A 72089-nucleotide genomic window follows, 5' to 3' on the forward strand; every position below is an offset into this window, starting at 1 on the left:
ACACACTATGAGAAAGGAGCTTCTAGAGGTATCCTGTATGGTATGGATTGTCAGGTCTGACCTTCTTCTGAAATCTTGTAAATAGAAGATAGAGGCAGCTGTGTATTCTTTTTGTTGCTCTTTCCAAAAGCCCAGGTTGGTTTATTTTTTTTTCCTCAGGTCTTTGGCTGGAGAACTTGAGACTCAATGTTTCTTCTCAATACACCTAACTCCAAGCCAACTTGCCAGTACTGCAACAGGTAAACCCCACTGAGGACTTAGGCATCAGTTACAGATACTCCCTAGGGAGAAAAAAGGTGTTATTCTACGTACCAGTTCTGTCCTTACATGAATTTAACAGAAATCTTTTAAACATAACCATTTGGATAAGCCTCTTGTTATTATGATTCAGAAATGGGTTTAAAATCTTAATACCATCTATTTCAGAAACCACATATTTCCTTGGTTCTAGATCCAGCTGCCATTTAAAAAAAAAATAAAATAAGGAGTTTTAGGGGAAATTTCATCCTGTGTTTGATTAATGGCTTTACCTGGTAGTAAAAAAGTAAAAAGTACTCTCATCATTACATTTTGTTTCACTTCCATCCAACACGTGTTTTGCAACTTCCCATTTCAAGACAAAGTCGAGCTTTATGGTCCAGTTCCTCCCTTTATCTGTACAGTTGCTAATACCTAGAAGAGGTCGTAACTTATCAGCTATTCAGCCACAATTCCAACCACACAGTCATGCCAAGAGACATATTCCAGAAGCAAACCCCTTCAAAATTTCTGTAATAGCCAGTTTCAACCGAGATTAATTCTATTAATTTACCTTTTCATATTTCTCCAGACTATTAAATCCGACAATTAACCCACCACCTAGAGGGGTGCTTCTCCCCTCCTAGCTGAATTAGGCCGTTGCGTGAGAAGGCTCCAGCACAGAAACCCACATCCTCTGCAAAACGGGCAGCCCGGAGGTTTAAGAGATTATACTGGATGAGTCATTACAAAAGATTTACTTCTGACCGACTGTTTCAATAAATAATAGTGCTTCCTCCAGACAAAACTACCCCAAAAAGTGGCACCTAGCCTCCATTTCTTATCCTCCTCCCAGTGACAGCCCCTAGCAAGCAATGCTACCAAGCATCGCTGCCACGGGCTGGTAAATACCAAGATTTATAAACAGCAGTGAGAGGGAGCTGTAATGAGATCAATGTCGAGGATTGCAGCAAATGGCCTATAAAGCAATTTTTAAATGGGATTTCCTGCAACAAAAGCCAGCTCCCAATAACCTTTCCCAATAATACGAGGTGAAAAGGATTGGATTTGATTTATAATACCCGATACCAAGGCGAGGACAGACAGCTATGTACTCTCCATACAGGCGACTGCTCAGACGATTTGTTAATCTCTCATCAGGAAACAAAATCTTAAAATAAATCTATACAGGTACATCCAGCCCCAAATTACTGTGTCAGAAGAATCCAGCAATGTATGATTGAGAGAGGATGACTGGTCTCGTCACTATTTACTGTTATTACGTGGAATATTAGATAAAATCGAAGAAATGAGAGCAAGCAATGAGCACAGCCATGTTTGTTTCCCTTTCCCGATTCCATTGCAGATGCAGCTCTCAATGGAAAAAAAAATAAAAATCCCAAACCACACGACTAATAAACTTTGTGAAACTTAGATGAAATAGATGCTTTTCGTTAAAAAATTTCAAGCCACGAAACGTCCCTACTTAGCGCTAGGTAAAAGATTTCTTACCTGGGAAAAGCCCCTTCATTTCTCGGGGCCGGTCTCTTCCCTTCTCCCGCAAACCCACTCTTTCAGCCAAATCTTTGGTACTTCACCGAAAGAGCAGGAGGTGGGGCGCGGAGGCACCGGCACCGCTTGGGCACAGCCCGCCCGGCTCCGGGCAAACACGGGCATCTTCCCGATGTATGGAAAAGAAACGAACAGCCCTAGAACCCGAGATGCCTCCCTCCCACTCGGGCACAACGCTGCCCCGGAGGAGTCCAGCTCCTTTGCGCTCTATTTTCAGAGCTGCTCCCTCACAGCTGTGCGTCTCTCCACAGAGAGCAGCTGCCGCTTTGCCCCGTCTTTTTGCAATTATATCCATGATAAAACCAAAATTTAAACTATTTAAAGGATTTTTTTTTCTTTTTGCTTTAGAGAGGGCGTTTTAGCAGAGGAAGCGCCTCTTTTAGGTACATCTGGACGTGATTTTCCAGTGCTGCGTTCCCATGAGCCTGTAGTTAAAAATAAATCAAAGACAGAGAAGTCAGAGAAGGGAGTTTTCGTTTTTCGCTGTTGCCCAGGAGGTTTTCTGGTCGTTAAACTGAATTTATAACGCTTGGGGATTTCTTTCCACGTGGGGACTATTAGCGCGGTATTTAAGGGCTATTAGTGCGGGGTTTGTGATTGTTAATGGTGATGTCTATTTAAAGCTACGTGTAACTTCACAAACTTTTGCATTATTAGCCTGTTTCCTCTAAAAGAGGAAAGGTGTCCTTAGGAAAAGCAGCACTTCTTGCTGCAGAGCTTCTTGGTGCCGAGGTGCTGCCCGACAGTTATATGAAAGTGTAAATCCTGGCAGAGCCTTAATTGCACTCTTTTGGAGACGATTGTTGTTTCTTTTAAGAAGAATCAGTGTCTGAATTGTACCGACCAGTAGGAAAAATTCAGTAAAGTTACCAAGTAGGACAACACCACTGTCGACAGTACACCTGAATGTTATTTGGAAAGTGAACTAATCACACCGACAAGCAGAAGCGACAGTTGTCCGTCCGACTTGAGTCCCTCTTTGCCTTTAGCTCTTACCCACCACCTTCACTCGCATGGGGTGTGTGTGTGTGTGTGTGTTGTTTGCTGGAATTTACTTTTTGCCTTATTTAAACATTCGAGCGGCGTTTCCCCAAGCGCTATGGGGAACTTGCCATCCCCAGGACGGGATACAGGTCGGCCTGAATCTTTGCCGCTCGCCTCCCTGGATGGTCTCGGTGAGCGCACACAGCACTGACCGAGGGGTGGCTGCTTTTCGGTGACCGAGAGAATGAAGGGAACGACATGGTTCATCCTTGGAAAACAGCCGGGAACGCTGGGTCAGCCAGGTTTGCAAAGCGGGAGCGTTGCTGTTGCGCCGGAGTACTGCAGGGAGCAGGGCTGGGCAGTAACTCCCCTTCCCCCCCAATCCGACAGCGAGAGAAGCCGCCCCTCTGCCCCATCCCTCCCTCCGAGCCACCCGCTTGAGGCTGAACAGAGTAGATGGGGCAGAAAGGGGGGCTAGAAGGGAACACATTTGCTCATTAAAAAAGCTTCAAAGGTGACAGAAGTCTGTCAAGCCCTCTGTTTCTCTGGGGGAAAGCGGGGGCGGGGGGTGGTCCCCCACCGCCGAGTTCATCCAGGGATTCCCGCAGGTGACCCCGGCTGGGGTGGGGGTGGCTTCGCGAGGGCTTCAGGACCAGCCCCGGCCCAAGGCAGCCCAGGCGCCGCAGGAAGAGGCGCCCCGACCTCCGGCTGCTGGCAGCCTCTGGAAGCCTCCCGCTCCCGTTGCTTTCCCCGCTCCGCTGCCATGTGTTGTGGCCGGGAAGGGCACTGCGGCACTTGCACGGCGGCGGGAGGGCAGAAGGCTGAGAGGTAGAGGCAGGGCGATAAACAGGCAAACAAACAAGAGGGCACATGCAGGGCTCGGGTGGGATTGCTGGCCGGACCTCCAGCTCGCCTCAGGCTGCCGCGGCCGCCGAGGCTGGGGACGATGTGGGAACGAGGGATGCAGCGGAGCCGCCGGGAACCCTCGATTCTTCCCGTGACTGGGGGAAGGCGCAGACCCGGGCACGGCCCTGCCTGACAAATAATCGATCCGCTTCCATTAACCAAGTCTTCCAGGAAACGGTGTGAACCCTGCTACTTCTCCTTTCGCAGCCAAACAGCAGAGCGAACGCGAATAAAAGATTGCAAACCTGTACGACAATTTTGGTACCAAACTAACAAAGCAAACCTTTCCTCTGCTCATTTCGAGGGACCGTGCCGAGAATTGCAATGCTGCAACCCCTTTTCTCCCCAAAGAAACTCAACCACACCAACAAACTCCCCTCAAACCAAAAGAACACGACCTCCCAAACAGCCCTAGATTTCAAAGGTGCCCAGGGACGAGCAGGCTCTCACGGCGGCATGTTTGTGTTGCATGTCAGTTCTACAAATGGTTTCACAGAACCACAGATGTGACGAGAATCTGGTGAAGTCCCATTTGGCCCCACGGAAGAGCCTCAGTCACTCCTGCGGGCCGCGTCCAACCCTCGGGTCGTGCTTGTGCGCCCAGGGAACGGTAACATCATCTCTGCCGGTGTGTCAAATGTCACCAGAAACCCTATGACCACCTGCCTATCCTTTTTTCCCAGGAGTAAGGAATTGCTAATTTCGTGTTTCTAATTATATTATTTTTCTCCTTTCCTTCCTTCCTTTCCTTCCCCTCCTTCTTCTCCTTCCCCTTCTTTCCTCTCTCCTTTCTGCTCTTTCATCCTCTTTCTCATTCTTTCGTTCTTTCCAGTCGTTGGCTCTGGCTTGAAGGAGATCTGATGTGATTAAACTCACAGGGCGTTGGAGGGCAGAGGTAAATTAAGCCAAAGCGACAGAAAAGATGAAAGAGGCTTGCTCGACTCGAGTGCCCGAGGACAGCTGCCCTCCGCCTTCCTCCCCTGGGTCACGCAAGCTCCCCGCCGCCTTCCCCAGGACCCTTCTCCTCATCCTGCCCCGGAGCTGCTTCTTCCGACGACACCAAAAAGGATTCTTTTTTTCCCTTTATTTTTACCTATATCCCCTTGGGGCGTGTGGAGAAACGCGCTCGGCCCAGAGCGCTGCCCGGCCCTGCCCGCACCGGCTCTGCCCGCCTCCGACAAGTGGGGGAACCTCGTGGAGGTGATGGGATGCAGAGACAGAGGGAAGCCCACGACCTGCGTGGGCTTCACGGCGGGAAAAGCCCCGCAGAGGAGGTGTCTGCCTTCACAAGGTCTGGCTGCGGCCGGGAGTCGGCCCCGTCCCGGTGCTGCTGGTGCCTCGGGGCACCGGGATCCTCCACGGTGTTCTGCGCTCCCAGGTGGGAAAAGGCGACCCGCGGCTCTGCCGGGGCCCCCCCGTCTCAAAAAAGGAGGGGAAAGGAAGGAAGAGAGGGCCCCGATCTCTACGCTTCACCTGTAACACTAACAGCGCTTTAGCACCGTCTAAACCTTACATTTTTCTTAGCGCAGAAAGTAGAGATATTAAAAAGCCCACAACCAAATAAAAAGAGCAGAGATCTACTCCAATTTAAAATTCCTAGTTGCAGAGCAAGGAAAGAACGTCTTTATTTTTCTGTCCAACGGGACCTTTTGAATGTTAAAGATGTTCGGGACCACAGTAAAGATGTCTCGAAATGCAGCGACGGAAGGAGACAACCAAATCCGATTCTAAATGTTGGTAGGTTCCTCTTTATCTTCCAGGGAATCAAAGAAAAACACAAAATGCAGGGACCAAGGAAGAGCTGAAATCCCGAGCTGCGAAAACCCCAGGCATAAATAATTTCCAGGGTATTGGGATGGCGATAAAAGTCACCTTAACGGGCGCGCAGCTGAATTTTAATGTGTCAGTACACAGCCACCTGCTTAAAAGATCCTCAGCTTTAAAAATAGTCCGTGCTCTGCTCATTTCTCTAAAATAATGTATAAAGCGCATCTTGAGTTTTATTTATAACCGTAACGAAATCAAGCTATCGAAATGGGAGAACAGAGTCAGACAAAGATGCTGGGATACAGGAGATCTAACATCAACCCGAGGCGAAACACATCAAAACTGCCCTTTAGCGAAATATTGTGGAGATTCATAGGACTAAAAATACAAAATAAAACAAAGTACGCAGTTACTTCCCACCTTAACGATTACATGGTTTAAGTGAGGAGAGAAGAGATTGCATCTGGAGTGATCAATTCCGCGTCAAAAAACCTCTTTCAGAAAGTTGTGGAGGGTTGAGAAATTTGTATCGTGTCTTAAATGTGTTTTAAACTGAGATGTGATTTGTTGGAACGTAAATATGCAATCTTTATTTTATTACAGTCGGAGAAAATTAAACAAGCAAATGCAAAGCAGATTTATTTCTTTAAACGGGAAAACAAATGAGTCGGATGTGGGGTTGTTCGTGTATTGATTTACTTCTCTGCTGGATCTTTTCTCCAGAGAGTTATCAACAGAAAAAAAAAAAAAAAAAAAAAGTCAGGTGGATATTTTCCGGTGAGAGAAGGTCTTGGGAGAAAGACATTGAGTTCTACACCCGGGCCCTCACCCCTCCCCTAATGCAGGGCTTTTCTGGCTAGAGAACCATGCGTGATTTGCAGCGCACCCGCAACTCGCTCCCGGTGACTATTCCCTCCGCGGCCGAGTCCGCTTAATTTGTAAATAAGTTTCAGGGCCCCTTTTCACAGAACCCAGTTGAGCAGGTAATTTGTTGTTAGTGTTTGTATAAATGTTGTGAACCATGCACTCAAAAATAGGAAAACTATACACAAAAGAGGCAAACATGGGAACACAACTGGAAATTACTGAGTTATAAAAACGTCAAAGAAGAGCAATTTGCAAAGAGGCATCAGTAATTGTCTCCTACATTAACGGAAATGATTTGCCAAGCCCAACCCTTTTGTTCTCCCCAGGATGGACGGGCGCTTCGCCATCGACCTCAATGGACTGGATCAGGACCTTTTTATCAGGCTCTCAGCCCGCGGGGGTGCTCAGGACCCGAGGCCGGATCCTGCCTTGCAGACCTGCAGTCCTGGAGTGGGTTTTTGGGGGGAATTGGGTGGATTTACCGTAGTCTTCCTGGGTGGGAAGGAGACATATAAGTCTGAGCCTCAGATTTGAGGGCATCTCCCAAGGATTCAAGGAAAGCTGTCACAGCTGTCAATAGGAGAGCCTAGTGGAAAGCACAGGTTGATGGGGTGATCTCCAGCAGGCCTGGGAGTGACACACCGTGGCCCTGCTCATGCCAGCATATGGTGATGTGTTGTGGTCTGGCTGAGATGCTTGGAGGAGCCACACTTCCCACCAACCCAGGCAAGCTTGAGCAAGACCATCCCCTGCTGTTTATCATCTTCCCCAAAATCACATTCATAAGCTAATTTGCATCATAAAGCTAGTCTGGCTTCTCATTCTGTGAAGAGCCCATTTCCCTGCTAGAACATGGGGGAGAAATTTTTTGCCTCTTTGGCCAGGCAGAAATGAAGCTTGCACAGATGGACTGTGGCTCTGTGGGGTTATGTTTTGTTGCTTACCCTATTTTGTCTTATTTAGGACACCCCAAACTTTGGAATTGATGTGCAAAGAGACAAGCTCAAATTCAGAGCTTCAGGCTCCCTCTTCCTGAGCCTGCTCCCCTATTTTCAGCTTTTTTTTTCCCCAAAAAAACTTTTCTTGCACTCACACAGTGGGTCAATCAAAAAAACTGCACAAAGCTAGAGGGTGACATGGTGGTATGACTGCAGATGCTGTGGTTGTAACCTGTCCTATTTATGTATTAAGCCAGCTTACATTCAGAGCTGGTTTCTAACTGTTCACATTTACATCTGCAGGGCTCTGCCAAGGACCTTGCTTGTATCTTGAGAGGGAATTCTTTGGACAGACTGACTCAGTGAAGTGTATCTGGCTAGGGCTGCCAGAAAAGTTTTATCTCAGATTTCCTCGCTATCTGGGGAAGCATAAAACCAACATCCACTATGCAACATTGCACTGAGGAAAACTCACTTCATGAGTTTCAAAGCATTATGCTTGCTAAAAAACAGAGCTACTTGTGTGAGAAGTTGCTGGTGAGAGCCACAGTCAAATCTGCACTAAAGCCAGAATTTTACTGAAGGCTCTGCCTGTGATTTCATTGCTGAAGATATACCAACCACTCACAACTAACCAACAGCATGACATAAGACAGCTCCAAGAATATTATTTTCATAAAATACTGGGCATTTATCTTCGTAATTAAAAAAAAGTAAACTTCCAAATTTCAGACATGAAGTTCTCTTTAATGACTGGATTAGGATCTGGTATGTTAAACAACAAAAAAAATCATAATATTCTATTGATTTCAGGTAGAAATTCCTTTTTTCCTTCTATCCTCTACCTCCCAGTGGATAATTTTTTAACTTAGAAACAAAAGGAATATTTTCTACTTATCCTACAGAGGATTTTTTTGTTAAGCTGATTTCTTGTATCCCATGAACAGTATTAGGCAACAAGATAATATGGATTTTCCTCATTGAGACCTATAAGATAGGATTAAAGAACTGCTCAGGGCCTGATCCTGTCCTTCTGCATTTTTCAGAATGTTATGCCTGGTACTGAGGGGCTGAGAGGCCAGTGAGTCCCCATGGAGCAAATTCCAGCTCAGAGTCTCTGAGAAACAGCCACTTCGCAGCCCTCCCCACGGCGAGCATCGCTCAGCCGCCTCGGCCAAGCAGGGTGCCAGAATCCAAACTTCACCTGGAAACACCAATATTATTCAGAGCTCTGCTCAGAAGAAAAGTGACATTAATTTGCTTCGATATGTGCTGTTCTTTTGCTTAGGGAATTCATGGAAATCTGGATTTTGACATCCTTCACATGCGCTGCCCTTTGCCTTCAAGCCTTTCATCAGTGCCAGCGGGATGGTCTGAAGAAAACCCCAGCACACAAACAGGCTCGTTATTCATATCATATGGAGAAAATCCAGAATTGGGCTGGCAGTTTTCAAGTTTGGCTTTTGCTATTTGGTAAAGTCAACCTTACACAGGATCACAAGCATGTTAGGCCAGGATTAGGTGTTAGTGGGACTAGCTGAGGCAGAAGGAAAACTGACCTCGGCCGCTGTGCAGACGGTTTAAGAAGAAGAAACCCCAGGCAGAATGGATATGGAGACTAAGTTTGCCTGACATTTCCCATTTTTAGACACTGCTGTGACCTGATGCTTAGAACTTTGGTATGAATCTTACTTGACACAAAGAGAAAGGAATATTTTTGGCAGGGAAAACAGAATGTGTTGGATATTGTTATAAAGTGCGAGGATTACTGCAAATGATTGCTGTGGTGAAGTAACTACATCTTCTGGGCAGATGCTGCTGTTGTGGTGTAGCTCCCAGAAATATTCCAGAAAAAAAAACAACAATAATTGTATCTGTAAGAATAATTTACCGTGGCAAAACTACCACTACCAGCACTACCAGGAGCCCCATGTTTGCACTTGGTTGCCAGCAGCCAGGCAGCTATCGCACTCTGAAAAACATTCAACAGGTAAGAAAAGCAAACGTGCAAAAAAAAATTATCCTGAAAACTATATAAAGAATATATAAAAGAATATATCAAGAATAAATTAATTCTATTTGCACCGCAACGTAATTGTAGGTCAAAGCTTTGTAAGGAAGCAAACAGCGTTAAGGGATTTAGATCCCATTTATATACAGTCTGCCTTAACTCCTTTAGATAACTTTGAATATTGTGCTGTAAACCTTGGAGCAATACCTTCATTGGCCAAATACATCAATAAGCAAAGAGCCCTGATTTGAGGAAAGATTTCCAGTCCTATATTGATTTGGTACTGATTTATGAAGGCAGGATTTAATCCTTCCCAGTGTGCTTCTATTTTTGCTTTCAGATATGTTACTGAGTATGTGATGCATTTAATGCACTGACAATGTTAGGTACTTTCAACAGTCTTCTGTTTCTGTGAAAATAAAGCCAAATACAGTTTTTTAAAAGTCCGGGTGAATTTAAACCTTCTTTTAAAAGAAAATTTCATTACCTCTCACCAGGTTTTTATAAGCGGAGGGAAAAATATCCATGTGCATGTGTGAGTCAGTATGATGAGACCAGCTATGCTCTGCAGAATTTTTCCTCAACAGGATCTTGTTTACACAGAGTTGTTTAAATTTGGGGTTGTAATTTGCACTCAATGATTGGCATAACTGATAAATCCACATATTTTGCTCCTTTTCTAATTTTTTATATCCCTTCAGAAAGCTAGCAATTTCTTTTTTCACCAGATTTGTTATGGTTCATTTTTGATCTGCCAGTTTTCCCTGTATTCCCAGCAACTGAATCCAGCTGACAAAAGGAATTTCAATAATATTGAGAGATTTTTAGGGGTTTTGCTACTATTGCCATAATCCTCTCACAACCAAAAGCATCTACTGATGGTTCAGAACATGTCATGCCTCCTACCTTTTCTCTTGATCAGGAGTAAATATACACACATACTGCTGGCCTTCATTTTGAGCCTGGTCATCTGCAGTGATAGAGCTATATCTGCAAGGTGTCTGTATTAAACTGCCCTAGGTCTCTATGACAATCTATGACTTCCCTTTACATGAAGCTCTGACATTTTAGTTTGTAGAAGGTTGACATGAGACAGTTATTAGGTACCAGAAATGAACAGGGATGTGCATATAGTCTATCTCATAGTAATGTGAAAATTCTATTTGTTTTTAAATAAATAATACATATACAAAATATGGCTTCTGAATATATTTTCAGAGGTACTTCTGCTTTCTTGTTAAGCACATCCTTAATTTTATTGTCTAAAGATTTTCCTTCCCACTGTTAATTTACAGCTCTAGAAATTCCAGCCAAGACAATAACTAGTTCTTCATGATTTAACACCATCCTTGCTAGCAAAGAGTCAAATTTAAAAAGTGCAAACCAGAGCTGTAAGCTCGGTGACTCAGCTTTCCTATGCAACACCCCCAGCTACATCTTCATCTCACTCAGTGCTAGGATGTCTCTGAGTAGACATTGTAATCTTCTGCTTGTGAACTACTTTCAGTATTTCCAAAGTGCTTTCTGAAATATACTTGCATTAAGCTCAGCAAGTATACTTGTGTATGGGAAATGCAGGGACCAGGAGGTTCTTGCTCTCTAATCTGTCCTCATATGGGAGTTATTCTTAATATGCAAAGGTCTGTCTTGAACTTTCATGTATCTTGTTTAATAAATCTTTTCTGAGGTATGCACAGTGGGTTTATTAAAGTGGCATCATTCTGTATGTTGGTCCTCTTCCTTCCTAACACCCTATTTTTCTTCTTGACTATGGCAGAACACTAAAAAGATTCTTTCAAAGATTTATGCAAAGTGTTTCAGAGTTCCTTTGCAGATGGTGATAACTGGGTGAGAGTCCAGCACTGTGTACATGTAGATACAGCTTTATTTATGCATGTGTATATACAAGGGCATGGATTTTTACTTTTCAGTGTTGAATTTGCTATGTTTTGTCAATTTTGTATCAAAAGATACTTCTAAAAGGTTTCATAAGTAGTTTTAATTCTGACCACTCCCAATAATTTTGTATCATTAAAAAACCCTGCTACCTCACTACTCACCTTCTTTCCAGACTGTTCACAAATATGTTGAACATCTGGATGCCTGCGGGATTTCATTAGCAATTACCTTCAACCATTTATCACCACTTTTTGTTACAAATCTTTTGAGCAGTTATTAATCCACAGGAGGATCTTCCCTCTTATCCCATTAAATCCTATCTACTTTAAATGATTCTGATAACTGACCTCATCAAAAGCTTTTTAGAAATCTAAGAACATTACATCAAGTATGTGACCTTTATCCACAGGCATACTTTCTGCTTTGAAGAACTTTACTACACTAGGAGACATAACTTCTCTCTATGAAAGCCATTTCAACTCTATTTCTACCAATGCTTGAGACAGAAGTCAGACGTGCTGATCTCTGGTTCTCCAGACGCACAACAGATCCTTTAAAAACTGGATGTGACATGAATCTCTCTCCCTTCTTCTGATCATGATGCTGATTTTAATAACTGATTTAGGAGTTTCAGATCTGCATTTGTTAGGGACTTCTTGGGAACACTGTCTGTTCTAGAGATTTGTCACAATTTATTGTAATGACCCATTTTGCAATTTCCGCTGGTGCTGGGAAGACCCTACAGCTTAAGGTTAGAAATCCATATGCAAGGGAAGAAATGTGGTTTGAATTCCCTCAAGCAGTTGAAGGAATGGGATGTAGATCTCTTTCTTCCAGCATGGGAGCCTTAATCCCTATTAACTCTTGGTGTGTTGGATAGGCCGAGGAATGGCTCTTTTACAGGTTTGGCATAAGCTAAAAAAGCCAGTCCTGTGAAGGCTGAGATGAGTCTGACTGAGCACTGACATGGAGGCTCAGCTGTTTAGGGACTTGAACGTTAAGAGAGAGGTGTCCGTAGAATTCAGGAGCGGTACACCCGAGAGTTCTGCTTGTGTTGTCCACATATCTACCATTTTATTTTTCTACCTGTACATCAGCAAATACGAGTGAACTTACTAAATGTAAAGACAATTTTTTTTTAAATCATTCTGTAAGGATGTGCTTTGGTAAAGCCCATGAAAGTGGAGCAATGAAATTTTCAGTAATACATACTCAAATAGATCTCATAGCTGGAACTTGATTGTTAGAAAGAAATATATCAGTCACTCATTTCTGCGAGGGTTCATGGCAGACTCTTGAAATCTGGCCCTTGGATTTACAGTACTTCACTACCCTGTGTAAATAAAAGCAGCAGAACATCCTGGCTTTGGGAGATGGAGAAGAGTCCAGATGTTGTGCATTATGTAAAGGAAACATATAGTCCTTGTCAGACTGGGCAAACAGCAACATCCAAAATGCTTTCAGTAAACCAATAAAAGGTGAAGAAATAGAACAGTTCTGAAGTTGCAAAGCTGTATCACAAATACTCTACAGCATGGTACATACTAAAATCAAATCCCATGCCTCTGTTAAATGGACTTTTGTAATAATTCCTATCTATGTGTAACCAGCTATTGAGGTAAATAATTTTTTTCCTTAAATGTTTTATTTGATTTCTTAAGAAGCAATATTCAAGGTTATATCCAGAAACTCTCCACTGAGGATACAAGTTGTTTAAGCAAATAGAAGTCACAGTGTCATCTGTAATTTTATTTAAAGGCAGTATGGACCAGTGTGTACAAACCAGCCAGACGGTGTATCCCACTGGGACCTCCGTGGAGTGACACGCCTGCCTGCTGCACAATTCCCATTTTGCTCTCTACTTTTGTCAGCCCAATGCAGATGGACAACTTCTACATTTTGCAAGTGTGCAAATGGTTGCAGACCACTGAAGGTGACATTGTCAAATGTATTATTTCACTCTTGATCTTAATGTACATGTAAGAGTGTCTCTTTACATGTATGCTTTAAAGAGCTTAATCTAAGAGGCAGCTCGTAACAACAGCTTTCATCGTCTCTTGCTACTACTCTTTTGTACTTTTACTAACCATGATCTGTGTAATGATCTAATAAGACAGTATTATATTTTCAAATATAGAATCAGAAATGGGTATTAATATCCAAAGACTGTGACCCAGGTTTTTAAAAGCAGCCAGAATCATTTACCACTACCTAAATTCTACTGGGTTTCCTCAGGAATTAAATATCATTTCTCCCATAACAACCTTTACGGATTTTTGCCTCTGCCCTCCAAGCCTGAATGACTGACCTTTTCCCATGAAGCACTGAAGCGGGGAAAATTACTTCATGTCATCCAACTCATGAAGTTCACAATAGGCCTATGTAGGCATGGGTTTTCAGAGTATTATGACTTAACATTAGGAAAGGTGACATCAGGGGATGAGGTGAGGATGCTGACAGAGGGAAGAGAAGTTCTATGACTAGTAGCAGGATTTTTGTGGTCATCACAATAAATCCTCCTCAGAGGAAATACAAACCCTATAACTGCAGATGTCCATGTTTCTGTCCTGTCTTAATTCCAAAACCTAAAGAGAGGGAATCTAGCTGGTACTTCACACATGTGGTGAAGACTTAACACTTGCTAAAAAACATGGAGAGTCTCAAAGTGTCAACACTTCACAGCTTCCTCTCTGAACAGAATGAATCACATGCTGGGTGGATTTACTTTCCATTGAATTGATCAATGATGTACAGAAATAGGATAGATCCAAAGCAAGAACAAAAGCAAGTGAGGGCCTGAAGAGCTGAGGAGAAGAATAGAAGTGGCAACACGATATTTTTGCCAAAGAAAATAAAATAATAGTGCTTAAAAGGATTGACTCAGACTAAGATTGCAGTGTAATGCTGTGCAATGTGGGGTTATTGAGCTGTGGAGAGAGACAGGAAAGTGCCTGTGTGGCTGCAGAACTCCCTGAACTGGGGCTACGTTCCCTGCTGTGGTATAAGATGTGTACAGACAGGTAACTGCAGAAAACCATGTAGATATTTGGGAAAATAATATACTGATGGCTCTCCTTAGATCAATAGAGCTTTCATTCCGTGCAACACAAAATCATAGAAACCCATGGGTAAAGACAGATTTTTCTTCATGTCCTGTCCTAAACCATAGGCAGAGTTTGCATAATGTTTTGGTATGAATAATATTCTGGGGAACTAAAGTACTCAGATGGTACTCCTGAAAAGCCCCTTCTGTTTTGCATATGTGGCTTAATTTCAATTTGACACACTGTAAAATATAAATCAGGATATAATATTTATGCACTGTGGAAATGCCACCTCAAATTTTACAGTAATTAATGGAAATCTGATTTCTAACTGTGTGTAAACCCCTGAAACTTATGCTCACATACTGGTGTTAGCATCAGTCGGTTTGTGTGCTATGGAGGTAAATGGAAGACATTTTTCTGCATGATTCTAGAAAGGTAGAGCCAGCTCCACAGGCAATGAGGAGGTAAGATGAAAGAAACAAAAAAACTGAGAGAAAGAAAGACATAAATACAGAGAGACATGAACAAATATTAATATTGCTAGCTGAACAGCCTGATTTTAAGGTGGTGAGCCACCGGTAAAGTTAGGACTACCATTGCATGACCTACGGTTTTTCAGACTAGGGCAGAAAACACTGATGTAGCCTAAGGAATATTAGAGGTATGAAGTTCCTGAAAAGACAACCTGTCTGTTCCCCTGAAAAATCTTGCCTTAAAAGTCTTAACTTTGGGTATCCTTTTTTTTTTCTTTTTTATTTTTTTTTCTTTAAATCTTGACCTAACTGCATTCCAGGGACTCTTAGTGATGGATTAAGGGCATATTTAACTGTGACCAATCTGTTATTGCTGAACTTCTGAGTCATCTGCAGTCTCCTGACTCGTGTGAACTGATGCTTGCCAATGCGAATGTCTCTCTCTGTAACTTGTATTTACTCCACACTAGGTTTGTTTCTGACTTATACTTTAAGAAAAAAGAACTTTTTTTTCTGTGAACACCTTCACATTTTCCCAAGCAATTTCTGAGTTTGTACTGATTGAAATTACAGCAAAAAGATTTTATTTTCAATTTCATTTAATCTGGTTTGAATGTTAAAACACAAATTTGGTCCATTCCCCTAAGCAGAAGTACACTACGATTTTGATGAACTAGGAAACTCCTATAAATTTGCAGAGGATTTATGGATTTATGGTCATATAATTAAGCATTTGAAGAGAGAAATTGAGTGCTGGGGTAATTTCCTGATCCCAAGATATTCTTCTCCATAGGTGTATGCACACAACCACAACACAGATCCATGTTCTTTGTGAGCTTGGGAAGAAACCAGTGGTGTTCCCTGTGTGTTGCCCTGATGTAGGTGCATTATTTCCCAGGAAACAGAAACTGGATTTCTGGGCAGTCAGTGTGTGTTTCTGAGGAAACAAAGACTCTTCAATATCCTTGATTTCCACTTATAAACATTGAAGACCATTCAGAAGACATAATTTTCCTTATAAAACCAGGCATCCACAAGTCTTAGCACAGTGCTGATGACCAGCCTGACTTTCAGCAAAGCTTAGGAAAACAGCAGCCCTGGGATCAGGCTCAGTATTTCTTGTGGAATGGAATGAAATACATTGTACTCTTGTGCCTTAATACAGTGAAATAAAAAAGAAGCTAACATTTATTAAAACTCAAGTGCAATTCATAGTCCAGTCCTTACAGGGATGAAAATGTATATTTTCATGTTGTCCTATAAGTAACTCTTGCCAATGCAACTCCAAATAACTGCTGTTGCTCCAAAAAGAGGAATCAAGACTCCCTTTTTGTCAGTGTATGATTTACCCCCACTTTAAAGAATTTGAGAATTAACAGATAATGGGCTGCTTATGTATGTCTGGATTTATTTGTCTGTATGATATGATGGTTATATAAATAAAAACCTCAGTGAAATCAATCTGAAAATGTTTGATGTGTTTAAAATTAGCTAATAGCAGAAGAAATAAATCCATTGAAAAAGTCTTGCTCTTTAGGTCTTGCATTTGCATTTGTCTTAGTGAAAAATTGCCATTTGATGATGAAAATACTAAAAATTCATACTACAAAAGCTCATGTGTTTTCTTGATTCCATCGTGGTTTCCACCTAATCTCTCAGATCCAAGTCTTGAGGATGAAAAGTATCAGAAATGCTTGTGTTCCCGGGTTCCAGACCGCCTGCAATAGCTCCGGGGGTTTATCGGGTAACAGAAACGGGGACAGCCCGCAGTCCCGCGGCCCCGCAGCCCGTCGAACCCTTCCCCTTCCCTGGAACACCAATGACATCTAGCGACGAGCTCAGGGACTTCAGAAAGCTATCAAATAAATAATAATTAAAAAAAAGGGTGGGGTGGGGAGGGAAAAAATATATATATATATCTGTTTCCACCAAATGTCTGTAGATACTCCTTCCCAGACTAAGAAAAGCTGTCCCAGCACTTTCTTACACCAACCTGGCCACAACAGCTCTCCCAAAACTGCAGTTCCCACGTGAAATTTCACACCACGTGCTGTATTTTTTGGCTGATAATGCCAAAGGAACTCATAACCTGTGAAACTGAAACAATGCATAGAGAGTTTAGGACAGTGAACTTCCCTCATTCATGACCAAGTGGTAAAAACTTCCCAAAGATCAAAATTTATCTTGCTGAAGAACAACTTGGTCCCTACAAAAACAGGAGAAGAATGAATTGAGGACTGTTAGCTCTCAGCTAAAACCAAACATTTATCTCAGAGAAGCTTTACCAATCTTCTGTAAAAGTTACAGAATCTCCAAGGGGAGGGAGGCAGGGAAAGGAGAAAGGGAGGGAGAATGGACCAGCTAATCATAGGAGAGATGTCTGCTTCACTTAAAATTATCCTACTGATACTGCCAAGCACCTCTTCTGCCTCTGACAGTCCTGAGCAGTGACTCAAGTGAGATGCTGAGATAAGCAGAGATAGAGGGGCCATATCAGGTCCAGCGGCTTGACAGCCCTTTGCTCTTTTACTGTGAATAAAAGTTAGAAGCAGAGCCTAGGTAATTTATCTTTGCTATTCCATCTGAATATCTTTCTACCTCCTTTCTGTGACACCCTGGAAACAATTCCTTATCCCTCCTCGTGGGGAGGGAGGCCCAGCCACAGATTAGGACCCATGAGGTACCTTGCCAGCAGTGAAAGGCTGACCTACACCACAGGCTCCAAGAGGTTGGTCTCTGTACCCCATCTTCCCAAGGGCTGCTCTTGCTTTTTTGCACTGCATCTGTCACCATCCAAGATCCATCAACAATACTGAGCTTGGATGTAATGCCCTTTATTCATCACCCCCCTCAAGTGGACATTTCTCTTGCCCCATCTTTGCCACAGTCACAGTACATAAGACAAGAGTCATAGATAAAAGTATGAGAGGGAGGAAAACAAAAACGTGGGGCAACCCCTTCAAGGCACCAACTATTTTTTAATTACAAGTTAGGCAATGTGAACTTTAAATTTTCAGTTGGGATGAAAGAAACATTTCAGAACATCATATTTTTCTGTGAAGTAGAAAACTTTCATTTCATCTGGACTTCACTGAAACTAACAGGGAATATAACAGCTATTTTGGATTTTTTTGTTTTGTTTTTGTAGGTAGCAGCTCCAACTGAATAATTGAATATATTCCTAAAGAGCAAGCTGATGCAAACAGATGAGATTTAAAATAATTTTCTTCTAGAACATCTTCCAGAACACATGTATCCAGAAAAGAGAAATGAAGCATGATCTCAATATATGGATTTAACAGAGTTCTTTAGAAAGATTCAAGAACTGCTGTTTGATTTTGAACCCTGGAAGACTAATAGGATCCTTTTACGAGCCCAGCCTAGCAATGGTCACTAACCTAATTGATGACTGAAGGAGAACAACAATTCTCAAGCTTAACTGGCTCATGTACCATGCCTAATAAATTGTGGTAAATTAAAACAGTGGAACAATAAGATCATCCATCATTATTAGCTCATGTACAACTTGTAAACTGCTGAAATGGAATTGCTCTGAGCCTTCCCAGAATGATCTAAATGCTCAGAGCAAGTTCCTCTTATTATGTGACCCTAGATAAGCAGTAAGCAGGGAATTTCAGACTGGAAAGTACTGCTGCTTCCAAAAAATCAGCATCAGCATCTCTCTACAGCAGTTTAATATGCAGCAGTAGAGCTGTCCCTTGGGCTCTCTGCCCATGAGCAAATTGTGCTCCAGGTCTTCTGCAAGGCTGCTTCTTAGTTAGATTTATACCTTTTGTATTTCTCCTGCCCCTGTTCCCAGCTCTTCAAAATGCATTTACTGGCAGCAGCTTCACCCAATTCCTCTAATCAAAGTATGACGACAATATTTTCAAATTTCTCAAGAAGTTTATGAGTGTTATAGTAAATGGTGTTATTTTCAGACAAGAGATAAATAAGGAGGAAAAAGTGATCAGATAAAATGAATCCTGGGCAAAAGAGGAATTAGAGTTGAAGTAATCTAGTCCAGTTCTGCACAGACTGTGCCTCATTGCTGTATTTAAAGAGGGGTCTTGCAGAACAGGCTAGACAGGAGTCAACACACTGGTGAGTGGTACTGCAATCTGTTATTAGAAGTGAAACACATTACACTTGGAAGCAACTTCTGGATGATGACCATTTATTGAGAAAAAGAATTGGGGGTTATAGGGTGCTTTCAGTTTTGCAAAAGATCATTTTAGATAAGATCAATTCTAAATTTTTTTTTGTGATTTTGTCCCATTACTTGTCCTGTCAGCCACTGCCAAGGAGAGTAGTTATTCCCTTTGTTTTCCTCAATAGGCTCAATATATGTCTCAATCCTCATTTCATCTTTCTTTCCTTCAGGCTCTCTAACCTCAGCTTCTCTCCTGTTTTTGGCTAAGACTCCTCCAGCCTTTCTGAGTCTGTTTTCATGCTTCTTGAGTGACTTCTTACTGTTCTCATCAAGTCTGTTTTCAAATAAGGTAACATTCAGCACAGAAACACAAAAAGAGTATTCCAGCATGGAGCAGAGAAGAATACAGTCTATATTTCAGGCTAGACTGTGTATACACCTTGACAAGTTGATTCAGCAGGATGTTGTTAACTCAGCTTTGCCCTGTGTGGCACCATTTTCCCACATGTTCTTTTCCAGGCAGTGCTACCCATCCATTTCCACCTCTCTGTGCTTTGCTGAGATCACACTGACTTCTAACCCTGGTCCCCAATTTTCTGAAGAACTGCAAATTTTATGCTATCTGCAATAGATAGGTTCGTTGAATCAAACAGGAGACAGGATGTACCTCTTCCATTTTGACACTAAACTGCGGAGAGCTACTCAAATATTTTTCCTGACAAGTTTCATATCCATGCATGGCAGTTCTATCAAGGCAAAAATTTCATTTGCTTTTTTTTGGGAAAACATCATGCAATCCTCCCACTGAGGTTCACCACAGTCAGGAGATATTATATTTACTCCCTTTTTTTCCATAAGTCTTGCTGTTCCACCATTAAAGTGAAGCAAATTGAATTACTAAGCAATTTTTTTGAAACAATTTGCTTGTACGGAACATGTTAAGACTCAAATGGTGGGAGGTAAGGAACATTTAGTAAGCCATATCCAAAGCTCTTAGTGCAGTAGCCAGCTCTTCTAACCACATAAAAATAACAGCAGATACATTAAGTATATTGCACAGTGATAATTCCCACATCACATCTCCTTACAGATGTTAACCTGGATGACAAGGAGATGGACACTTACTTCTACCTGTATTCCTAGCTCTAGCCATCCTCAGAGTTGAGCTAGTTCACTTTCTGGTTGCTTATACTATACTTACACTTTACTGAGTATTTATCCTTAATAAGAGTTCATTTTCAAGATGGGCTTTAAAGCCCAAACTGGCTCAGCTTAATTAATTTATTGATGGAGACTATAAGGACCTTAATCCATCAAGCAGACAGTTGCCCATTAGAATTGCAAAAAGTGCTGGGTGTCTTCTGAAGTAGCTACAGCAACGTGATGGGGCAAGTTCAGTCAAGTTTGTATAAAGGAACCAGCAGAAAATGGTTTATGTTAACAGAACCTTGTAAAAATATTATCGTTGAATGTATGTAACTCTGTGATACACATATATATATCTTTATATATGTGTGTGTATGTATATGCACTATATATATATATGTATATATAAAGATTCTTATTATTATTACCATGCTTTTCCAGCAAACATTTTCTTATCTGTCCTCTTTGACTTTTTTTATAACACATGGAAAGTCATTCCAAGCAAAATTGAAGACTGGCTAAACAGACAAACATTAGATATTTCAGCTTCCCCTGAAGTCAGTATTTTAGTACATGAACATGCTTCTGTGGCCAAGGATGAAAAGGAGCAAAACTGTGTTCCTTATGGCTGCCTTTTTGGGTTGCCCGATGTTTTTCACTCCTATGCAGTCCAGCCCGTGGGTTAACTGATTTCTCCCAATTTTGACTCAGTCAGTGATTTGAAATTTGTATCTAGAAGATTATAGGAATATTGGGTCAATGCATCAGCTTTCAAAGATTTTCCTTGTATTGTGCACTATTTTTTCCTCTATTAATTCAGGTATATGCACTGTGCTTATACATATATATACACATACACTCTTCTGTTGTTTTCTAAGGTTAACTCCTTGCCTCAGCTGAGGATACTGTATTGTTATTTGCTACTTCTTGATAATTTCTAGCTTTGGAAATACTCCTCTTCTGTTCTTTCACTACCTAAGTTGAAAGCAATGATTTTAAACCATACACAGCTAAAAAGGGTCTTGGCTGAGGAGGAAGTACCTGCACAGTACCTACTCACCACCCATCAAAATATGTGCCTGTTTCCTAATTTTACAAGTAGGTCTCTAAGACCAAAGTCCACAGAAAGGTCATGTTACTCAAACTGTGTAAACAAACATCCACAGGTCAAGGAAAGCTTTGGAGTAGGTTGAGCAGAAGGTCCCCTGTTTTTGGGACCTTCTTACAGTTTTCCACTTTTGTTTTGTACACATGAAGGAATATGAAGCACAAGAAGCTGACAAAAAATTTAAAAAAATCATCTTTCTCGTGGTTTTTACTTATGTTTAAAATCTTTGTGACTAACTGAAGTGTTGAGGACTGGTTTTACATGGAAATGTTGAACTGAGATTTTGTTCAAAGGCAATCACAGAATCATAGAATTCTTTGATTGGAAAAGACCTTTAAAATCAAGTCCTATCATTAAACCATACAGTCTTACAACACAACTAAAATTTTAGTCATCCAATTTGCAGCTAACAACAGCAGAAGTAGCAAGAGGTGATTAAGAAGGTGTCCCACTTTTGGCTGGGATAGAGTTAATTTTCTTCCTAGTAGCAGGTACAGTGCTGTGTTTTGGATTCAGTATGAGAACAAAACTTTGATGTTTTAGTTGTTACTAAGCAGTACTTACCCTAAGCCAGGACTTTTCAGCTTCCCATGCTCTGCCAGCGTGGAGTTGCACAAGAATCTGGGAGGGACCATGGTCGGGACAGGTGATCTGATCTGGCCAAAGGGAAGTTCTGTACCACAGACTGTCATTTTCAGTATATAGATTGGCTGTGAGCCACTGATCACTGCTGGGGGGCGGGCTGAGTATTGGTCAGTGGGTGGTGAGCAATGGTGTCGTGCATCGCCTGTTTTTCTTGGGTTTGATTCCCCTCTCTCTCCTTTTCATTACAATTACTATTATTACCATTATGAATTTTTACTTATTTCAACTATTAAGCTGAATTTCAACCTGTGAGTTTCACTTTTTTCTGATTCTCCTCCCCCTCCCACCAGGGGTGTGGAGTGAGCGAGCAGCTGGGTGGTACTTAGTTGCCATCTGGCATTAAGCTATGACAGAAGGTGAAGTGGTAAGAGGCAAGTTTTCCTATATTCAACTAGTTATACAGATGACATTTTAGAACAGCAGATGGCTAGGAATACATTTAGTTTAGCATGACAAAGAAGTTGTTATCCACATGCAAAATAAAAATCCAGAATCTGAATGGCAGAGTCTCTTCTCTCTGTACTGGCATAAACATCTTCATAAGGGGCCAGGGAATGATAATCTGCTTTTAAACTGAGAAGGTAACACAAAAAAATCTGGCTATTCAAAGTAAGAATAATTGGTAAGCTCCAGTAAAGGACAAATACAAGCGTACTGTGTTCACTTCTGGGGACCCTGGCATTAGAAGCTCATGGACCTGTTGGAGCATGTCCAGAGGAGGGATAAAAATTATCAGAGGGCTGGAGTACCTCTCCCATGAAGACAGGCTGAGAGAGTTGGAGATGCTCAGCCTGGAGGAGAAAAGACTCTAGGGAGAACCTACAACAACCTTTCATTATCCAAAGGACCTACAAGAGAGCTAGAAAGAGGCTTTTGACAAGGGTTTGGAGTGATAGGACAAGGGGGGATGACTGTAAATTGAAAGAGGGGAGGCTTAGTTTAGATATTAGGAAGATTTTCTTTACTCTGAGGACAGTGAGACACTGAACAGGTCACCCAGAGAAGTTGTGGATGCCCCATTCCTGGAAGTGTTCAAGGACAGGTTGGAGGGTCTTGGAGCAAGCTGGTCTAGTGGAAGGTGTCCTTGCCCATGGTGAAGGGCTTGGAAGGAGATAATCCTTAAGGTTTCTTCCAACCCAAACCATTCCAGGATTCTATGAATAGAGCAATAGCAAAGCAATCTCTGATTAGATGCTTGAGAGTGACTGTATTGAGAGTAGCTGCATCATGGCAACATCCAGACCAGCACAGGGCCAGTGGCACCCACACATGGGCCTGTTTCTAACAAGTTGTAACCACACACCAGAGGAATCCTTTTCTGCAGGTAAACAAAGAGTCCTCGGCGTCCAGCGCAGTCTCATCCAGACACCCACAGAATGTCCTTTCACAGGACTGCACACAGATGCTTGTGAAATGCAGAGAATGAAGAGCTGAAGGAATTGTGCACAGAGGTGCTTTGTACAGTGCATTTGATGGAAATCCTCTGGATTATTGTTACTTTAAGCAGCACTGATTGATGCTGGACCCAGGTACATGAACTTGACATCAGACAAACCATGGCTTTCAGAATTTCTTCTTACTGAAAGCAACTATGGCCTTAATAAGCAGACAGAGCATTTGGTTTAAAACTGTTTAGATTTTTGAATTTTCTGTACTTTGGTTTTCCTCTTGTATTTGGAAATCAGTTTACTGTATGTTAAATCCCAGTAATTTCTAGTCGTTTCTCTCTGTGGAATTACAGGCTTGTGAGTGGGAAAGATTTCACTGACACCTATTTAAAGACTTCAGTGAAGAAAGCAATTAAGTTGGTGACATGATTCTTTTTTTTAACGAAGGAATCAAACTAATTCCTTCTGAGCAATTAAAAAAGTAACTTTGATCTGCTCAGACAGGAGCATTTCTATTTAATTACAGATGAGTTTATTGATTTTAAAAATTCTGGAGTCCAAGAAATTATTTAAGGATTATACATACCATCCAGTGAGGAAATTGAACAGTAGGCCAGAAAACTCAGGATGTTTAAGCTTACATAAATTGGTCTATAGATGATTGTGTGCTTCTTCCTTAAGGAGGAAGCAGAATATACAACCCTGTTGATAGCAACCACATAGACTTTGCTGCTACCTGTTTTCTACACAAGCATGGTCTGAAGAACCATTCTAGAAGGTATTTGAGGAGGGTTTATTGAATGTTGAAAACTACAATAATATTTATGTGGATTTCCAACCTTTGCAATAGAAGCCTATCTCCAAGAAGATAAGTTGCAGATAAGCACCTAAAGACTGAATGTCTAATCCCAGGCTATTGCTATCAAACTGGTAAACATTATCACCCCTGAAATCCTGTTTTAAAGGACGAATAAAAATAAGCACAGAGTAATTTCCTAAGAAGTATTTTTTGTCATTAAAAATGATGTCAGCTTTCACCATTCAGACCTGCTCAGATTCTGCTCAAGGACTGACTTGTGCCAAAGAGAAATGCAGGAATCTTCACGTGACTGTAGAACCTGTTGCTGGACCTCTACACATCCTCTTTGCCAGAGATGCAACACAAACAAAAGCCACAGTCCCACCAGAATCAAAGGTTTCAGTGTGGTAACTGCTGCCTTGCCTTTGGCTTAAGGTATGAAAAACTGTGGGTGGATATTTAAGGAAGCTCTTCCTGAATTTCAGGAGTTGTTTTAGAAAACAAAATGACAGTTCTTTAAGCACTACTCTTTTTCAGTAAACTCACACATGCTGCAATCTCAGTAATGTCTGTACTTTCCAGCAGGAGCTACATAAATACCAATTCCATCTGTTAAACGCAGGCCTTGCTAATTGTTCACCTCTTTACCATGCCAGGATATATTCTTGCTTTGATAGAGGCTTTAACTAGAAGAGTTTTTTGCCAAACAATACTTTGCAATGCAATATTGTAAACAACTGCTCCTATTTATCATTCAAGACAGATTGGTGACACTCACAGAAAGGGTGAGGAAAGTGAATATCTCCCTTGACAGCTACAAAGTTGCTGTAGGCTTCTTGTTTGTGCTTTCTGAGACTTCAGCAGGAGGTTTTTCTGGCTCCTAAAGGCAGTTGTGAGTATTACATACCTAATTCAGTGTTAAAAAGCTTTTTGTTGCATGATTTTGCTTCCCAATTTATGAAGAGCAAAGTGCAGTGGTGAGGGCATTCACTTAGGCTTTTCAATAAGACAAAACTATGCAGTATGAGTTCAAAACAATATAATTTGCCATCCACGTTGCAGAAACCCCTGCATGAACAGCAATCTCTTATGTGAAACATTACAGACATAATGAATAACATTACACATCATTCCCAAATGTATTCGCCCATGTTATTGCTTTCTAGAAAAAGAAGATAATATATAATAGAGTATGAAAAGCACTCGGTTTTTCACAGTAACAGCAGCTGTATAATCTTTAGCCAGTATTACTGAGATACAAAAACATACATAATTTCTTAAGCTGCACTATAAAGATTCAGAATTTAAGAAATAAACATCCAAATACTTATACGTGCCTTTAGCAAAGTTCATGAAGACTGACACAGTTTTTTCAGGTGTCACGTTTAATACAACTGATCAACAGAGGGCAGCAAATTCCTTGTAAAATCCTGGCATGCCATAGATTTAAGAGATTAGTTTAAAGAAGGTATTGCAACCATTATATTTCTTGCATTCAAAAAAACAAATAGAGAAATACATGGGTTTACAAAGTATCTGCTGTTAACTCAGCACGTTTTTCAGTGTTCTGTTACATCAGCCGATGAGCCATAAAGGCTCCAATTCAACAGAGCACTTCCCAACATCCTAAATCTCTGCTTAGTGGAATTTCACCTTGATAAAGTGTCTGCTTTGCTTTTAAGCACAGATTCACGAAACTGGAACAGACTCAAAGCATGGGAGGAGTTTTGGGAATGCATTTTCAGTTTCAAGAAATATTAATCTTTTTACATGGTTTTTGGACTCTCATGAGAAACCTCCCCCTGCCCAGTGCCCAGACACAAGTTCCCACCTCCAGCTCAGCCTCAGCCAGTTGCTTACACGGTAATTTCTCTCTGCCACTGATTAGCTCTGAGGCTGCCTGTCTGATGCTGGGCAGGGGGGAGAACATTCTACACAGGAATTCTATAAAAAAGAGAATAAATAAAACTTGGTTTCAAGTGGAGTTCCTGGAATTGGTTGCTCAGTATTCAATGTAGTACAAATTGAAGACTTCCCTGTAGTTTAAAATTACCAAATACAGTTTCTTTGATGTGTACTAGGGAAGGAGTTCCTGCTGCATTCTTTCACTCAGTAGAAATTATAAGAGTTGGATTTGATTTTTTTTTCTTCTTTTCTTCTATCCAACTACCTACCTACTTAAATGAAAACTGGAGAAAATCAAAATTTTTGAATCCTTTAGCACTCAGTCAAAATCTGTAGGTTTAAACACCCAAAACATACCAAACCCATTTTCTAGGGGTTGGGAGACAGAGTTGACACATTGTGGAGAGTATAAACTTAATTTTCTTCAAGAAGAAAGGGCTAAGACTTTTACAGAATAAGAATTTTTGTTCACTGAGAAATAAGTTCATGTGTAAGAGGTATTAAACATCTGTAGAGGAAGGTTTCAGGAACACAATCAACATCCTTGGAAAACTGCTTTTCTGGATTTGTCCTACATGAGATAGTAGAGGTGGTTTGAGAAAAACAAACTAACAAATCCTTTCAAAAGAGGTAAGTTTACCTCTTTACTGAATACTGTTTATTTGGTGCACCATTGCATTAATAATTCAATATCTATCTACTGTCCATTTTCTCCTTGCAGCTTGATAAAAGTGAGGATTGATTTCACCACAGCTCAGGAAAAGTTACCTGCTAGTGTAACAACTTTGAATTTGCCCATCAGGACAGAAGAAAATGCATAGTTTAGAAAGACTCAAAAGTCTCATTTAATACTCAAATGGATAGAAGTAAAAAAATATATAGGTACAAAAACAGTGGTTTGGACTATACTGTATGTTCTAAATTAAATATATACAAGGAAAATTCTCTATTCAATTATTTATAATCCACCCTTTCTCTCACCAAACCATTTGATATCTGTAAGACAGCCAGTGAAAGAGCAGATTTTGGATTTATTTAGGCATGTTAACATAATGAAAAGTCTATCCTTGAAGGTGTTTGCTTACTCATTCCTATTGCTTAAGCAACATCTTTCCATTAGATTTTTTTTAATGACAATGACACAGACTTAAAGATCAGAACATTGAAAATAGTAGATCCTTATGTATTTAAACTGCAGCCTAGGGGGAGTAAAAGAGGCAACAAATCTAAGTACTTCTATCTGCTGCAGGTGGGTTTTTTTTTTCTTCCTTCATTAAGGCATTTTAATGACTTGTAAGTATCTATTCAGTTATACCCTCCTGGCAGGCATCTCAGAAGGCCCACATCACTTACACAGAAGGATTTATTGTTTTCTTCTCATTTTCTTACACAAAATCCAGATCAGGTGCATTGCTTGATTTTGTCCCTACTGATACCACTAACATACCAGAGTGTTGGTCGATTTACCAGCTGTTTTACAGCAGCTTTAAAAATCCATTGCAAAAGCTAGTGATGTTGAAAATGCTGAAGACATTCTGACAGGATATCCCCAAGGAAATATATCACACAGGTTGGTTTATTATTCTCTATTCAATTCATGACAGGCACAGAAATGGTCTCATTCTTACTTTATTCTAAAAGTAAGTTTATAAAACAGATTCCAAACTTACCCCTCTCTAAGCATTTAGCTATATTGCGTGAATCAAGAGGAAAGAAAACAAGGCAAAGACAGGCTCTATCTCTGCCTGTTCCTATCTCTGTGCTGTTAAAGGAGAGGGTTACATCCTTCAGCAGGCCCAGAGAACCTTTTTGGCTTTTCTTCAGCCTAATGAACATGCAAGCAAACAACGTAAGTTCTAGACAAAATGGGCAGCAACCCATAAAGATAATCCTGGCAAAACAACTCAGGAACAATAAGAGACATACCTGGAAATCAAGTCCTTAAACAGTCACTAGGAATAGAAAACGAATTAAATGAAACTTTAACAGGTCAAAGCCCCAAGAGCTAAATAATGTGTGGAGAAAGAAGGAAGCCAACATTTGTGAGATACAGCAAGTTGATGTGTTTGGGTGAGGCTGCATAGTAACAGGCTCTCAGCTTGTTACTCTCTGAAGAACAGTTTTGTAGCAATTACATAACACCCAAATCCAGCAAAGGTAAGAGCTGCTAGTGATGGTTCCTTATCCAAAGCAAAGTCAAGATCAGAGACCTGTTGAAAGTCAGTGCATTTAATTAATGCTACATAGTACAAATGCACAAAGAAATCCCTCTAGCTGTAGTGCTGCTGAAGGAGAAGTATTAAGAAACTAAACATGAGAGCTTTCTTGGTAAAAGATCCTTCCTAGCTGAAGAAAGGGAGGGTCAAGTCCCTGTAGGTGATGGAAAGTCCTAGCACACCAGCTGAAACAATCAAGCCCAGCAGCACTAAGAAAAGCCAGTCCCTTAAAATAAAGGGAGATAAGCACAATGTGTTCTCTCTTGAGTGGAAAAGCACAAGTGAATAGTTGTCTGAACATGCTTGTGTTTTACTTTAGCTTTATTAAGGTAAGGACAATGTATAAAGCAATTATTTTATTAGAGAATTTGATATGAGGTTCCTGATTTAGCATATAGTGGATTATAGGCATATAAAGAAGCGACAAGTCTTTCTAATGAGGTTTTGGTATCTTAACTTACAACAGACATAGCTTTTATCAGGGTATCTGTAAAAATTGTAATTTAATATTTCTCTTCCATTATTTTAGGAGTGAACTTGGATCTTCATATTGTGGGTTTCTGAGACTGAGGAAACTCAGCCTCAGGAGTGTTTTATCCATTTGAAGTGTTTTGCATTTAAAATGGATAGTTTGATAGGGGAATTGTTGAATGTGTTGGCTTATGACTTGAGAGACAAACTGGTAAACTATTGGGGTGCCTGTACTTGGCCTTTTCTGTTTAACACTTTTTAATGCCTAGTGGCTTTCAGTGACAGTGGAGCAGGTAAGAGACAGCACCACAGAAAGAAGTAAGCTAAAATAATAAACCAAAGATATTATAAGGGGAGTTTTGAGTATGATTTAAGATATAGCGCTTTTTTCCCCTTGAATATTAATTTTTGAGTTTTAGCATATGTCAACTATTTCATGTTTTTAATCATATCTCTCGCTACTTAAATGATCATTCTCTAGGGAACTGAAGTTTTAGAAGAGAAACTTAAAAATTGTATCAAATGTATTCAGCATAAAATCTGCTAACCTGATTAGCTTTCTTGACTGTGATGACTCACATCTCGCTTGATAGAGGGCTTAGTGCTTTGGATTCTGGCTGCTGAGGGAGCCTGATTCCTGATGCCTCTGCCCCATCTAAGGAATTGTGTGTTAAATGTGCATCAGTCTGTCTTAGTGATCAAGGGAGAGTGAAGGCTTTTCTTTTCTCTTCTATTTTTATGGGTAAAGGCCTACTTGGATTCTGGTAGTGTTAGGGAGAAAGGACAGATGCACAGCCTGTTTAACTGGAAACCATGTTGAAATAGAGACTGTACTAGTGAAAGACTGAAGAATCACATTTAAAGTAGCTGTAGGAGGAGAGGGGAATTCTGGTGTGAATCTATCGGTTCTTACGCTGATTAGAGCATCTCTTATGGAGATTAGAATCATTAATGCCAGAAAAGACCTTTAAGATCATTGAATCCAACCATTAACCTAACGCAGCCAGGTCCATCACTAAGCCATGTCCCTAACTGCCACATATACGTGTTTTTTGAATGATCCAAGGACAGTGATTCCACCACTTCAATGGTCCTGCTGGACACAAAATTTCTGATACAAACCAGGATGAAGCACCTCTCTTACTTCCCTTCTGTGTGTGGACTTTCAGTAGTTCAGTCCACTTTAGGTGCAGGTTGTTGCTCTTCATTACTTAGGTTTTCAAGGATAAAGAATAAGAAGTTTAATTCGCAGTAACAGAACGTGCTTCAACTCTCCAATTCTCCTTTCTCTCTCGCAGTAAATGTAAACCAAATGATTAGTTACACTCTACTGTAGTTTAGTTGAGACCTTATGTTCAGTGCCAAAGTACTTTGTCTTAATTTAGACCTTGAGCATATAAGCACTTGAGCATGTATCTAGAATTACTCACATGAGTGAAGCTATTGACTTCAAAGTTATTGACTAGCATATGAATCAAGTCCAGCTTAGGTTAAAGGTCTGTAGCCATTATTTCTCGCCTGCACAAAAAATGGAGGCTAAGCAAGCTATGGCTTCTGTCCTGTTGGCAGATTTTTCTCACAGATAAAGATCTATAATGAAAATAGTTTTCGGTATTGTTATTCTGGAGATGACAGGAACAGACAAGTAAAGATACTGTCCCATTCCAGAGATCTGGCTCAGGGTGTTCAAGTTATTGTATACAGTATGGCTTCTTTTTTTTTAGCCTGTTTCTGAAGGTTTTTCTCTGCAGGTCTGTTGTCGTGGAGATTGATGCAAACCCAGCCAAAACAAGTAGAAAAGACTTTTCCTCCCCTCTTTTTTTTTTTTTTTTTTTTTTTTTTTTTTTAATGATTGCCTTCTGGGAATATGCCATGTTTCTCAGAACCTCTGCAGAAGCAATAGATATCTGGATTTCTTCTGAGTAGACTAAGGAACGTGGAGTCACGTCCGACGTGACTAACTTAGTGCTGCTGATAGCCCACTTCAATATGGGATTTCAATGCTGTCTAGAACTATGTGTCAGAAGCCTTGGGTAAAAACCCCTTAATTCCATCTATAAAAAGCTTGTCTTTTAAAGAGTAAATCCCAGCAATATGTGCTGAAAGCTATCTGAACTATTTATCTCTGTGTGACTAATAGATTCCATTGCTACCAAGATCCACTGCCAAGATGACCAAAATTTCTGTTGTGAGATCTTCTTCATGAGACAACAGCTAACTATAAAAAAAACCAACACCAAAAACAAACAACAAAACTAATAAACAAAAAAACCCTGCCCTGAAATCTCCAAAAACATGCATGCCCCCCCCACCAAAATAAAGCCACCCTAAAAAAAGAACATGCACAACTCCCACTCCTTTTTGAGTGAAACACTCCTTATTTGACAAAAGAGCTAATTTTTTCCCTCCCTATCATGAAAAAGGTCAAGACATGATTTGAGTTGAGAACCTGGGGAAGGGGAGAAGTGTCTAGTGGTGCCTCGTGGGAAGAACATCCCTCTAGTTCTACAGGTTTTGCCAAGGACTCAGAAGTTCAAGAGGGTGACATTCCCATGTGCTTACCACTGTTTGCCTTCTTTTGTTTGTTTGGGTGGGTTTTTTTATTTTTCTGGAATTAATAAAGGATATAGAGCTGCGTTGTCCCTTCTGACATGAAAAGGAGGCTGTTTTGGGGTATTATGTCCTCAGTCTGCAGATGTCTTAGTGTCCTTTGTGAGGCACTCTGCCATGAAGAAGTGCTACTGCAGATGGGGCCACTGCTGGAACAGGCAGAGCTCTGACACTGGGATGATGCTGTTCCTTTCCTATCTGCTGTCTGCTGAAACCCAGTGTCTACTACTGCTGGTCTGGAGCTGCATGTGGGCTCATAGAGAAGAATGAGAGTTGTGGTTTGCACTGCAAATCTGCAATACAGGAGCAGTGTTACTGATCTCAGCCTGTCCAGTGGTGACAGACGTTGCTCTGCACTGTTTCTGATGAATATAAACGTAACTGCTGAACAACAGGTTGCTGGAGATTCAGAAATTTCGTGGCCTACTTGCATCTTGGGGGAAGCTCTAGTGTTTGCTCCTTATAATGGTTGATTATAAGCTGTTCCTCTTCAGTTTCAGTTATAATCTAACCCTTTTGACTCCTTATAGGAATTATTCTGAATATTCTGATATCCTTCTCTCTGAGTCCTGCTCAAGCAGATGCACTGCATGAAAGCTGTATACCTTCTACAAGCAGCAGGACTGTCAATAGTTCTTCTATGGCCTGCAAGAAGCTCTGTGGATGTCTTGGCTCTGAATCATGTTTTATCCTTCTAGCCTTCTAGCAACTATGCATGCATCTTTTTACTTCAAGGTAAGACTTCTACTAGAGGCCATGCAAAAAACAGATTCCTTCTTAAGGAAGACAGATAAGTCATTTGCAGAGGTTGCCTGTGTGTTTCAGCACGGTAGCATTGAGATGATAGTGCTGGTGAGCACAACAAACTAATTCAAAGCTGTATTATCACTAATATTATATACTGTCCTTATGTTACCTGCTTTTAACAGGGCCAAAACCTTGTAGAAGGGGAAGCAGTATTGGCAAGAATGCAGAACTAAGAATACTGGCTAATGTAAAATAAATAACATCAAACTCCATTGTTATTTCACTGTAAGCATAGAGCTTGGAATAGACAATTAGAGGTGTAAATTAGCAGCAGCTGATATAAGCTGATATTTTGGGCTGAAATGCAGCCCAAAATAAAAAGTTACTTGACTAAGTTAAGGAACGTAACCATGCTCTGTATTTTTCCCAGGATTGTTTGCCGCTTACTTTCTATAAAAGTTTTTTTTAACTTTACTGCATCTTTTGTAGAACAACATTGTAACCTTGATTCTCTTGTGAATACTCTTGATATTGTTGGTATTGTCACTGAATATTGCTGATATTGTCACTAGGTGGTCCCTGGTGCTCAGCACTTCCACTGTGTAACATGAAATAAAGGAGGCTTTTTGGCTGACCGAATCAGCTTTTGATAATAAAAAAAAGGGTGTGTGGGACTTCACCATTTAAGCTGGAATCCCTGGAAAACTCTTTCCAGTGACTAATTTGGTTCGCAAGACACCAGAGTTTTCAGCAACAATCTCACTTCTAGACTTTATTAAAACCTTGTGGTCATGATTTATTAGACAGTGCTAAAGAAGCCTGCTGTGTGTATATCCAGAGGGAAGGTGTTACAGTCCTGAACTCTGAGTTCTTCCCAGTTTCCATGAAGCAAGGAAGATGCTGAGAACCAGAGAGGTATAAGGCTGGGTCAGAGAGGTAAAAGGTTTTCTGATATGTTTGTGTGGAGTAATCCAGGTGTGCACTTGTATAAACATAAGACAGCTGGGGAACCTGACAAAGGCTCTTTTGTCATGGTTTGAGGACTGACTCAATATGGAATTATAGCTGGGATCTCTGCACAGCAATGCATTTTTTGTAAGTAAGTCGCTTGTACCCTCATGGAGCATGGCTCCTGTGTGCAGTTTTTTCTTCTCAGTTCAAAGTATTGTTCAGTGACCAGGCTAAGAAGCCTTTAGTGCAAAGCCCCATGACTGAATTTACATTTGTGATAAGATGTGGTCTCACAGGAATAAATGTAGTCCTGTATCCAGAGAGTTTTCTCAAAGGGCAGATGAGTAACTGGATAAATTATAAGAAAAGGTGCAAACAATTCTTGGTAAAAAGAGCTTGGTCTTTTGGTGGCATAGGCTTGTACTCGGAACACACAAGCCATTTTCTAAGAATCCAGCTGATAAATGTAATGAAGAAACTCAGCACGTGATATCTGTTAATGTTAAAACCAACACTGAGAAAGTATAACTGGACTTCTGCTGTAGGTAGCTAACGGTGGAACTATTCCAGTCGGGCAGCTTCTCTTGGATACTGCCCAGGTGTGAACAATATCATAATATCACCTGACCAGCACAACCAGCTCTGAGCAGTTGCCACCAATTTATGGAGAGGAAGAGGGAGCAAAGACTTTCTGAGTGACTGGAAGGATAAGACAATGTATGTGTGTGAAATTACTCTGGATAAAATTCTTAAAAGCTTCCTGCTAACATATGGGAAGTTCACAGCCTAGTTCTCCAGCCTTCTTGTGGTTTAGTGATGCAGTATAATTGTTGCCCTTCGGTCAAGGAATCAAAGTATATATTGACTCGCCCAAGCACACAAACAGGCACACTTGTGGGTAGAAATGAACTCAGGTCTTCTGTTCACAAGACAGCCTCCTTTCTCTCCTGTCTAGTCCTGCCTGCCTAAACAATTGCAGGGACATTTGCAGAAAACAAGGAAAGGGACAGTGACCAATATGAGTGGTTTCAACAATCTGCTGATTTTCTTCCCTGATTTGCTAGATGAATCTCTCTGATAGAAGAGCAAAACTCCAAGAGCGTCTTCCTAAGGGTAATACCTTCTTCTAAGGGGCTGGACTGAGCTTTGTGACCCAGGGATGAGGGGAGGAAAATGTGTGTGAACTGATCTGTTCAGATATGTTGTCCTGCAGCTGCTCTGAAACCATGTTTTTCTGATCTCATTTCTTTGCTTCTTTAGCTCCCTTCCCCTTTAGCCCCCCAGCTGTGTGAATAGTTCCAATCATTAAAGTGATGGGCAGGGAAATGAGGAGATGGCTGCATACTATTTCTTGTATTTGAGTGTATGCCTGTAGAAATACTAATCACAACACTGACCTTTCATCTGGTAGTAAGTTGGCTCGGTCTCATCCAGTTGTAATGTGATCATCCAAATAATACACTTGTTGTGAATCCCAGAATATTTTGTACATCATGGCCTTCCCCACTTCCCTTACCCCCATGGCATCAGTAGGGGTATATACTCCCTTCCTAAAACTCTTCTTTTTCTGTATTATGTGTGGGGTTTTCATTTTTTTGTTTGGTTTGGGTTTGGTTTGGTTTTTTTCCCCTGTGTCTTTCCACTCACAAATTGCAAACTGGAACAACTTCGTGTTAACACTACCGCCAGGACTGAGTTGCTGCAAATGTCTTAAGCATTCCTGGTGGCATTTTTGGCCAGGTGTCCTCATAGGAGCACACAGGTATGTCAGCCCTTTCAGCTAATCTCTAGTTTCTCTGAGGAAGGTGAAAATCAATGACAAAAAGTGTATCTCTAACGTGGATGGTAGGGATGTCTGAAACCAACGTGTGTGTTGCACACTGTGGATGCTCATTTCTGTTTATCTGACTCATTGCTGGACCTCATTCCCACAGGATGCAGTAGAGGCTAAGAGTTTACTCAGGGCATGAAAGAAAATTGGTCCAGTTAATGACAAAGAAATCCACAAAAGTGTGATAAATGCACTGAAATATCTGAGTTGGGAAGTTGCAGATGTGAAGGTAGTAGGAAACTGGGAATTCTGGGGAAATGCACCACCCTTGCTCTTCCCTAGGCATTCAAAAGTGGCTTTAGGTGAAAGGAGCATATTTAGAACAGATGGACCCTTGGTCTGGCAAAGTACTTAATATTTAAATAACTAGTAAAATAGTCCAAGTACAATTCTACTATCTGAACAATGTTACTGTCTCTTGATATTTCTCTCTTAAAACACTGAATGACCAGCTAGGGTGTCATATGCTCTGAGACTCGGGGCTTTGGTGAAAGTAGCTGTGTCTGTTTCTCTTGAAAATAATGCAGAACAATGAGTTCTGTCTCCTATTTCTTCTTAAAATCAGGTTGTTCCTTTAAAATTGCCCTTCCTTTTCCAGGAAGGACTGCACTCTGAAGGGAGCAGAGGGAGGTAGCAGCCAGTGGATAGCTTTTACTAATAGGTGCTGCCAGGATGTTCAGTATGACTCAGAACCTGCAGGGTAATTACTCAAAGGACTGTTACTCAAGGGTGTGTTAAAGATGAAGGCTGGAAGCTGGTCACTGCACGTACCAGGAGGAAGGTTCATCCTCCTCAGAATTTGACAGGTAGGACCAGGACCTTCTACAACAGGTATGAGGCTCTGGCACTAAAAGGCCAGACAACTGATGAGGTGGGCAAAGGTCCTTCTGGGGTAGTGGGGCCTCCTAAAACACCATCTGTACCCTGCTTCAAGACTTTCTCTGTTAAGAGGAAAAAAAGAGTAGTTGTAATAGGAGACTCCCTTCTAAAGGGAATGGAGGGCCCAACACGCAGAGCAGACCCAACGCACGGGGAAGTCTGTTGTCTCCCAGGGGACCATGTAGAGGCAATTACTGGAAAAATCTCCTATCTGCTATTGGTTGTTCAAACTGGCAGTGATGAAATAACAAAAAGAAGTCCAAGGACAATCAAAAGGGACCTCAGGGCCCTGGGACAATTGGTAAAGGGATCAGGAGCACAGGTAATGACTTCTATTCTTCTGGTAACAAGGAATAATACTGATAAGAATTGGCAGGTCCATCAGGTCAGTTAGTGGCTCCGAGGTTGGTGTAATCAGAAAAATTTTGGGGTTTTTGACCTTGGGATGATCTACTCAACACCTGGTCTACCAACACCTGATGGGATGCACCTATCTCAGAGAGAGGAAAAGAGTTCAGCACAGGAGGTAGCAGGGCTCACTGACAAAGCTTTAAACTACCTTGGAAGAGGGAGTAGATAAAACCAGGCTCACCAGTGGTGAGCAACAGGATGGTGTGCCAAAACTTGAGAAAATAAGCACTTATGGGATACCCCAATCTGCCTCATGAGGTATTGGCTGCAATGTACCACACCTGAAATGTTTTCTACACTAATGCACACAGCTTGAGGAACAAACAAAAGGAGCTGGAAGCTTTGGCCCAGTCCCAGAGATTTGTCACCATTGGCATAAGTGAAATTTGGTGGGATTACTCTGGAGTGCCCTGTTAGATGGTTACAGGCTCTTCAGGTGGGACAGAAGAGGCAGGGGGGTGGCACTGTATGTGATAGAAGGGTTAGAATGTATGGAGCTCATGGTTGGCAATGGTACAGTTGAGAGCCTCTAGGTAAGAATCAAGGGACAAACAATATGGATGTCATTGTGGGAAAATTGGGAGAAAATTGTGGGAGTCTACTGTAGATCTCCTAGCCAGGACACTAAGGAATTATTCTTTGAGGAACTAAGGGATGCTTCCAACTCAACTGCCCTTGTCCTTATGGGGGACTTCAACTTGCCAGAAGTAAACTGGGAGCATCACACAGCTGTTACAACCTGGGCCAGAAGGTTCCTAAAAAACCTGTATGACAACTTTATGGAACAGGTCCCAAGGGAGCTGACTTGGAAAAATGTCCTCCTTGATCTGCTGCTTGTCAACAGAGCAGATTTCATGAGAGAAGTGGAGATTGGTGACTGTCTTGGTCACAGTGACCATGAAGCAATTGAGTTTAAAATCTCTGTTGACAGGAGGAAAAGCGCCAGCAAAATCTCAAATCTGGACATCAGGAGAGCAGACTTCAGGCTCCTCAGGAAATTAGTAAGTAAGGTCCCATGGGAAAATGTTTTTGCAGGTACTGGGTTCCATCAGAGCTGATCATCTTTTAAACATCACCTCCTAAGGGTACAGGAACAGGCAATTCCCAAAAGTTCGAAGTCAAGCAGGCAAGGCAGAAGGCCAGCCTAGCTGAGCAGGGATCTTCTCTTGGAAATAAGGCAATAAAGGAAGGTGTATGCTCAGTGCAAACTGGGTCAAGTGACATGGGAAGAATACAGAGATTCTGCTTGCTGCTGTAGGGACAAAATCCGTGCAGCCAAAGCTCAGCTGGAGTTGCAGCTGCCAGAAATGTGGGGGACAATAAAAAGAGTTTTTTCAAATATATTAATGGCAATATGCAGTATAGAAATATCATCAACCCATTACACAATGAGGATGTTCACCTCACAAACAGGGGCAGAGATAAGGCAGAGGGGTTTAATGCTTTCTTTACCTCTGTCTTCAACACAGATGATGAACCAAAAGGGTCTCACTGCCCTCAGCTGGAGGACTATGACTGCAAGAATGATCAACTCCCAGTCAAACCTGAGATTGTGTGGGAATCTGCTGCTCCAGCTGGATCCCTACAAATTTATGGGGCCTGATGGGATTCATCTCAGAATCCTCAAAGTGCTAGCTGATGTCATCACAAAACCTCTCGATGATTTTTGAGCGGCCTTGGGAATCCAGAGAGGTCCCAGCTGACTGGAAGCTGGCAAACGTTGTCCCGATTTTCAAGGAGGATCTCGGAAACTACAGGCCTGTCAATCTCACTTCAATGGCTGGTAAAATTATGGAGAAGATTATTCTGAGATGTATTGAAAACACCCAAAAGACAACGCAGTTTTTGGTCACAGCCAGCAACAGCTTTATGAGAGGAAAGTCCTGCTTATCAAACCTGATTTTCTTCTATGACAAGGTAACCCACCTACTTGATCAGGGGAAACCAGTTGATGTAATTGTTTTGGATTTCAGTAAAGCTTTCAATTCTGTCTCTCACAGGATCCTTCTGGACAAAATGTCCAGCCCAGAGCTGGATAAACACATCCTGGCCTGGGCGAACAATTGGCTCACGAGTCGAGCACAGAGGGTAATAGTGAATGGGGTGACATCAGACTGGTCACCTGTCACTAGTGGGGTTCCACAGGGCTCCATCTTGGGCCCTGTGCTCTTCAACATCTTCATAAATCACTTGGATGCAGGACTGGAAGGGATACTAAGCAAGTTTGCAGATGGCACAAAATGGTGAGGAGCTGTTGACTCCCTCAAAGGGAGGGAGGCCCTGCAGAGAGACCTTTCACCTTTAAATTGAGAGAGCGGAAAATACTACAAGGCTAAAAAGTACTTGATTGGTTCAATAATTGGATTGTGGGTTTGTTATTTTTGTTGATGCTTGGTTATTTTGTTTGTTTGTGGTTTTTTTGTTTTGTTTGTTTGGGTTTTTTTCCTTTTAATTAAATAGCAAAACTTCATAGTATAGGTAGCAAACTGCTGTAGGAAAGTAGAAAATAACCTTTACTGTAAAATACAGATTTGCATGCCTAAAGGGGAAAATACTCTAACATTTTCAAGGGCTCTTAAAAGCAAATGAGAATGTGTTTAATTTGATAGGCTGATCTGACTCTCACTCCCAATGGCCAGTTCCTAAATGTCATTGGGAACTGAAGGGGCTTGAGTAGAATAGTTGCTCTTAAACGTTTTACCCCAAAACTCTTTTGAGTAAAGTTGAACTGATGTATAAGCCCCCAGGAGCCAACAGAATCCCTGAATAAAAACGGAAATGGGACTTCTGGGCTTAGCACAGTAGAAATACACATAGTAAGGACTTCTGCCTCTCTCTTGAGTTCCTACCTTTCTTGGAGTAAAACACTGGTGTTCTGTCACAGGCTGCAGCCTATATACTTATGGTGCAATGGAAAGAAGAAATTGTGATAGAAAACTGCACAGTGTGAAGAATGCATCTGTACAAAAGTTTCTATAAATTTTCTTGATGTCTGAATAAAAACTGAGAAGAGGGTATCTCTTGTCTAAGGGGAGACTGCTCTACAAACTGGTTAAACTGCTTCCTGTTTGGTAACTTATTACAGTAAAGCCCAAAGGCTTTGAAAGAAAAGGATGAATTTTCAGGGGATTTTATAGCCTTTCACAAAATAGATGAAAGTAGTATTGTATTCCTTTGTTTCTCTGTACTTCAGTTCAAGAATGTCACTTAAACCGCACATGATGAAGTCTGATCCCTTTCCTTTTCAAGTTCATCTGGGAAGAAACCTAAACAATAGGCCTCAAATTAGAGGGCTAATGTATATGCCAGGATGGTATACTTGGTATCTTGCTAAAAATGAAGTGGTTTGTTGTTTTAGTTTTGTAACTAGAATATAGCTTTATGTCAAAGGGCATCTCTGAATATTTGTTTGGCTGGAAGACTGATGGGGATAGGGGAAGAAGAGATGTAGACCTCTAAGGGTTATTTTCCATAATGATTTATTCAGCTCCAAAGATTGTTTGGAATATTTAGAAACTGAGTTTATTCCTCCCAACATTTTGTTTTTGTTAATTATGTATTCAACATAAATCACTAATAGTTTGGACTTATCTATTTTGGGTGAAAAACAACTGCTGACCTGTTTCTTAGCTATATTTACCCTGTGTTGCTTTATAGCATACTTTAGAAAATGTACTGATTCCTTTCCATGCAGGGAAGCTGACTGCTGGGAGAGAGGTGAACAAATGAAATTTGCAGCTCTGATTTCTGTTCTTCAGAACTGCTGTGTCTCACGAGCTGTTTATCAGAATCATGGAATGACTTGGGTTGGAAGGGACCTTAAAGATTGTCTTGTTCCAAGCCTTCTGACATGGGCAGAGACATCTTTCACTAGACCAGGTTGCTCAAAGGCCCATGCAACCTGGCCTTGAACACTTCCAGAGATGGAGCAGCCACAGCTTCTCTGGGCAACCCATGCTAGTGTCTTGCCACCCTCTCAGTAAAGAATTTCTTCCTAATGTCTAATCTAAATTTCTCCTCTTTCACTTTAAATTTGATATCCCTTTTCCTATCACTACACATCCTTGTAAAAGGTCTCCAGCTCTCTTGTAGGCCCTCTTTAGGTACTGGAAGTCTGCTATAAGTTCTCCCCAGAGCCTTCTCTTCTCCAGGCAAAACAGCCCCATCTCTTTCAGCATTTCCTTGTAGGAGAGATACTCCATTGATCTAATTATTTTTGTGGCCCTTCTCTGAACTTGCTCCAACATCTCCACATCCTTCTTTTGTTGGCAGCCCCAGAGATGGACACAGCACTCCAGGTGGGGTCTCACAACAGTAGAGGGGGAGAATCCCCTCCCTCTATCTCCTGGTCACACTGCTTTTGATGCAGGCCAGGATACAATTGGCTTTCTGGGCTGAGAGTGCACGTAGCCAGGTCACGTGGGGCTTTTCATCAACCAACACCTCCAAGTCCTCTACAGAGCTGTTCTCAATCCATTCTCTGCCCAGCCTGTGTTTGTGCTCGGGATTGTCCTGACCCAAGTCCAGGACGTTGCACTTACTTTTTTGAATTTTGTGAGGTTCACCCAGGCCCACCTGTCAGGGTCCCTCTGGATGGCATCCCTTCCCTCCAGCCTGTCAGTTGCAGCACACAGCTTGGCAAAGCTGCCGAGGGAGCACTCAATCCCACTGCCCATGTTGCCGATGAAGACTGAACAGGTTAAACAGCACCAATCCCAATACCAGCCCCTGAGGAAAGTCACTCATCACTGCTCCCCACTTGGACTGCAACTCTTTGAGTGCAACCATCCGGCCAATTCATTATCCACCAAGCGATCCATCTATCAAATCCATGCCTCTCTTTTTTACAGACATGGATGTCGTGTGATACACTTTGCATAAGTTCAGGTAGGTAATGTCAGTCGCTCTTCCCTGTCACAGAATGCTGTAATCCTGTCACAGAAGGTCACCACGTTTGTCAGGAATGATGTGCACTTAGTGAAGCCGTGTTGGCTGTCACCAATCACCTCCTTATTTTCCATGTGTCTTAAGGTAGTTTCTGGGAGCACTTGCTCAATGATCTTGCCAGGCACAGAGGTGACTGACTGACCTGTAAATTCCCAGGTCTTCCTTTTCCTCCCCTTTTTAAAAATGGGGGTAATACTCCCCCTTTTGCAGTTTTGGGAACTACACCAGACTGTCATGACTTCTCAAATATGATGGATAGTGGCTTGCTTACTTCCTCTTCCAGTTCCCTTAGGGGCCCACAGATGGATCCCATCAGGTCTCGTGGACTTGTGCACTCTCAGATTTCTTAGATGGTTTTGAGCCTGGTCTCCTGCAGTGGGCAGCTCTATATTCTCCCTGCCTTTGCTTTCTGTGATTTGGGTGGTGTGACTGGAGAACTTGCCAGTGAAGACTAAGGCAAAAAAGTCATCGAGTACCTTGGCCTTCTCCATATCTCAGGTACCCAGGCCTTCCTTCTGGAGGAGTCACACATTTTTCACAGTCTTCCTTTTATCACCATCATACCTATAGGAACTTTTCCTATTGCCTTTGATTTCCCTGGCCAGATTTAATTCTGTCAAGGCTTTAGCTTTCCTGACTTGATCCCTGGCTGCTCAGATAATTTCTCTGTATTCCTTCCAGGATACCTGTCCTTGCTTCCACCCTCGCTAGGGTTCCTTTTTGTGTTTGAGTTGGTCCAGGAACTCCTTGCTCATCCATGTGGGCCTCCTGGCATTTTTGGTCAACTTGCTCTTTGTTAGGGTGCATCACTCCTGAGCGTGGAGGAGGTGACCCTTGTATGTCAGCCAGCTTCCTTGGGTTGTCTTTCCCCCAGAGCGTTATCCCATGGTACTCTACCCTAAAGATTCCTGAAAAGGCCAAAGTCTGCTTTTCCAAAATACAGGGTAGTGAACTTGCTTTTATGCCAAAGTAATTTTTTTGTTTGTTTTTAAGAGTTGATCAGGTTATTGTCTTTTCATAAAACTTAAACCAAAATACAGCCCTGTATTTGTGGGGATAAATCTGAGACCTTATTAAGCAGAAGAGGAGTTCATTTTGGTGTGAGAATGGCACCTCAAATATAATTAGAGAAATGGAGTTAAGCATAGGTTTCTTGATAGGTTTCCATTGTTGTGTTGTTGTGATTTCTTAAATAGTTTGAACTAGTTAATCAGAACTGGAAATGTAAATATGAAGATGTGGGTGCTAATAAATGAAACCTCTAAGACTACAAAATTGATAGTAACTCTGCTTTTCACATATTTATTTCCATGCTGTGCTGTTTTCTCTCAAAACTGAATTCCATCAGATCAAAAGGCAGATTTCCTTGGTTTGCAGGATTTTTTGTTCATTAGTTCTGGTATGTTTTAGTATTTATGAAGATGACAATGCCAGTAGGAACATTAGATTACAAAGGTAATTCTGAAAAGGTCAGCAGGTCTGACATGCAATTTGTCTTATTCAATTAGGTTTTATACTGATGTCCTGTCTGTCTAACCAGTATGGTAATCACTTCAAATATAAATGATGTGTGGACAATTATTGTATGTTTTTGTTTGAAAAACAATTAGAACCCTGAACAGCTCCAATGACAAAGCTAATAAACATTTAAACTACAGTATGTGATTTTGTGTTGGCTTTGATCATTAGCTCTTGTAGTCTACTTGATTTAAGAATTTAATAGACAAAAGAAGTGTCCAGCTGTGGCATCTGTAAATAAGTTAAGAAATACTGTCTGGTTTTCATTACTTATCTGAATGAACACGTATCCAGAATTAACCAGAAATGCATGAGGCATACTCACTACATCTTCCTTAATCTAATGCCTGTTGCTATGATTTAGCATCATATTCCAAAAGTAAAAATATATTGACCTCTATAATCCTTCAAAATGCTTGCTCTGCATATTTAGTACATGTCTGATGCTGTTCAGTGGAATACAAAGAGCAGCTGTCTACACTGATTCGCTAGAAGAAATGAAGGAAGGATAAGTGTCTTAAGTTTAAATAGAATAGGTATAAGCAGCAAATAATTCAGGAGAATTAGAATTTCAAATCCAATCCATTTCAATTATCTATCATGGCTTGCCAGTATCCAAGGATTGTCTTTGTTTGCTTCAACTTTATGTTCCAACAATTCTGAAATTAAATTAGAAATTATGAGAAAGATCGCGCCCCTCCCTTTCTTGTGTAGGCAGAGCAACCTGCCTCATTATTTCATGGAATGGTCTTTCTTCATCCTAATGAAACAGGAATACTCATTTATAATTCTACAGCACAAAGGGACATTGCAGAAATTTGAGTCAACTGGAATAAAGCTTATGAAGTTATAGTTCTTACTAGTCCTAATGCTACTAAGAAACGTAATAGATTAGTATGTGGAACAAACAACTGTCCTTAAATCTTTCAAATCGTACTTAAAACTACTTAGTGTTTGGACCTCCTTTTATGGACTATTACCTCTACAGCTTCATTGAATGAAACTTTGTCTTAATCCTTTCTTAAAAGTCTTTTCTATTTTCAATGAATGAAGCATTGATATTATTTATTCAGGTGGCTGAAATGTACATGTTTGCTCTAAATTATTTTATATTTCCATAACAGTGATTCAAGTATTTAGGTATTTTAAAATTGCTTCAAGTATTTCCTTCTTCTACTAAAGTACTTTTAATCAGAACTTATTTATGTCACTCTGATTTTACCCTTGAGCAGCAGGAAGCCTGGCTGCCAGACGGTGTTCATTGCCTCTGATTGTGCAACCATGTTTTGGGACTGTTAGGCAAGAGAAGAAAAATAATGTCCTCTCAGAGAAGAGACACTCCAGTCTTACCTGTTGGTGTCTAAGACGGGATTGTGTCCCTGACAACACAGTGGTTCTTTCCTTGTTTCTCTTGGAAATATTGAAGCCTAAATAGTAATTCTTAGATGAGGCTAAAAAGGAGCTGCTTCTCTCAATGGAAACTGTAGGAATTCACATTTCCTTTATATTGTATAAGGAACTGAGAACAAGACTATTTGCTTGTACATTAAGTGGTTCTGAAATATAGCGATATGTCCTGTATCTCTCTGTAACTGCAAAGGATGCAATGCTACTCAGGAGATGCTAGTTCTGTTCCTGCTGCCCATAAGCTTTGCAACATTAGGTAAAACTTCTTAAATGTTATGGATGTCTCAGCACTAATTGCCTAAGTAAAAGTGCTGAAAAAGTGTCCCTCTGAAGACAAAATGGCAGATCAAAAGGTAAAGAATGTTCTTTAAAACTCCTGTTATATTTTTCTACACTGGGCTTTACTTTAGGAATCAATTTAAACAGATGAGGATGAGTGTTCAACTACTTCCAAGATCCACTTGTGAAGTAGAAAGTAGTAGTAATTCATGAACTCTGGGGGTCTTGCTGCTCTGCAGGCATGTCAGAACTTTGAGAAGATCAGAAAGGAAGTATAAAAATGTTCCAGTGACTGGAAAAAGTGATCTTGTGGGAAATACTGGGGAGTCATCTACGGTTATAACCAGTCTTGGGGAACAATCCAGGTATAACTGCCTTTATGGAGTGAATCATCACGGCTGGGCTTCGCGAACGAAGATTTGGGAAGGCTCTATCCACATTTGTTACAGGCACGTTGGTGACTTATGAGGCCAATACGTGACAGACATATCCGATTGCAAAAGGCACAGTAGAAAGACTCTTTAGATGGTATATTCTGCAGAACACGATTCTTTCTGCGTTGCCTTTTTTCCTCGAGGGTGATCCTGCGTGTGTTCTCAAAGGAAGCAGCTGTGTTATAGATGGTGTGTCTCCAGGCCTCCCAATTGGAGGCCAGAGTAGACCAGTTATGGTGATCAATATGGCCAAGGCTGAGATGTTGTTTCAGGGAGTCCTTGTATCTTCTCTTCGGGGCTTCTCTCTTGCGGCAGCCAGTGGCAAGTTCACCAGTCTCCTACTGTAGGAAAGCAAAACTTTAACTAGAACTTGAGCTTGGGAAGCTGATCCAAGGGAAGACTGGTATGTCTAAACAAAAAGAAGAGTCTTGTACCCTCTCCCTCTCTCAAAATGACTAAGATTATTCTAAAGGCTAAAATAATAAACATTAAAAGCCCTTTTGGAAGAGATAAATGAGAAACTGATTTTAACTCTAGTGTTTGGCTTTTACTGACTCTGGTATCCTGAAGGAGAAAGACTTTAAGACTTACATTAATAAGCAAACTACACATGTAACCAAAAACAGTAGGTATCAGAATGGTCTTTGTTTCCTACTGAACCAGTTTATCTGTTTCTGTTACCAGAAACAGAAGCCAACTGTGAAAAACATGTTTGAGGACTTTTTTAATCTACCCAAATGTTTTAAAGTATTTTAGTGGTATGAAGAGTCCACTGATTCTTGTCTTATAAGGCAGAAGGAATATCCGCCCTTCCTGAGGTGTAATTCTTTTGAATTGAAAATTTGCATTCATACAGCTTTCATTGCACATCCTGATGGAAAAATTCACCTGGCTTTAGGTATCCTGAGTATATTAGAAAAGCTTTAGTGAAGGCCAAGTGCCTGTCATTAGTCTGTCCTTCTGTGCTAGACTGATCAGTCTTGAACATCACTAGGTGACAACAGGCCCTGGGAGGTCTATTCTTCAAGAAGAGCCCTGTTTCACCTACAAATCAGGGCTTGTTTTGTCTGTAGTTTACTGCCAAATGTGCCAGTGCAACAGCTGACTTGTGCAAGCCTTTTAAAAAAATTAACTGTCTCTGTATTCATTGCCTCCCCACCAGACCATATGTTGTTGGCCACTCTCAGGAATGCTACATGAACTGAGAGTACAGACCCATGAAGAAAGGCAGCTTGGTTTTCAGGTGGATTTTTTTGGCATGTTTTGTGTTAGGGGGGTGGGAGAAACTTGGCACCATTCTGCATCCCAGCAAAGATAAAGCTTCCAGATTCTCTGCAGGACAATCTGGTTTGGATTTTCTCTGGGAATCACACATTTTATATGTGAGATGGTTTTGATGGGAGATAAATAACAGTGTATTTTGAAAGAAGACTGTTGTGATGGAGGGAAGGATACAGGACACCCCTGATTTTGGGTTTTCTCCAGTGGTTGCTCCTGTCTCAGGGAGGCCAGAGCATGGCCCCACCAATCTCCTCCTCAGAGTCTGATACTTCTCAACCTTTCTATCTTCTCTTTAGCTTCTCCATCAGGCTGAGCGGCTCATCCACGTGGTTGCACCTCAACAGCTGTTGCCTCTGCTGCTGTCTAATACCAGCACCAGGCTCTGGCACTCCTTGCAGCCTGAGATCTGGGTGGCTGAAGGTCCCTCTGTGTTGCTACAGCCTTTCTGATACATGCAGAGGATGTGGCTTTCAGTCAAGTGGACACTGTGGTTAAGCTGTGCCCAACAGGGCGATGGCCACCCACTGAGTGCACCCCTTGAGCTGGTGGGTTACTGCATCCTGCTGAGGAGTCAGAGCTGTCTCTGAGGCAGGGCTGCTGATCTCCCTGCTTGGAGGGGTGGGGTGCTAATTTTGAGGTCTCTCCAGTTTGGGAGAGCTCCCCACAGCTCATGGGAGTGTTATGAGTCCTGGCATTGTCTCTCTAGTCCTGTCACTTGCATTGCAGGGTGCAGGATGTTTTCCACTTGCACCAGGAACACAATTGGCATTTGGCTTGATGGTCAGGGTCTGCAGGGCCAAGTCTTGCCCCAGGGGAATGAATGCAAGAGGAAAAAAAAGATGGAGGAGGAATTTTGTCTCTTCCAGGGGCGCATAGCTCTTTTGAAGAAAACTGGAAGCAGACCACCTGGTCCAGAAAAGTTTGCACCTCTCTAGATAAATCAGGGACATGCACCAGCAATCCCTGCTTTTGTTACTGTTAGGGGTTTGGGGGTTGTCTGCCTGCTTTGTCAAGAGAGTCCCATGGAGCTCCTGCAGGTGGTTTTGTACTTGGAGTGATAATGCCCAGAACCCACTGAGCTGGGAGGTGGGGATGAAGGGTGGTGCTTGCTGGCCAGGTGATGCAACTCTGGTAACTGTGGGTTAAAACATCATCCTAGTTGGAATTTTCTGTGGAAATTCCAGTAAAACTGACCATATTTCAGCCTTAGTTCAATGGAAGGCATATTCTAGATGCATGCACATTTGATGAGGTCTGTAATGGAAATGATAGTAAATGCTTGATATTCACTCCATGGTGAAAGTAGTTCTATCATTAAGTTTTTAATTCATTTAGCTGTTGACAAAGATATCCCAGTATCTCAGCATTCTGTGGGATCAGCTATGCTAGGAATGTGCACCCTGAGCTAAAGGCAGTATTTGAAACACTGTTGTTGAGAAAGTTTTGGCAAAGGAGTCTCTCAGCACCTCGTGTGTCTGACAGCACAGCTCTTAGCAGGTATGGCATGTCACACTTGCTCTGTGATGGCTTATGCCAAGGGGTGTAATGACTATGGTTATCATTTATTGCAAGGGTTTCCCAGGTAGGAAGGCTCCTTGATTTTGACATCCATTCAAAAATTTCCATGACAAAAAAAATCAGTTCTAAGATAGAAACAGCAGCAACAATGCATAAGCCTTATGTATTGCTAATATTGGGCAGTAGTTTGATGCAATGGTAGTCTTCAAGCTGTAGTAAAATAATGAAGGAAAAGTGAAAAAAAATCATGAGCCTGGCCCATATGGGTTATGTGGTTGATATATGTTCTATACTACTGACAGTAAACACCTCCAGGATTAATAGTCAAGACCTTTGTTTTACCTTTAACTCAAGTTATTACAATTCAAAACCTTCCAACAGTTCACTTAGCTCAGCTAGGGCTGGACTCGTAGATGATGCTCCTGGGGAATCTGTGCTGCAGTGATGGACTTCAGAGGCAATCTTTCTGTTTGTCTGGTTTTGCCTACAACAATGACTATGATTCTTGTAACAAATAACAGTGCAAACAGTCTTCTCTACTGTTAGAGACCTGAGGTCAGTGGCTCAAATGTATATGGGAAACACCTGAAAGACTGCTTAGACTAGAGCTCTCCAAATTCATATTCAATTTTTATCACTACCATGGTGTGACACTTAATTTTTTCATCAGATTAGAAAACAAGAAAAGAGGCTAATTGTTGGTATTTTCATGATTTGCTTTTGTACTTACACCATGGACTCTTAGAAGTGATGCTTTCCACCAGACGCTACTTGTGTATTTCTGTTAGTGACCTGATATACTTGGTAGCTTCAAGCTTTTAAAACAGGAGCTGTTCTAGTTTTATCACTCCTTTTGTAAGAAAATATCTTGTGTTGCTTTGGTAGTTATCTCTATTTAGATATGATATGCATGCCCTACCTAAATGGTGAAGCGGTTTAATTAAATTAATAAATCCAGTTTAATGTCCAGAATTGCATATGCATTTTCTAATTCTCGGTTTAAGTTGTTCTGCAAGAGATAATTCATGGCTTCTGGAAGGAAGGTTTTTTTGCCAGAAAGACTAAGTCTGCATCTTAATTGATAGGCTGCTGCTTGGTGTACTGTCTTGTTGAACAACGAGTTAGACACAGGCAATACCTGTACTATTAAATAACATAAGCCCATGACACAGATCTGAGTACTGGTGGACCTCTTGGACCAGGATGTACAATATACAGCTCAATGATGTACTTGAGATATGGGAAGAAAATTGCTGATTTTGCTTATATCTGCAGGCTTCTACAAGTCTGTCTTCTACCTAGTTCATGACTACTTGGCCAGAAGTAGAACACTACCTGTGTTCCAGGACTCTATTCCATGAGGGAGAAACTCTAAAGAAGAAACCATTTTGGATCCTAGAATGTTTACCAAAATGTTTGCATGATGGGCCAAGGAGAAAGATGATGTTCCATTGGGTTGGTCCTGTCACCAGCACTGACCCTGCCACCTGGCATGGCAGCAGAATCCTGAGCAGAGCTATAGGGAGACATGGTTTCTGTGCTTGTCTCCCTAACTGAAAGGATCCCTGGGGATTAACAGGAGGGAAGTTGCTCCTGGCTCCAGTCCTGGAACAGCTTCCATGGAGCCATGGAGAAAATACTATTCATACTGGCACAGACCACCTTTGTGATGTGACCAGGTCCTGCCCAAAGAGAACTGGCTGTTCTGGGAGACAGAGCAGTTTGGTCAGGGATGTGGGTGTTGGCATCTCCTGAGCCATGAGCAGCTTGCCAAGCTGGGCAATCTGGATATACCTGGCCAGGTGGGAGTGAAGCTCCAGGCTGCTGAAACAGAAACTGGGAAGGATGGAATACTTTCTTTTTACTTACCTGTCCCCATGCACACCTGGATGATATCTATTTAAATAATAGCTAAATATGCTTCTGTTTTCCCCTCCCTTGTGGTGATGAAATAGATCTTCAAAAGATTATTTGCAAAGAGAAGTTTTTAAAGCTATGCCAGAGCCTTTCAGTTGAGGAATTACAGAGACTACTCCTGGTGGGGGGCTGGCAGGTGCTTGTGTAGGGGTAGCATGAGTAGAGAGGTGGTGGCAGGTTATATGTGAATAGAGAAGAGGGGATAAGAACATAGACCCTCACTTACAGCAGTGGTCAACACGACTCATGAAAAAGAAGAATTAATAGTATGAGCTGTCAGGACGAATATGATCTATTCTATGCATACAGCATTGTGGGAAGGCAAGGCACAGACAGAGCAGGGGCTCTGTTTAGGGATGGAGGGGGTGAATGCTGCTAAGTGCTTGTGAGGGTTTTGATGGAAATACACATCATCCAAATTGCCACCTCCAGCTCTGGAATTAAGAGAGGCAGATGAGTGTGCATGGCCATCTGTGCCTACAAGGCCAGGCAGTGTGTATGGGAACTGGAGGGCCCAGCCCTGCTGTGATCCCTCTGTCTGGCACAAGGATGCTGATGAGCCATTTGGGTTGTGCAGTAGGCAATGGCACTATGAACGCTGTTGGTAGGAATTTCTAGGATGCCCCTCAGTGTCCAACACCTTTTGGTCAACCAGCTGGACCACACACTCCACTGAGATGGTGGTCATTGCAAACTGGACCTACAACCTGTGGTAAAGGGGGAAAGCAATATTTTGTGTTTTTCAGTATACAGACAATGTTCCCAGAAACTATCTCTAATTCTGAGCAGGAAGAGCATGTTTTAGAAGCTCTGCCATTGTCCCAAACTAGAAATTAATCTGCCATGGAGCCCCTAACTGAGGCAGCTTGTCTGGCTTCAGCCTGAAGAGTGAAGCAGGACTACAGGTAGGCCATACAAAGCATCTATAGTTGTCTGACAAGCAAAAGGAGAAAATGCTGGGATAGGGAGATAATCCACAGCAGACAGCAGGATGTTTGCACACCTGGTACCCAGCACAGCTTTCCAGCCTACAAGCATAAAACAAGGTGTGCCGAAAGGTTCCATACCCTGCTGCCTGTTCTGAAGTGAAGTGAGTGTGACCACTTATGGGATTGTGGGGATTCATAAGGGCCAAAGCATGTCAGAGTTCTGAGACAGGGCTGGCTACCAACAGTTTGCAACTTGGATGTTGTATTTCGGGAGTGGCTTTCAGCTGCGTGGATATGAATCAGTCTGTGCCATTTGGCTTTGGGGCCCAAGGGTCTTTTGCCTTTTTTTTGTCATCATAAACCAATTTGTCTAGGCTTACTGAGTTTTATCTCAGCTTTTTATCTCTTCTTCAGCTGGATCTCTAAGTTTCCATTCTCAGAGCTGTAACTGCATGTCTTTTAGCAAGTGTACAAAACTTGTGAAGTATGAAAGAGTAAGAAAAGAGCAAATAATAAGGAAAGGGAATTTGTGAAATTATTAGCTTGTCAGTTTAAAATCAATTAAGAGAAAAATTCTGGAATGGAAAAAAATCAAACCATCTGTAAGATCCTGGAAAATCATCAAAGAGCTGAGTAACTGCCAACATGGTCCATTTGTTCCCTTCTGTGAATGAGTAATTGGCCAGTGGATAAAGGAGGCACATTAGATGTCACATTTTGAGATTAGTAGAGCTTTTGCTACTCCCTTGCATCACACTTTCGCAAATACACACGTAAATTAAATTACATAGTGAAAAGCCAAATGATTTGGAATAATCACGCTCAGAAAATTGATCTGATATCTGACCCAACAGAGACATCAAATGAGCTTTTACAGCGTGTTTTGAACAGCATAAGGAGTTAGCCTACCTACAATTTCAATACCAAGCTAGAAGCAAGCAGACTGGTTTTATTGCTAAGCTAGTCCTTCAGTCTTGATAAACTTGGGATATAATCAGAAATAAGAATATAATTTAGAATCATAGAATCACCAAATAGTTTAGTTGGAAGGAACCTTTAAAAGTCATCAAGTCCAACCCTCCTGCAATAAGCAGACACATCTGCAAACAGGTCAGGTTGCTCAAAGCACCTTACAACCCAATCTTGAATGTTTCCAGGGATGGGGCATGTACAGCTTCTCTGGGCAACCTGTTCCAGTGCATCACCAGTTTCATTGTAAAAAATTTCTTCCTTATATCTATTATAGAATCATAGAATATCCTGCATTGGAAGGGACCCACAAGGACCATTGAAGTCCAACTCCTGGCCCTGCACAGAACCACACCAAGGGTAATACCATGTGCCTGAGGGGATTGTCCAAGTATTTCTTCTCCAACTCTCTCGTCATTTCTGTGGCCTCCTGTGGACCTTTCTTGTGCTGAGGACTCTAGAGCTGGATGCAGAACTCCAGGTGGATTCTCACCAGAGCGGAGAAGCAGAATCACCTCTCTCAACCTGATGGCCACACTGCTTTTGCTGCAGCCCAGAATACGATTGGCTTTCTGGGCTGCAAGGGCACGTTGCTGGGTCATGTCCAGCTTTTCATTCACCAGCATCCCGAGTCCTTCTCACTGAGGCTGCTCTTGATCCCTTCACCTGCCAGCCTTTGTTGATACCAGGGGTTGCCCTGACACAGGTGTAGCACCTTGCAATTTAGAGGGAGAAGTGTAAGATGTTAAATTCAGTGGGGAGCAAATACGTGATGGGTGGTTCTGAAAGGTTCCTGGAAAAGGATATGGGGAATCAGAGATGGGGAATCATGGGACTTAGGATGTTATATGACTCAGAAGCATGATGCTGGTTTTATCTGGCATGAGAAGGAAGCAAGTGTTGTATCAATAAATATTTGCATTGTCTGCAAAATACAGAATGTACTCCCATTCTGGTCAACATTATCAAGGGCTTAGTTGTGGTGATATGTCCAGTACCCTTCAAAGAACATACAGACTCCCTGTAGATTTTCTGGCGAAGGAAGGCTGGAGTGATCATCTGGTTTAGAACTGGTGTTTTGCAATTAAAGAAGGCTGAATGCAACAAATAATTCTAATAAATAAAAGCTGTTATGAGTCAGTTCAACAAGCCTGTGATGCACAGCATCAGGCAAAGCATCGCCAGTCGGTCGAGGGAGGGGATTGTCCTGCTCTGCTCTGCTCTGCACTGTGGCAGCCTCACCTTGAATACTGTGGCAGTTTTGGGCACCACAATATAAGAATGGTATTAAGCCATTAGAGAGTGTCCAAAGGAGGGCAACAAAGACTGTGAAGGGCCTTGAGGGGAAGCTGTATGAGGAGCAGCTGAGGGCACTTGGTCTGTTCAGCCTGGAGGAGACTGTGGAGACTCATTGCAGTTTCACCTTCCTCAAGGTGAAGAGGAGGGGCAGGCACTGATCTCTTCTCTGTGAGGACAAGTGACAGGACCCAAGGGAATGGCCTGAAGTTGTGTCTGGGGAGATTTAGGCTGGATATTAGAAAGAGGGTCTTCATCCAGAGGGTTGCTGGATGCTGGAACAGGCTCCCCAGTGGTCACAGCACCAAACCTGACAGAGTTCAAGAATCGTTGCTGATACTCTCGGGCACATGGTGTGACTCTTGGGAATGGGTGCAGGGCCAGGAGTTGGACTCAATGATCCTTGTGGGTCCCTTCCAGCTCAACATGCTCTGTGATTTTTTTCTGTGATAATTTTTGAAAATGGGTTCAAATCATAGGAAGGAAAATCCCCACCTATGGCACCTTTTCTTTGAAGAGCTCACAGAAAGGATCAGGCTCAGCCATGTGTTTTGTCTGTTTCATGAAGAACTAGTTATCTAACAATTTTAATTGTAACATTGTCAGGTTATATAGGGCCAAATTCCTAACACATTAAGTAAAATTTCTTGTCTAGATATCAGGAATCTTCCCAGATGAATTTTAGTCTGCAAGACCTGCAGCCAGGTAAAAACAAATGAAATGGGAGAATCCCAAGTTTGGGGCCATACCTGTACTTTAGGCAAGAGGAGAAAGTACTAGAAACTCTAGCATTCCAGCCTGCCTCATGCTATTTGCCACCTTGCATGCTATCAAAATGGTCCCAGGCCTGACTGAAATATTGTATGCTCTCTGACGCTTTGTATATCGCAGCACCATATACGTTAGGAACAAAATAAGAAGCATCTGTACAGTGCAATACAGCTCTCGGGCCTCAGAGCAGCTGATACTTGCAGAAAAACGGGATATACTTACTGGTGATGCAAACCTCTTGAAGCTAGATTTGAAGGTCAGCTGCTCAGACTGCCATTGCAATCCAGCTGCTGTATGCCTTGGCTGTCCCCTGACTGGTGACAGTTCAGATGGCCAGGCTATACAGGGAAATGAGAACCTCTTCCCTGCTGGTCTGCATTTTCAAGAGGTGGTGAATACTTTGGAGACACTTTCAGGTCTTCCCCTTCCTGAAAGCACAGGCCTGGTTGGCTATCACCCTGAATTTTAGAGAAGCAGATAACATGTGCTGTGCTTGACATGTCCGTCATGAACTGGACTGGCATGCAGGTTATGTACAGCTATCTATGCTATGCACTGAGTTAGGATTTTTTTTCCACGCTAGTGTGATAGGGGAGTTACAGCCAGCCCACCCAAAAAATGGGTTATCCAGCCCTTACCTAAGTCTGTGGTCCTTGGCTGGTGTGATGTAATGCTCCCCACTGCTGTTATGGTCTCCTGTAAATACTGATACTGATTTTTGGTATGATGCGCTCCTTTCACGATTTGGTGCAGGAATTTTAAGTTTTGGGGACATTGCAATGAGGAACCTCTTTTTTCTTCCCAATAAAAGTCTGCTGAAACATGGCCAAGTTACCAGGCTTCAGGCTGCCCTTGCCCTGCCCTGCCCTGCTTGGGGAAGGCAGAACAGTTTGTGCAGGTCACTGGAGAGCAGCAGCTTTTACAGGCAGTGCTGAGCACATCCCTTCATTCCAATGCAGCTGTCGTGAGCTGGCCTGACTCCGTAGCCCAGGCTGTGACTGTGGGGTACAAGCAAGCATATAATTGTTAATCTCTGTTAATGCCATCACTTGGTAACAGAAGAGAGGACTGGGTGTAGAGGATTCAGTAGCTTTTACCTAGAGCACAGCGGGAGCTCTTTAAAGCTTGTCTCAGTTAATAAGCAGCTATTGACCTTCAGAGGTCAGAGTTTATTAGGAGGGGAGTAGTCAGCCGAACTGTTTGGGGACGCTGTTACACTTCGAAAAGCCTGCCACCTGCATAACGATCACTGTTTTCCCTCCCTTTCTGCTCTCGTGTGGGAGAAGAAACAGAACTACCCCAAGCTGAATTGTGTAGGTAAGAGGACATGGAGTTTAAAACCAGGTAAAAAAAAAAAAAAAGAAAGGTGCTCAAGTAAAGCCTTGAGATTTAATCAGAATTCTCATGTCTCAGTTACCCAGTAAGGACCTGTAAAGTGCAGGGGCTTTCATACTGTGTTGTCCTGGCAGGGTGTCTATCAGTTTTCAATGTCGGAATCACAAAGCTGCATGTTAGCTGCTGGTTTGGTGTCACTCCTGCTGCTGTGGTTTGCTTTACAGAAGATAATCTCATTACTGCCTAATTTTTTAGGTCTGTGATCTGGTCCTTCAGATCACAGTATGATTAAATTCTTGTTGAAAGAAGGTATCAGTATGCTACATCATGTCCTATATTTTGTATGACCTACTCTCTAGTTTATGTCCTTTGACCGATTTCTACTGCTTATGTGAGCAGTTTAAGGTGCAGATCTGCAGAGCTAAGTTTACACTAAAAGCCTCCTAAAAAGTCCCAACTTTGCAGCCTCAGGGCATATATGCTTTTATTAATAACCAGCAAACCTCTTGAGTCTGTAGGAGAACATACGTAAGTGCATGTTGTGGAGTAACCAGCAAGTGTTTACTGAAACATGAGCCGCCTTTGTTTATTGCCTTAATGCAGTCAGTTAGGTGATGTTTATCCTGAAAAGCTGCACTGACCTTCCACTGGGTGTGAGTACACGGGCGTGTGTGGGTTTTCTGTGAGGAGAACAAGAAGAGGCTTTGGCCCACGCTATTTTCTGGAGCTCTGAAGTTGCTCATAGACTCTATTACTAGTTTTCATTGAAGTTTGGAATGTGGGAGGGTGAGTGCCTAAGGTTCTTATGTGCCATAGCTTTATTTTTTATGAAAAGTTTTATTGTTTTAGTTCTGCAGAGTCATTTGCTCTGCTTTTAAAGAGTATGGTTTGTACTTATGAGATTCACTGCTCATTGCAGGGAGGATTGGTCTAGATGACCTTTACAGGTCCTTTCCAACCCAAACTATTCCATGATTATGTGATTTCAATCTAAAACGCATCAAACATATCAGGAGTTGGGTGATTAGAATCGTGCATTTTGACATGGGATGAGTTCTCATGGATGAAAGGCTGGAAAACTTCAGAGCTACTTTAAAGGACGTTTCCTGTACATTTTCTATTTAAGATTACAGTGGATTAATTTAAACATCACTATCCAGCACTGAGACCTGATTCTTTGTTCTTGAGGATTTTTGTTGGGTTATTTTTCATTTATACCTTTGAAGTGTAAGGCTCTTTATACCACTGTATCTCAGGCAACTTTTTTTAATGTTGAAAGAGTGTAGAAGAGAATATTTTAAGACTTGCTGTAAATAAACACATCATTTTTACAGAGAGACTTAGCAGCTCTCATAAGTGAAATTTTGCTTACAGCATGGCACTTCAGGTTTCTCATATTTGATACAAATCCATTGAAAACCCATGCATAGTTAGGATGAACATCTGGCTGCTCTCCTGCCGTCCTCAGTAAAAGTGATCTGCTGTCTTGAAGCTTTCTTCTAGGCAAACAGTCAACAACTGTGTTTAACAAAACAGTAGTGGTTTTACACTGTCTTTGCTTTAGGTTTTTGTGCCCCTGGCTCACAAAGGAAGAGAGGAAAGTTAATCACAGTACGTTTTCCTGAATGTATTTCACTGATTAGTTAAAAATCAACTAAGATTCCTTTAATTAGACCTGCACTCGTATTGTTACTTTTATTTTTAAAGTGTTATAAGATTAATTCAGCATCAGAATGGATTATAGAATTATACATAATGGATCTGAGAACTTCATGTATCTAGCATGCATTTAGACCAATACACTTGTTCCACCTTTTCCAGACCAGGACCAGGAGATCTTCAGTGGCAAACATATTTTAGAGTTTTTTTTAAACCTAATACAATGGGTCAGGTACTAAGTATGAGAAAACTAGAGTTAACTTTTTGCCATGAGGGAGCCTCAAGGTTTAGTCTAGAAAGTAAGGCATGCTGTCATTGGGAACAGCTGCTAAGTGGAGCACTAATGTGTTCAAAAACATCCTTCTCAAAATCATTACAGGTGTATCCTTTTCATTTGGGATTAGAAAACACATACATCACTTGTGGTGCTACCATAGTGTTAGAAAATATAATGTCTTCAATTAAAAAAAAATAAAATACATTGTTACATTTTGGTTATTTACATTTTTGCATTGTAATCAAAGGGAAGATTTTAGGCCAGTTAGAGGTAAGACCAACTCAGAGATAGCTGTGCCCAATGGAGGTTTATGCAAAGCTGCTCAAGGTGACATGGAAGTCGGTGATCATAAGAATTTGGTGCTTTCATGGCTAACTTTGCTTCTCACTGCAGGCTGATGAGGCTTTCCAGTGACCCTACTCAGTAAGTGCCACAGTCACATTAGTCAAAAACTTTACCTTTGTTTCTCAATTTTAAGCGAAGTAACAGTGCAAGTCTATTTACACACCAGTAGTGAGAAAAAAACCCAACTCTGCTCTCCCACTGGTCATGCAGCAGTGCACTTCTGTCTCTTTAAGAAGAGCTTTGTTAATCTGGAGAGCTACTCTGTGACTGACCTCCTCAAGTCACTGAGACAAGAATCTAGTGTATGTGCTCTTCCTTGTGAGCTGGAAGCCACTTTAACTCTGCCAACGCTTTTGCTTAGCTTTCCTTTTAGAGCAGAGACAGCTGTTCTTCAGGGTCTCTGGAGTATCTGTGTGTTCTCTTTAACTCTCCTTTTTGACTAGAAAAGAGGGACAGTAAGCTACACTGTTTCCCATACTAAAAGTTTAACAACCGTGGGTATTACACTGCTCAGACATGTCCATGGTCATAGTTCAGTTCCTGCTTCCCCTCACTTGAGGCTTCAGACCCGTGTCTTAGGCTCAGCTCTTAGAGCAGCCCCCTGACACAGCCCATCTACTCTTTGCTTTTGAGAGGTGGTGGCAGTTGAATGACAGTTGGTTTCTCTGTCATGACCCCCATCTCATCCAGGAAAAAGTGGAAGGGATTATGTTATCTGAAATTAATTAGGAGTTAATGAGGCTTGTTTGAAGCCAGCAATGGGAGTCACAAAGCAGCTGCTGATTAGAAGGGTCGTGAAAAGAGCTGTACTTAGTCATTAATCAGGTAAAAAAGAAGAAAACAAGTAATACTGATTTAGGGATTTTTTCCCATCTGTTTTCTATGTATGAAATTCAGGTTTAGAGTTAAACAAAACCTTTTTAGAAGTGAGACAGAACAGTTTTATGAAAGTTTAATGATACTAAACAGGAGGTAGAGGAAATAAGAGGGAAGCAAGTTTTATTCAGCTTGGTCACTGGACTTAATTCCATCCCCTATTGAAGGATGAACTGTGCTGCCCTTCTCCTGGAATGATGACTGTTGACACCAAGCCATCTTCTCCCAAGTGAATACACATATTTTGACTTGTTCTTTCCCTCCTACTCTCAGCACAATGAGTAATCAAATATCTTACCCCTGAGTAAGGGTAGGATGTAGGGTAATTTCTGCAGGCTCTCGAAGCCTGCTCCCTCTGGCATGTCCACCAGAAACAAGGCTGGTGTGTTTGAAGACAGAAATTAACTCAAGTGTGTGATACGCTAAGCAAAAACTGGGCTATTCAGTAGATTCCAGCATCCTACTGGGATAAGAACATATAGTCACAAGTGTGTTTGAGCAGACTTAAGTAAAATACAAAGGATTGGTTTTTTGTCATTTTGACTATAGTGGGTTTTATTTGTTTTTATTTGGGTTTATATCTTTTCCCCTTCCCCAGATGTGACAGCTGAGTTAAGTGAGTTTCCTGATGTTTTCCTCACTGTCTCCCTGCTTCCCCTAAGTATGGGAAGTAATTTATGAAAAAATCTCTTTAAAGAAGAATCTCAGAACTAAAATATTCACCTAGTGTCCAGATACTGGATAAAGGAATTATCAGATAGCGTTGCTTATTTTTCTCTTCAGCCAATGCCTTTTTCAAATTATCAGAGTCCTCAAAGTGTGTCATTCGTGTTTCTGAATTAGAAATATTTGTGGGGTTTTTTTCCCCTTTCAAGTGCTTAAATTGTTTGAAATTATTCTTTCTATAAACATTTATATCCATACATTGATGTGCCTGAGCATGCAATGAAAGTAGCTACAAAGTCAGCCAAAGAAAATTTAATTTTCTGTTTTATGAATAAATATACTGAAATATTTGTCCAGTTCAGACAGAGGCATTGTCTTTCCTTGTTTTACCGTGCAACTTTGACACTGGTTTCATTGTTTGTTACATTCCTGCTGTGTTTAGAAGATTCTAACATTTTAATAGGTGAGAAGAAGGTGAGTGAAGAAAGTTAATGAATGTCTTTATGTGAAAAAATATCATCTATTGTTATAGGCTTCCTGTGAATGAGAGTATTCCAACAGGAACTCTGGACCTGTGAGTCAACAACGCCAAGATCTCCCTTTCCCTAGACCTTATTTTAATTTGGACTTGAAGTAATGAACTGAATATAATATTCAAGAAGTGTTGAGTATCATGATTTTATGTAAATGACATTGCATTTTCACTTCATTTTTCCCTTCTTAACAATGTCTATTTTTGACTGCTATGCACTAAGCTCACTCCCTCAGTGAGCTGCAGAGTGACAGTGTGCAAGTCTTTGCAGTGAAATGTGAAATGTTGGTTGGAAATTATCTGTATTTGGCTTGTTTTTTCTCCTTACCACTCTTTATTCCCTTGTCTTACATTATCACTGCCGTGTTATTTTGGCTTTCTTCATAACCCTACTGTGACCTCTGTCATCAGGTTCGTATATTTTTCCCTGCCTCGTGTGTCTTCTCTGTTTACTTCACAGAACTGAACAAGACTAATGTTGATCTGAATGTCTATTCACAGCTATGTTTACTGGCAGTACTTTCCCATGACAAAATTGTTATTTTCTTTTCTCTGGCTTTTAACCAGTTCCTAATGTATAACCGGACTTAATTTTCTATCTAGTTACCCTGCTTTCCCTTCCCCAGTTTTCTTTAATAGTTCTGTCCAGAGTTAGCTTTATATCTGTGGAAACTGCTTTTAGACATATGACCATTTTCCATGATCTTAGACTTCTAGGGAGGATCTCTGGATCCACTGCACCTAGAAGAAGGAAAAAGATATCCAGCCTAGGATATTTAAGGCAAGCACTGTTGTCCATGCTATGCCACACTGCTGTTAGTTAGACTTCCAGAGTTGTCTTCTAGAGCTGAGGATGAGGAAGACCCTTCTCCAGAAGACCAGGGACATGCTCCTTCTAAAGTGATAAAACGGCTGCAATGAGTTAGGTGTTATGACTTACTCATTCCACTGTCAAGGATACCTGCTTGTAAACATTTGATTTAGCCAAGTTAATTCTACCTAAAGGGTTGCCTTGTCTCTGAAATAGGGTTTGCTCCACACGGTGGATCAGCCTCAACTTTTGTAGGACAAGACAGGGAAACCCTGAAAATATGGATGCAGCAGTCCTCCTACTCTGATCTGATAGACCTGCAGTGTAGCAGGAGGCTACAGGAGTTACTTCTGCTTGGGGGCTGTGTGCCTTAAGGATCTTCTATAATCTAGATCATTCAACCTTGAAAGGGTTGTTCAGAAGAATTTCTACTGAGTTGTCTTTTATGGTTTCACATACAAAGACACAACTCTTACCCTCATTAGCAAATATCAACTGTGAGGTTATATTAATACATTTAGGGATTGAAGTGATATTCAGACTTTTATCTGCACTATGCAGATGTATGCTGGAAAATGGAGGGAATGATGATGCTTCATTAGGTGAAAGAAACTTTGTGGATTTTGTGTAGAGAACAGATTTTATGAGGATGTGGCTGTACAGTAAATGTACCTGGTATCTGGGTATTACAACAGCTTTCAGGAGGGATGACTTCAGGTTCAGTGTAAAACCCTCACTGAAATGGAAAACAAACTATGTGAGATCTAGAATAATGCCTCTAGTTTGCCAGAGGTGTGAATGTTAAACTAACAAGGAAAAATACCTTCCTTGTTTTGCGAACATTTTAGAAGGGTCTAATCGTCATGGTCTGGAATAAAAGAAGTAAGTATATGGCTGTCTTGTTTTCTGTCTATTCCTTGTGCTGATAATTCTTATCAAACAGCATTTGATGTGTGTGGCTCAGCAAGAAAACTTCAGATGTTGTTGGTTTTCTGCTTCTGCTCATATATCAGCGAAGTGGCATATTGACACTGAGTGACAGATGAACCTGCCTGTACCAAAATGCATCTACTCACAAATACATGTATGAGGCAGCAGAGTAACTGCTCTGTTAGGAGAAAGCATCAGGAATGTTCAAGGGGTTTATGAACTACCTTCTAACCTATTTAACCAGAATATTCTTAATGAGTAATTTGCTTACTTCATATGAAAAGTTTTCTAGGTCATAAACAAAATTGATCACCAGTTTTCTGCAGGTATACTGCAAATATGTGAAAAAATGATCTATCTTTACTTAACTGAAATAATACCGCATGCCTACAACATTATTTTAGAATAACCCATCTTTGTGGTTTTCACTGATTTGTTTTTGATATTCATATTGCATTCAGTTGTAACACTTCCCATACAACTTGCAGAATTCAACTATATAGCAGTAAGTTTCATGAAAATTGAAAATATCTAAAATATTTTATATAATCTCAGGTACTAGCTAATTTAAGGGCTGGTGAATAACAATGTGAGTAAAGGTTTACTTTCTGAGTAAACAATATTATATATTGTCTGGTGTAAAAGGCAATTTTGTGATCAGATTAACGGACCCAAAATGTCAGCCCCAATGAATTTAGCATGAGTGTTCAGATCTTATTTTTTGATAATATGAACTCAAAACCAGTATTTCATTCTCCTAGGGGGAAGAAAGAAAAAAAGAGAAAGATGCAATCTGCCCTGTACTGAGGAACTGTATCAATTCAAGCAGCTTCCTCCCAGGACTGCTATTGATTTCTCCAGATTTTATCCAGCAGTTATGTCAGTGCTGTGTCTTCAAATCCTTAATTGTGGTGGTATTTCTGGTTAAATAGCTAAGGATAGTCTTTGTGGATACCTAGAAAGCAAAGGGAAGGATGTACAGTGCTTTTTGCACCAGAAAGCAACCTTCTGTGATCGGAGACCTGGACTGGCAGAAACGGACCACTCAAATAATTGCTTCATGAGGTATAACCACATGTATGGAAGGAACTGGGCAAGGGTGAGGTTCTTTTAATGCTGTGATGAATCAACCATGATTTTGAGGTGATAGTGCTTCAGGTGTGCTATCAAAGTGAAGTAAAATATACTTTAACTTCTGTTATTTATTATTTCCCAGTAAATAGCCTGGTAAGGACACAGGGCACTTTTTAAAAAATCCCTAATGTCTCTTTCTGCTTTATTTCTCTGCTTTCTGAAATGGAGCTGCTCATCATGTGAGTTAATTAAATTAAAGTCTTAGACAGCCAGTTGTAGCTTCATCTCTCACTTTGAAATAAATTCCATTATAAATGTGCTGTTTCAGACTTATGAATGTGGTGAATTTTTCCACCTCCCTCCCTTCCTCCTAGAAGTGGCCACTGCTACTATATGTATTGCTTTCTTCTCTTGTTATTCTTACTGATAGTTTCTGAGACAAATATTATTTTTGAGCAAAAAGTAACTCAAATTAACATGAAATTTGCATTGATCTAATATTTCTATCTATTGCTAAGTCAAAGAGGTTGCAATCTTTACTTCAGTGTTATCTGTATGTGTCTTTCTTAAACTCTTCATAGTTTCTGTTTGAAGAAAATAAATTGTAGTTGAGCAGACTTGTTTATGAGTTTTTGAGGTTAAATATTTTTGGAGCCATGTCTTGTTGATTTGAATAAGCTTTTTTGAACAGTGGCCTACTTATAATAACATTTACTGTTAAGAGTCGTTTGTCATTTGACTTGGAGAATTAAAATGTGTGTTGCACTTTTGAACATGTCTCCATTTGGTTGCTTGAACTTTCAGTCTTCTTTTAAAGCCACATTCTGATTTACCACAGCTTGTAACTAGGACAGTGGCACATTCAAGAGTGATGTGCCATGACACCTGGAGAAGTCGGTTCTGCACACAAGTATCTCTTGCCTGAGCTGAACTCCAGTTAATGGGTGAATAAGTTTATAGCCAGGGACAGTCACAGCCTTCAGCTGCTGCCTTCCCCCTTTGTGTTTAGACTTGTTTGTTTGCCCTCCAAAGTTATTTAGGATAGAAGCTGTGTTTCACAGTCTTTCTGTGTAGAATTCAGCAGAGTCTCAAAGCACTGCTGTGATGCTGATGGCAGTGCTGTATCGTCACCCGGCGCCAGCGCAGACAGCTCTCAAGTTGATTCAAGGTGAAGGCTCCTGCCTACTCAAGGATGAAGAAAGTACTGACCTTGTACCTCCAGGCTGTTTATTGCACAGAGACCAGTTATCCATAGTTAAATCTGTAGCTGCAGCAATAGCTGCAGCAGTAGCTCTCTCTAGAGCTGGCTTTGACTGGATTGTCAAGTCTAAGGCAAGAAAAAGGAAGTAAACCCTGTCACACCTTGGAAAGAGATTTAACAATGACTGAGATGTCCTAAAATTGAAATGCCTCAGTTTAAAGATAGATTTTGAAAGACAGCTGGGTGGATTTTTTAATATTTTAAGTAAACAAACAAATATATGCAGTATTTCACTGAGTCCCTTGGAGTGATGAACAGCATCCATTTTAGCACTGAATTTTAAACATTAGCAGTTACTGAAATTGGACTCTATAATAGACCATCTGCAAGTCAGAAATAATTAAAAGGTTGAAGAAATATCCACTGTTTGAAATGGAGAACATTCTCAGTTAGCAAACCCAATAGGGGAAAAAGACAAAATTAATACGTGAATGAACTGTTTGTACTCCCAAATAGGAAGGGTAATTCCAGTGTTGGGGGGGGAGCATAGTGGGGGGAATATTTTTTGCTTTCTGTGAGAATTGTCCCATCAATTCATTACCTCTGAATTCACCTACTTTTTCAGGATAACATTTTTCTTCAAGTCTATTTTGTCTTTTTTTTTCCCGTCCCCTTTCCTGGATTGTTAACTGCTTCCCCAGTGTAGAAAAGCATTGAAAGTATAGGTAAAGTCACTCCCTAAGAAAGGTCTCTATAATTTCTCAGTCATCATTCTGAGAATTTGTTCCATGGGAACCCGAAATTTCAGCTTCTTTCCACTTCTGAAGTAAAACAAAAATCTGAAATTCAGCAACAGTTGCAAAATGTCACAGAGGTGTTTCAGCTAACCTCTCTCCTTTGGGAGCATTTGAGCCTTGTCCAGATGTCAAATGGGGAGAATATGATGGAAACTTAATCTCATTTAGATGGAGCAGGTCTAAATGTCGTTTAGACTCTTTATCAGATTACTGAAATAGCAGCAGTTGCCTCCTATTCGTGTCTTAAAATGAAAGAGCAGTGACTGTGTTTTCTGAAACGTCTGATTATCTTTGTGTAGGTATAATAGGTCTGCAGGGTAAACACCACCGTCGTTATGCCCTGGGTCCTGCTCTGCTTGGTTTCTGGATCAGAGCAGTTATGATTCCAGAACAGAGTCTATGACAAAATGTAATCCCTGAGAGAACTGAGAAAGTCATAAAAAGGAGAAGACAGGCACTGAACATGGACTTGAGGGTCCTAGTCTTGGCCTGAAGTTTTGAGAAATACTAATGTTACACATCAAAAAACGTTGCTTAGTTGATGCAGATTAAAATAAATGTTCTAAAATAAAATAATGCTTAATGTTCTTCTTTGGATTAATTGTTTGATGATTACAGAAATGTCTTAAAAAATCTCAAAGAAATTTTAGGTTTCTGACAAGTTTTGGAAATGTCTTAACTTCCTATTTACCCATAGATTAGCATATGGGGATAAAACCTGGGAAGAATAAAGGTTATCATAAGATTGTCATTTTGCTAACATGAACCTAGGTATAAAGTCTTTTTTGTTTGTTTGTTTCTTTGTTTTTTTTCTTTTTAGGATCCTGAGCTACTCTTCAGAAAGTGTCTTATTTTTCTCATCTTTGAAGATTAGCAAGTTGAGTACATTGAATTTATATTGATGTGGAGTACTTGTAGGAACTATTATTTTTCATAGTTTATTCAATTTATATGCAAAATAACCATTTGTGTTTGTATGGAATGATTTACTTAAGGTCAAATTAATCTTTACTTTTTTTCTGTGAACAAACCACTTCAGCCTTAAATTCATTTTTGGCAGCTGTAAAAATGCTTATGTTTTCTATTCCCCATGCCAAGACTGACATGTGAAAAGAGAATTTTCCAGTAATATTCTTTCCACAAAGAAAATCTTGTTCTTCCCATGATGATTAGCACTTTATTTTTCAAATCCTCTGGGAGGTCTTGGAATTTCCTTGTTCTCTATATTTAAAGTATTTAAATCCACCTATATAATTTTTTTTTACAAAAGAAAAGTATTCCACCTCAGATCCAAGACTCAAAATCCTGTAACAAATATTAGATGTTGCTTAGCAGCCTTAATAGGCTTTTGCAATCAAGCTGCCAAAAAAAAAGAAAATCACATTTGTTGAGACTTCTGAAACATGAGGACAACAGAAAAAGTATAAAATTGCTTGTATTCAATAAACTAATGAGCTTTAAAAATCTGAAAGTGAGTTTACTACATTTCCTTTTAAATGCTGCAAATATTTTACCCACTTCTAATATTTAGCTTGCTAAGTGATATCTAAGTTTGTCTTGTTCCGAACCAAAGTATTTTTCCCTCTTGTGAGATCACAGAAACTGATTCAGTCAAGTAGAATAGCTGTCATATTCTTTTCTCTGTCTAAACCCCTAATTCCAATTTCTTCCATGAATGTTCATTTTATTTTAGGAAAAATTTATCATCTGAGATGATGAAAGCTACAATTTTCTCAGCAAGCTGTCAAACAACAGTTCTATTATCCTGTCATTTGCACATGAATAAATGTCTGTTAGAACTAATAATAAATTTGCCTTCATTTTAACGAGACTAGCGATTTCTTGCTATCTCAAGGAAGACTGCAGAATACTATAGGAAATGCAAACTGAGCAGGCAGTGAGAATGTCATTTTAGCCCATCTTCTATTGCATGGGAAACCCACCACAATCTGAAAATGGTTATTAATGCATGTAAAGTATGGGAAATTAAGATCTGGCTGAACTGAACTAGTGTTTATTTAACTACTATGACTTAAGGGTGATAATATGTGTTTGAGTATGTGACCTCCTGTGTACTGCTGGGTGAATAAACAATGTGACAAGGGTTTCAATGTAAGGTTATCAGTTTATCACTGTTATTTGCTTTCTGTTGTTTTTTTTTCTTTGTCTTCTTCTGGCTGTGAATGTTCCTAAAAGACAGGATTCTTTTTAATGCAACCTTAAATGTTTGAGAGAGATAACCATGTGAACATGCTCAGTGTAAATACATAAATATTTCTATTTCAGATTCTCTTTTGGGTTTGGGAATGAAATTAGTCAAAGGGAGGAGGGGAGAAGGGAGAGCATGCAGTCAGCTGGAGAAAAGATTAAATGCTCTTTGATCACAAGCAGCAGGACTGTTCTTCCCTTGCTGTGTCCTGCAGCTCTGACTTTAAAGTCCTAGAGCCTGAGAAATGCGCAGCTTCCACTTCTTTTTCTCTAGTAGCAGCTGTTGCTACCTGAATGTGGAGGACTGGATCTACAGGAAGGTTTGAAGCAGCACTGCCTTGACAGCATGCTATCTAAAAGCAAGCACATTGCCTCCACTGCTGTGCAGGTGTACCTGGTCCTTACAGGGCCACAGCTGAAATTAGAAGGTCTGTAAAAAAGTGATCCTATGATTTCCCACCTCGTCGTGGCGTTTATGTTTTGAGAGAGTTTTATATAAAGCTGTGTAAACTTGCAGATGGCTGAACTGTCTTACATAGTTTTCCAACTGGTGGCGTTTTGTGTAGTATGTCCCTGGGATCATGCAGACCCTTGGCATTTGGGGAATGCCAGCAGATGCCTTTACTCCCTACATACTAGTTGGCATAGCTAGTTACCCCAGGACAGAGAGGAGCCATCCAGGCCAGGCTATGGGAATTGCTAAAGGCAGGGAAACATCCTGAGCTGTGTCCCTAAGACATCTAATTTATCTGTGCCTCCACTTGTAATTCACGGCCTAAAGAAAGGAGCCAAAACTTTCCTTCCAGAAATCAAATAGGATACACTTTGAAACTGGTGATTACACTATTTTTTCCCTAGTGTCTTGAGAAGCCAGTAGAAGCCATATCTCTTCTGTGCCACGTTGCCTTAGTCACTGCCTTGTAGCTGGCATTCCTTCAGATCCCAACTGATTATCTGTCTCTGTACTAGTGTAATCTCAACTGCATGGGAACTACCCAGGAAATGTGAGTTTGAATCTCTTTGGGCAGATGCTTGATCTTGCCTAAATCCTCAATCAGAGCTCTGGCTTCTAAGATAGTGTGTAGGGAGAGGCGGGCAGGGAAGAGCAGTACTGGGGAAGAACAGGTTTTGAAGGGCTGTGTCACTGGGTCACACTGGATCAGGCCAAAGGTCTGTCTGGGCAAGTGAACTCCGTCTTTAAAGCATCCCAGTCACTTCAGCCAAACCCACATTACAGCTTGCTTTCTGACAATTCTGCTAATCATTCTTGTAAATCCTGTTTAAATTATAGAATTCCCAAACATGAGGCTGTATTATGCTTTGGGTCAGCAACAGGAGAATAAATGGGAGGCAAGTTCATCATCTACTGGGATCTTACTGTTCTGTATCGCCACCGTGTTTTGCAGGAGGTAAAGATGGTGAATGTACTTCTGATCTTCCTATATCGACAAGCAAAAATTGCAATCAGAGGCAGAGCAGTCTTAACCATCCAAAAGGACTTTCGTAGAATTCATCAAACTATATTCAGTGCACAGGTAACAGTCAGAGGAATGTTTAATATAAAGGATCTACACAACTCTGCCCTAACCTACCTCATGAAACAGTGTAACTGCTGGTGCTTTTTAACTTACCGCTCAATGTAGCAAGTACATATACCCTTTGAAAAAAATTAGTTTCTGTTAAATTGGTGGGTCATGCATGACAGAGACAAGTGTTTCAACTACTTCCATGTTATTAACATTTTTCTTAACTTTGCATTTCCTATTTATTTTTTCTTATTGCAAGCACAAAAAGGAATCCCAGGCAAAGTTCAGAGAATTTCTGAGATGTTAATATGTCCTCCAGCCCCTATTATGTCCTATCCCTTTTTAAACCACTTCTAGTACACTGCAAGCAGAGATTCTTAATTAGAAATATCCAATCCTTGGGTTGTCTAGAGAATTTTAAGCTGTCAGTCATGAATAAAATAACAGAAGTAGTTGCAGAGCCTTTTGGTCCATATAGCCCATTTAGGGCATAGAAACAGTACAGATTGAAGTACAAAACAGTTTGAAGTCAGTAAAAATCATAACAATGGAATTTTTTTCTGTGGCAAGAGCTATCGAACTTTTAAGTGTGAAACTCAGGTTTGTCTTTCGGTTATAACAAAGTAGTGAAATGTCTACACAGGCTGTGCCTGTGTGCAGGACCAGCACACTTCAATCATGAACTCGTTGCCTGGCTCAAGAACTCTGGGGCTTCTCATGAGCGCAGGTGAGATAACTGCTGGTTTGAGACAAGGAACTGACTGGGAACAGGGTGATTGACTGTGCAGACAGACACCTTCTCAGCAAAATATTTGATTAATTGTTGCAAGAGCTCCTTTCTAGGTGGGAAAGTCAGAGTGATCTGAAGAGTCTTTCCAGGCAGTTCCTGCTCTTCCTGAGTCTATTCTTGTGCTTGAACATTTTAACATCCCAAGTGTCCAATTGGGCCTTTCCTCCCACAGGCTCCAGTAGAGGTTCGTGTTGCAAAATGAAGCATATGTACATAGATAAGATGCTTCTAAATGGTCAGTAGAAACTCTTCTTGCAGATGCAAAAATGGTCAAATAGAAAAGTTTTTGTCTGTAGTTACAATGATCTGTAGCACTGGATTCAGCGTGTGCTGGAGTGGTCATTTAGGACCATGGGCCACCTGGATTTCCAGAATTCAGGAAAGCAGTGGTTCAGGGAGTCTCACACAATCTAGTCAAAGATTCTTGCAAGAGAGACTCTCATTGCCATCTGGACAGCAACCAGACATCTTGTTCGAGAGTTCAATTCCACTCATTAGTCCTATGCCAAGATCCCAGAAGGCTGCTTAGGTTTTTTTAACAAACACTATGTCCATGACTGCCTATGTAATGTTACCCCAGGAACTCCCAGACCTTTTAAATGTGCTGTCCAGGCAGTCCTGAGCTCTAGATTAATCTTTGTGCCCTGATAAATGCTTCACAGTCCTGGCTTGAGCTGAAATTTAAGGAGTCTGAGCTCAGTAGAGACTCATCTGTAGGTTGCCTGGAAGTAATGAATTCCAGTTTTGTGAAACCTGTTTCCAACTTCAGCTTTGGCTGTTGGTAGTAAAAAAATTTTCATCTGAAAAATACTAAACGGTTCTAATCACAACAGAAGTGGAACTAGAATCTCTTCCAATTTCTCTATCAAGTGTTGTCAGACATAACGTTCTCACAAAAATGTCAATTTTTTTTAGTAGTTGCCAGACATCTCAAACAGTGAGCATTTTTAAGACTGGGGATTTCGTGGAAAACTTGGAGTGAGGAGTTCGTGAACATCTTAGAGGCAACAGCAGAAGACATTTCATGGAACAGAATTGTTTGAACTTATTCTTTGCTGACTGTTTAGGTGAATGTCTCTTTTAATTTTTTGTATTAAAATTTATATGACACCCACTTACTAGAATTTTCCAAATTACCATAATAAGAAACTGAACAATTTTTTATAACAGCTTGCTGGACCAGTTGATCTAAAGTCCATTCCCTCCCCTCTTGGTTTGGATTGGAAAAGATGTAGAGATGGTGATTCATGTCTTAGATGATCATTTTGATTATCCTTATTTCAGTAGAAAAGATAAAATTGGCTACATTCAGCATGCTTCAGCTTTGACCTTAAAAAACACTTGTATGACAAAGGTAATTACATATACATATGACCAACCACTGAGGTGCACTAGTAAACAAACTGTGTAATAAGTTATTGAAGTATGCTTGTCTTGTTGACATTAACTAGAAATTAAGGAATTTCCACAATCTTTTTTCAATGCTGGAGGATGGAGGTTGTATAGTTATGTTTTGTTTTGTTTTCTCAGTTCTGTTTCCTGTAGAGAAACAATTTCAAGCAGTTTGATTTAGGTTTTATTAAGAATTTGTTGAACTACTCACTTGTGTCACAACAAAACAGAATTAGTGGCTATAATGTAGATACTATTTTTTTTCCCAAGAAATTTTTATGCTGTTCAATGTCTATTTGTTCCTTTTGTTTAGTTCTTTGTGTAAATAAAGTTAGCAGCTAACACATACAAGAAACAATTTCCCTCTCTGCTATGTTCGTTGTTTTTTCAATAGGATCTTGGACTATAAATTCCCTTCAGATCTTGGCAGAAACTTCAAGCTCTAAAAACTCCAATTAATGTTTAATATTATGCCAGAAGGGAAGAGTAAGGCCACGGGGTGCTTTGCATTCCCCTGCTCCCTCTGTCCTTGAGCTGTTTCTGGTACCACAATTGTATCTGTGTGAGGTGGTGGGAGTAAGTCTTATTCAGCAAATATCTGGTGCAAAAGAACTCCTGGAACTGAAAATACTGGATTATTCCTTCACCCATTTATAGACATTTATACAGATGTTGGCTGGTCTTTTCTAGCTTTGAAAACATCAAGCTTGTCACAGCTCAACTTTAAAATGAAGAAATAAAACTGTTAGATTGGATTGTGAAGATGAAAAGATTTCCTATCTAAAACTTCAGAAATCAGAGAACATTTCCTGTTTCCACAAAGTCAGCATTTCTGTCATAACTGCCAGGAATAAGTTCCTTTCAGGCCCAAAGTAAAAATGCTGTACAGCTCTGTGTGCCTGTCTAAGGAGGGAACCTGTCTCAAATAATTTACTCAACTGCAGGCTTTGTGTGAGACTTTGAGTAAATGAGCTTTGCTTCTGAAAAAAAAAAAAAAAAGGATAATAATAAAAACCTTTCTGCATCTTCTTTTTTTCCCGTAAGCTAGAGGATGCAGAGCTTATTAAGAAAGACACAAGACATGATCTTTCTCTAAGTACTGTATACAGCTTAAAGAGTAGGAAGTAGCAGAGGGTCAGAGTCCACCAGAGCTACAGCCTTGGAATTTACCCTCTGTATACTTATTTTCCTGGCTGTGTGATGAATTCAAATAGGAAGCTTCCTTCACTGTAGGAAGCTGTTTTCCAATTCTCTCTGCGTGTTGACTCAAGTAATGCTGCTTCCAAGTTTATACCTCTTGGGGGGACAGGATTTTCTGAGAGCCTGGGTTTATTGTGCCTGTGTCCAGTGGTGATAGAGCATGATGAATGGAAAACTAAGAGGGTCATGATGTTTTTCAGCTGTTTCCTTTTATATGAATGTCTTAAACTATTACTAGTCCATATTCTTAAAATAAAATACAGGTGAGGTCTTTGGGAAAGGTTTGTTTTTATCTATCTACATTATCTTTTATTTTAGTATGACAGGTTTTGTCACAGTTCAATGAGAAAAAAAGGTGAACAAAGTGTGTTTTTTCATTTAAATTTGCTTGCTTTTTGCACATCAACAATTGTGGGTTTGTTACTTTAAAAGAAATCTGAAAATAGTGGTTTAGGTTGCAAGGTGGTAATTTATTTCTATCCTAAAAATGGGGCTTCTGAGTAATAACTCTACAATTCTACATTGATACACAAATAAAGGTTTGCTCTAAGCCACTCATTGTTGGTTTTTGAAGGCTGTTCATGGCTGACCATAAAATAAATATATGTACACCTAAATTGTTCCCTACCTGGAAAGAAGCTCCCAGTCAAGTTGCACAGTCCACTGTGAGAAAGAACAAGTTGGTAACTATTTTGCTGATCTGTTTGACACTGCTTGCTTTGGCTTCCCCCGCTCCAAGATATGTGGTGCTACCACCTACTTTTCAGTTGTGCCAGAAATTCTCATGCTTTGCCCTGTGCCAGTTTATCCCACTAAACCTGCAGAAATTTAATCTGGGTTTTTCTGCAGGGCTTCTGAGCTGAATCTGTTCATAGGGGCTTCCAGCAGCTGCCAGATCTGTCAGGTTAAGTCGTGACTGAGCATGGCTGACAATGAGAAAATAGAAAAAAAGAAGGATAAGGAGTGAAAAGTCAGAAAAACCTCCTGACTCCTGTTTTTAAGGGTGATTGACTGACTTGTCTTGTGCTGTGACAGCCCCCAGTAAGAGGAGTCAACAAACTCAAGCAATGAACTCTCATCTTCCATAGTATACAAGAGTCACTGGAGGGGGGAGCATGTTCTAGAGATTGTTTGTGAAAATAGTGACCAATTTCAGTGCTCTGGAACACATCAGAGGGACAATCCTCCCATCACTGAGTACTTCATGCATCTGGAGCAATCAGACTCAAAAAATTAGCCTTTG

The sequence above is a fragment of the Pipra filicauda genome, unplaced genomic scaffold (assembly GCF_003945595.2).
Source record: "Pipra filicauda isolate LSUMZ 115617 unplaced genomic scaffold, ASM394559v2 scaffold393_size659558_pilon, whole genome shotgun sequence".
NCBI lineage: Eukaryota > Metazoa > Chordata > Aves > Passeriformes > Pipridae > Pipra > Pipra filicauda.